This window comes from Hemiscyllium ocellatum, chromosome 21, assembly GCF_020745735.1.
Source record: "Hemiscyllium ocellatum isolate sHemOce1 chromosome 21, sHemOce1.pat.X.cur, whole genome shotgun sequence".
Classification (NCBI taxonomy): domain Eukaryota; kingdom Metazoa; phylum Chordata; class Chondrichthyes; order Orectolobiformes; family Hemiscylliidae; genus Hemiscyllium; species Hemiscyllium ocellatum.
The window spans coordinates 67,132,389-67,204,477 of record NC_083421.1 but is presented as its reverse complement, the minus strand read 5'-3'; the positions used below and the strand labels follow the sequence as shown (position 1 = coordinate 67,204,477).

At 43.9% G+C, this 72,089-nt stretch overlaps 1 protein-coding gene across 7 annotated transcripts; it reads right to left on the bottom strand.

Annotated features, from left to right (window-relative positions):
- Window positions 1–25,080: 25,080 nt before the first annotated feature.
- On the bottom strand, window positions 25,081–65,139 carry LOC132825743 (zinc finger protein 239-like). 7 transcript variants are annotated; one of them, XM_060841176.1, is made up of 5 exons: window positions 65,079–65,139; window positions 64,320–64,426; window positions 54,040–54,125; window positions 52,952–53,051; window positions 25,081–27,324 (listed from the first exon to the last, which is right to left on the bottom strand). In XM_060841176.1, exon 5 carries the CDS (start codon window positions 27,248–27,250, stop codon window positions 26,429–26,431), a length of 822 nt encoding a protein of 273 aa, XP_060697159.1. In that variant the 5' UTR covers window positions 27,251–27,324; window positions 52,952–53,051; window positions 54,040–54,125; window positions 64,320–64,426; window positions 65,079–65,139; the 3' UTR covers window positions 25,081–26,428. The 7 variants fall into 7 exon arrangements, with proteins under 7 accessions (XP_060697159.1, XP_060697162.1, XP_060697160.1 ...); XM_060841179.1 differs by lacking the exon at window positions 65,079–65,139 and adding an exon at window positions 64,776–64,803; XM_060841177.1 differs by lacking the exon at window positions 52,952–53,051.
- Window positions 65,140–72,089: the final 6,950 nt, after the last annotated feature.

Below are 72,089 nucleotides of genomic sequence, written 5' to 3'. Positions count from 1 at the left end.
TAAGCCTTTTCCCAGGGTGAGGAATTCAATAACGAGAGGTCACATGTTCAAGGTAAGAGGTAAAAAGTTTAAGGGGAATATATGCGGCAAGTATAGAAGGTGGTAGGTGCCTGGAACACATTGCCAGCAGAAGTAGTAGAGGCAGGCACAGTAGATTCATTTAAGGTGCGTCTGGACAGACGTATGAGTAGGTGGGGAGCAGAGGGATACAGATCCTTAGGAATTGGGTGATAGGTTTAGACAGTGGATTTGGATCAGCTCAGGTTTGGAGTGCCGAAAGGCTTGTTCCTGGGCTATAAATATTCTTTGTTCTTAGAAAGCGGGCCATGTCACCAGTGCTTCATCCAGTGGTTCACTGTTGATGTTACCTAGCATGGTGACCAAACATCTGAAAATGAATCTTCTAGGTCAGCAAGCAAACCTACATCCAGAACCACAATCTGAGCTACAAATTTTCTCAAAACTCGCTAACTGGTGGTGATTGTCATGAATAACTGGAATTATGGAAGGTCCTAGAGGACTAGACAATGAGTAATATATCTCTGTGTAAGGAAGGAAGAAAGGCAAAAGGCAGAAAATTAGAGGCCAGTTAGTCTGACCTCGGTCATTGGTAAAACTTGAGAGTCAATTCTCAAGGACAAGATTGGGGAGTGCTTGAAAGTCCCCGGTAAAATAAAGCTGATTCAGCATGGCTTCGTCAAGGGAGGTCATTCATGACCAATCTATTAGAATATCGTTGAGGAAGTAAAGGAGAGTCAATGTATGTAATCTATTTGGATTTCCAGAAGTACGTTTTGAAAAAGTGCCACACAGCAACCTGCTCAACAAGAGTCCACAGTACTATGGGCAAGGAATTGTCAATGGACAGAGGATTAGCTATTTGGCAGAAGGAAGAAAACAGGCATAAAGAGTTTTTTTCAGGAATACAGCTCCTGGATTTCTGCAGGGTTCTATGCAGTGAGCACTATTATTCACATTAGACATTAACACACAAAAGGAACTGAGGGCATCCTCAAAAGAGGGCATTCTTGATACTTTTGCAAATAACACTAAGATAGCTGGAGGGATATGTAGTGTTGAAACAGCAGTGAGCCCAGAAGGACTTGGAAAGACTAAGTGACTGTGAAAAGAAATGATAGATGGAATACAACATTGGAAAATGAGCGGTTATGCACTTTGGTAGGAAGATTACAGGCATAGACAACTTTCTAAATGGGGAAAGGTTTCAGAATCATAGTTCAGGATTCTCCTAAGGTTAACATGCAGGTTCATGTGGCAGTTAGGAAGACAAATGCAGTGTTAACATTCATTTTGAAGGCAATAATATACAAGTTGAGAATACGTAAGGCTCTGGTCAGACACTATTTGGAACATTGTAAGTAGTTTCAGTCTGCAAATCTAAGCAAGGTTGTGCTGCCATTGGAAGCGGTCCAGAAGATGTTCCCAAGAATAATCCTGAGAGGAAGGAGCTTCTCAGATGAAGACCAGATATGGACTTTGTGTCTATGCAAGATGGTGTCTAAATGGCACATTAGTTAGCACCGCTGCCTCACAGCACACAGTGGTCAACTCCTGCCTTGGGTCACTGTCAGTGATGAAGTTTGTTCGCTCTCCCCATGTCTGCGAGGGATTCTTCCGGTGCTCCAGTTTTCTCCCACAGTCCACACATTTGCAGGTTAGGTGGAGTCATCATGCTAAATGTGGGTTTGCAGAGATAGCATGGAAGGCTCTTCGGAGTGTCGTCTAAATGATGGGCCAAATGGCATCCTTCTGTACAGTAGGGTTGCAATGATAATTCCATTTTCAGAAGGATGACGGGATGTCTCATTGAAACTTACAGAATACTGAGAGATCTAGATCACGTAGAACATAGAACATAGAACATAGAAAAATACAGCGCAGTACAGGCCCTTCGGCCCTCGATGTTGCGCAGATCCAAGCCCACCTAACCTACACTAGCCCACTATCCTCCATATGTCTATCCAATGCACGTTTAAATGCCCATAAAGAGGGAGAGTCCGCCACTGATACTGGCAGGGCATTCCATGAACTCACAACCCGCTGAGTAAAGAATCTACCCCTAACATCTGTCCTATATCTACCACCCCTTAATTTAAAGCTATGCCCCCTCGTAATAGCTGACTCCATACGTGGAAAAAGGTTCTCATGGTCAACTCTATCTAAACCCCCTAATCATCTTGTACACCTCTATCAAGTCACCCCTAAACCTTCTTTTCTCCAATGAAAACAGCCCCAAGTGCCTCAGCCTTTCCTCATACAAATTTCCTACCATAGCAGGCAACATCCTTGTAAACCTCCTCTGCACCCGTTCCAGTGCCTCCACATCCTTCCTATAGTATGGCGACCAAAACTGCACACAATACTCCAGATAAGGCCGCACCAGAGTCTTATACAACTGCAACATGACCTCAGGACTCCGGAACTCAATTCCTCTACCAATAAAAGCCAGCACGCCATATGCCTCCTTCGCAGCACTATTTACCTGGGTGACAACTTTCAGAGATCTGTGTACATGGACACCAAGATCCCTCTGCTCATCCACACTACCAAGTATCCGACCATTAGCCCAGTACTCCATCTTCTTGTTACTCTTACCAAAGTGAATCACTTCACACTTACCTACATTGAACTCCATTTGCCACCTTTCTGCCCAGCTCTGCATCTTATTTATATCCCCTGTAACCTGCAACATTCTTCCTCACTGTCAACAACTCCACCGACTTTCGTATCATCCGCAAACTTGCTCACGCAAACTTCTAGCCCCTCCTCCAGGACATTTATAAAAATGACAGACAGCAATGGTCCCAAAACAGATCCTTGTGAAACACCGCTAGTAACTACACTCCAAGATGAACCTTTACCATCAACTACTACCCTCTGTCTTCTTCCAGCCAGCCAATTCCTAATCCAAACCTCCAACTCACCCTCAATGCCATACCTCCGTATTTTTTGCAGTAGCCTACCCTGGGGAACCTTATCAAACGCCTTACTAAAATCCATATACACCACATCTACCGCTTTACCCTCGTCCACCACCTTAGTCACCTTCTCAAAGAATTCAATAAGGTTTGTGAGGCACGACCTGCCCTTCACAAAACCAGGCTGACTATCCTTGATCACATTATTCTTATCCAGATGTTCATAAATCCTATCCCTTACAATTCTCTCTAAGACTTTGCCCACAACAGAAGTGAGACTCACTGGCCTATAGTTACTAGGGTTATCCCTACTCCCCTTCTTGAACAAGGGAACCACATTTGCTATCCTCCAGTCTTCTGGCACTATTCCTGTAGACAACGAGGACATAAAAATCAAGGCCAATGGCTCTGCAATCTCCTCCTTTGCTTCCCAGAGAATCCTAGGATAAATGCCATCAGGCCCAGGGGACTTATCTATTTTCTCCCTTTCCAGAATTTCCAACACCTCTTCCCAACATACCTCAAAGCCATCCATTCTAATTAATTGTGACTCAATATTCACATCGGCAACAATGTCCTGTTCCTGAGTGAATACTGACGAAAAGTATTCATTCAGTATCTCTCCAATTTCTTCAGCCTCCACACGCAACTTCCCACTACTATCCTTGACTGGACCTATTCCTACCCTAGTCATTCTTTTATTCCTGTAGATGTGGAGATGTTTCCATAATAGGTCCACCATCGAATTTCCAGGTACTGATGGTACAGCACCTCATTTATTCCAAATAAAATTATGAAAGGGCTTGAAATTCCTGGGACCACTGGACTCGTTCACTAGGGTGGTGACAGGTGACACTACATATGGTATTTTACACGTAATCAGTTAGTCCAGCACAAAGATAATCTGGCATGGCTTTGGAACTAAGGGTGCCAGAAATCCTGGTGGACCTATAATAGGAAAGACTAGGGGTCCAGAACCTCAGCCTCAAGGTGAACAACTCCCCTTTAGAACTGATACAAGGATGAATTTCTTCAGTGTACAGCGACACTGCGGAACTCATTGCTGGAGAAGGCATTCCAATCTAAATAACTTAGTGACTTTAGGACAGAAATAGATCGGTTCTTGACTGATAAGATGATCAAGGGATATGTGGAAAAGGTAGGAAAATTGAGTTTAAAATATATCTGCCACGATAGTATGGTGGAGCAGGCTCAATGGCCCCAAATGACCTCAATGTGCCCTTAGTTGGATGTATTCCATGACGTCTGGAGTCAATGCTCTGAGCCATAGCATGTAAGGATGTTATTTTTTCCCCTTGTTAAAGGACATCAGTGAATCAGATTATTTTTTATGTTTTTTTATTGAATTCACATTCCACTCTTAAACCCAGGCCCCCAGAACATTACCTGCATCTCTGGATTGTTAGTCCAGCAACAATACCACTATGTCATCTGCCTTGGTTCAATGGTTTCAGAAAACCACATCTTTTCCTCTGTTAATAATTGACAGGACAATAATGATACCTTCTTAACAAGCATTCCATAGCCTACTTCCATATTCAAAGGATCATCCAAAATTCTGCTGCATGTGTCCATACTTACACCATGTCTCTTTCACTGTCACCATTCTGTCCAAAACATCCTGGTTCAGAAACACATCAATTCCAAAATTTACAGCCTTGCTTTCTAACCTGTCAACAACTTTGCTTTCTCTATATCTAAAGGTGAAAGATCATGTACATTTGAAGGGCATGGTGGCTCCATATTCATCACTGTTGTGTCACAGCCCCAGGCACCTGGGTTCAATTCTACCTTCAGGTGCCTGTCTGTGTGGAGTTTTCACTTTAGATTAGATTAGATTAGATTACTTACAGTGTGGAAACAGGCCCTTCGGCCCAACAAGTCCACACCGACCCGCCGAAGCGCAACCCACCCATACCCCTACATTTACCCCTTACCTAACACTACGGGCAATTCACCTGACCTGCACATCTTTGGACTGTGGGAGGAAACCGGAGCACCCGGAGGAAACCCACGCAGACACGGGGAGAACGTGCAAACTCCACACAGTCAGTCGCCTGAGTCGGGAATTGAACCCGGGTCTCAGGCGCTGTGAGACAGCAGTGCTAACCACTGTGCCACTGTGCCGTTCCAGTGTCTGCCTGGGTTTCCTTCAGGTGATCCAGTTTCCTCACAGAGTCCAAAGATGTGTAGGTTAGGTGGACTGGCCATGAGAAATGCAACGTTAAAAGGATAGAGTAGGGGGTTGGGTCTGTATGGGAGGCTCTTCAGTGGGCCAGTGTGGTCTCCATGGGCCAAATGGCCTGTTTCCATACTGCTTTATGATTCTACCTCACAGAAAGTACAGATGGACCGTAATCTTTTCAGCTGCAGTTAGATTGTGATAAATCAAATCATTTCTCGGATCTTGGTCTTACGTTTGTTGTTGATGATCCCACCTGCAACTTCTTCTCAGTTGATGACCTGTAAAAATGTGTGCAAAACCAAAAATACATCACTGGGATTCTGAGTTCAGGAGTGAAGGAGCCTCAGGTCTTGACATTGTCCAACAGAAATCCAGAAGAGGCAGGCTTTTTCTTTGTTATTTTTGTGTTTGTTCTGTGTAATTCCTCCCATCTTACGTCACCATACGTCAAAGGAAGACTGTGCATGCACCCTGCTGTGCCAGGGTTGGGGGGTGGGTTCAATGGGAGGGATGAATCTAGTTGGTAGCTGGAAGGAAGGGTCGTTAGGTAGAGTGGAAGGGAGGGTGGGAAAGATTTTTGATATTGGAGAACTCAATGTTGAGTCCTCCAGGTGGCAGGCCATCCAGGTGGAAGCTGAGGTGTTGTTTCTTGAATTAGCAGTCTGATTGATTGCGGCAGTGGAGCAGGTCAAGGATAGACATGCCGGAGTGGGAGGAGGAATTGAAATGGACAGACATCTTATCTTCCACCTGGGCAGTCCCTGTAAATTATAAGAGCAATACTTTATCTTCTGCCTGGGCAGCCACACCACCCCTTTCAATTCCTCTTTCCCACTCCCCCCATGACATGTTCATCCTTGGCCTCCTCCATTGCCACAGTGAATCAGACTCCAATTTGGAGGAGTAACACGTCATCTTCCATCTGGGCAGCCTACAGCCCAGAGGACTCAACGAGTTCTTCAATTTCAATTATCCTTACACCCATCCCCGACTCCATTTCCAGCCTCGCCTTCTCCCTTCCATTCCACCTAAAGAACATTTGGGAGTTCAGTGTTCTTCATTTTGTCGGCGTTAGTTGAAGTGGAAACAGTGACAGCAAGGACCAGAGGCCCAACGGGAAAGTAACTTTACAATATAAAAACTTGTCTTGGAGGAGCAAACACTGAACAGGAACGGATACAGGACTGCTGGGTAAATGAGTCTCTTAAAGGAGCAGCAGAAGTAGAGGCCACAGTGAGGCACAAAGAAGACTGCTGGGTAAATATTTAGACAGCGGCTGAAGCATTTGTAACAAAGTAGATGAATTAACAGCACAAATCATCGTGAATGATTATGATGTGGTAGGCATCACAGAGTTGTGGTTGCAGGGGGTTCAGGACTGGCAGTTAAACATTCAAGGATTTACAACTTATTGAAGACAGGGAAGTGGGCGGGGGGTTGGGGTTGCCTTGTTAGTTAAGAATGAAATTAAATCTATGGCACTGAATGACACAGGGTCAGATGATGTGGAGTCTGTGTGGGTGGAGTTGAGGAACCACAAAGGCAAAAATAACATAATGGGAGTTATGTACAGATCTCCCAGAAGCGGTAAGGACCAGAGGTGCAAGATGTATCAGGAAATAGATAGGACATGTCAGAAAGACCAGGTCATGGTGTTCATGGGGGACTTCAACATACAAATTGACTGGGTGAATAATATTGCTAGTGGATCGAAAAAAAGGAAATTCATGGAATGCTTACAGGATGGCTTTTTGGAACAGCTTGTGATGGAGCCCACAAGGCAGCAGACTATTCTGGATTTAGTGCTATGTACTGAGCCAAACTTTATAAAAGATCTTAAAGTAAGTGAACACTTAGAAGGCAGCAATCATAATATGGTAGAGTTCAGTCTGCAGGTTGAAAGAGAGAAGGTAAAATCAGTTGTAATGGTGTTACAGTTAAATAAAGGTAATTACAGGGACATGAGAGAGGAACTGACAAACATCAACTGGAAGCAGAGCCTAGTGGGGAAGACAGCAGAGCAACAATGGCAGGAGTTTCTGGGAGTAATTGAGGACACAGTACAGAGGTTCATCGCGAAGAAAAGATTATCTGGTGGGGAGGGGGGGGCGGAATTAGACAACCTTGGCTGACAAAGGAAGTTAAGAAATGTATCAAAGAAAAAGAGACAGCCTATAAAGTGGCCAAGAGCACTGGGAAATCAGAAGATTAGGATGACTACAAAAACAAACATAGAGAAATAAGGAAGGAGACGATCAAATCTGAGGGTAAGCTAACCAGTAATATTAGAAATGATAGTAAAAGTTTCTTTCAATACATAAGAAACAATCGAGAGGCTAAAGTAGTAATTGGGCCATTCCAAATTGATGCAGGAAGGCTAGTGATGGGAGACAAGGAAATAGCTGAAGAACTTAAGTACTTTGTGTCAGTCTTCACAATGGAATACAATGAGTAATATCCCAACAATTAAGGAGAGTCAGGGGGCAGAATTGACTATGGTAGCCCATTACAAAAGAGGAAGTACTAGAAAAGCCATAACGTCTAAAAATTGAAAAATCTCCTGGCCCTGATGGGCTACATCCTAGAGTTCTGAGGGAGGTGGCTGAGGAAATAGCGAAGGCATTGGTTGTGATCTTTCAAAAATCACTGAAGTCAGGGAAAGTCCCAGATGATTGGAAGATCGCTGTTGTAACCCCCTTGTCAAGAAAGGATCAAGACAAAAGATGGAAAATTATAGGCCATTTAGCCTAACCTCAGTTGTAAAATTCTGGAATCCATCGTTAAGGATGAGATTTCTAAATTCTTGCAAGTGCAGAGTCAGATTAGAAGAAGTCAGCATGGATTTACAAAGGGGAGGTTGTGCCTGACAAACCTGTTAGAATTCTTTGAAGAGGTAACATCTAAGATAGACCAGGGAAATCCAGTGGATGTTATCTATCTAGACTTCCAAAAGGGCTTTGATAAGGTGCCTCACAGGAGGCTGCTAAGTAAGATGACGGCTAATGTGTTCAAGGTCAGCTACTGGCATGGGTTAAGGATTGGCTGTCTGACAGAAGGCAGAGAGTTGGGATAAAAGGTTCTTTTTCAGAATGGCAGCTAGTGAAAAGTGGTGGCCTGCAGGGTTCAGTGTTGAGGCTGCAGCGGTTCACTTTATATATTAATGGTCTGGATGAAGGGACTGGGAGCATTCTGGCAGGTAGACAGGTAGTTCTGAGGAGGTGGGGAGGCTGCAGAGAGATCTAGACAGTTTAGGACAGTGGTCCAAGAAATGGCTGATGAAAATCAATGTGAGCAAATGCAAGGTTCTGCACTTTGGAAAAAAAATACAAACATGGACTATTTTCTAAACGGTGAGAAAATTCATAAAGCCAAGGTACTAAGGGATCTGGGAGTGCTAGTCAAGGATTCTCTAAAAGTTGCCTTGCAGGTTGAGTCCATGGTTAAGAAAGCAAATGTAATGTTGTCATTTATCTCAAGAGGGTTGGAATATAAATGCAGCGATGTGTTACTGAGACTTTATAAAGGTCTCGTTAGGCCCCATTTAGAATACTGTGTCCAATTTTGGGCCCCGCACCTTAGGAAAGACATACTGGCCCTGGAGCATGTCCAGTAGAGATTCAGACGGATGATCCCTGGAATGGTAGGCCTAATATACAATGAACAGCTAAGGATCCTGGGATTGTATTCATTAGAGTTTAGAAGGTTGAGGGGAGATCTAATAGAAACTTACAAGATAACTCATGACTTAGAAAGGGTGGACACTGGGAATTTGTTTCCGTTAGGCGGGGAGACTAGGACCTATGGGAACAGCCTTAGAATTAGAGGGGGTCAATTTAAAACGAAAATGAGGAGACATTTCGTCAGCCAAAGAGTGGTGGGCCTACGGAATGCATTGCCACAAAGCGCTGTGAAGGCTGGGATGTTAAATGTCTTCAAGGCAGAGATTGATAAATTCTTGATCTCGCAAGGAATTAAGGGATAGGGGTAGTAAGTGGAGTTGAAATGCCCATCAGCCATGATTGAATGGCAGACTCAATGGGCCGAATGGCCTTACTTCCTTATGGTCTTATGGAACATTGCAGCTGTTCTAGGTTGATGTGTTCTGCCGCACTTACTGATTTCACCAGGGCAGGAGTCAGCATCTATACTGTCTGGGGCAGACATCAGCATTATTACTGTCCCAGGGCAGATGTTAGATTGTTTACTGTGCCCAAAACAGGGATCAGCATCTTTACTGTCCCCAGGACAGGGATTGGCAAATTTTTCTGTCTGCAGATCAGCATCTTTCATAATCTAGTACATGATAATCATCTTTATTTTACAGGCAAAAATTCCTGGATTCTATTAGGGATGAAAGACCTTTCTCCAAACTGTCCTGAGGGGAAACATTCACTGATGACTCATTCTTGCACAGCTCGCTGTTTTTTCCATTTGGATAGTTTAAGCAAACTGAATCACAGCCATCCAAAGTCAAGATTCTGCAGGTGATCAAAATCCACTCTCAAAACAAAAAAAAACCTCAGCAGGATAAAAGTTATTGAGAGGGAAATTCAATAAAAGTTCCAGTCGCTACCCCTTTATCTGAACCAGACAGTATCACTATTTAACCATCTACAAATTAGAACTGTGTCATGGAAAGGAGTAGAGGAGCAGGCTTCAGGGAGAATGGCCAACTCTTGCTGCTAATTATTATGTTGCATGGAAGAATAGTGCTTTTTAATGAGAGATTTTGAGGCTGGAGTGACTAACTGACAGAGAGGATGATAGTAAAAGGCAACATTGTCTAAAGTGAGAAGTTAATAACCAAATGAGAGAGTAAGGGAAGCAAAAACCAGGTTCAGAGGAGGGCACAATGTGAGCAGCATTGCCAGTAACTGCTCTCTGTTGGAATGGGAGTCGTAGACATTGCCTGACAATTTTGTCATGAATGTTGAGTGTGGAACCATCACCAGAGGGTCCAGGTATCCTTGGACACAATAGAAAGTGACAGAAGATGCAGCAACCAAGTGGCAAATGGTAGGTAAGCTTTTATTACAAAAGGGTTTGAAAATGAGTGAACTTTGCGGGAGGACTGTGAGCAGTTTCCAGTGAGCGTCTGTCCTGGAGGGCTGTGAGCAGTTTCCGGGTGAGGGTCTGTCGTGGAGGACTGTAGGCAGTTTCCGGGTGAGGGTCAGTCCTGGAGGACTGTGAGCAGTTTCTGATAACGGGACTGGATGATCTAAAGTGATTGCGACAAAGGTTCTCCAGACTGGCTTCTGGGAAGATGGGATTTTTGAGGAAAAAATCGAGTAAACTGGGCTTATTAAATTCTGTGGGATAATATCAAACTCACCGTTGTACCACTGGACAACAGTGCTCTCTCTCATTAGAGTGACAAGTTGTGATATTTAAGCTGGCGGTCAGGCAAGGAAAGAAATTGGAGAATGAAAATCCTTCACGGTAACATCAGCAGGTGCAGGATCGGTACCACTACATTTCACAAAGCAGCCATCCTGCTATCTGAACTAACCAACCATGAACCTGTGGGATTTCGAGGAATAGAAATCAAATTGATTTTTTTTAATGAAGACGTTTGACAGGAAAAATGCTGAGCAAATATTTCACCTGGCTCGGGAATCTCGGACCCAAGGCCACAGTTTCAGAATGAAGGGATGACTATTTCAGGGTGAGGTGAGGAGCAATTTCTTCACTCACACTGCTGTTAATCTGTAGAATTCTCTATTCCACGGTGCTGTGGATTCTCAATCATTTTGTGTTTCCAAATCAGGCACTGATAGGTTTTTGTACATCAGAAATGAATGGAAATGGGAACAGGAGGAAGTGAGGATTTCAGATTCTGGAGATCAGACTCAAGAGTGTTGCTGGGAAAGCAAGTCAGGCAGCATCCAAGCAGCAGGAGAATCGATGTTTTGGGCATAAGCCCTTCATCAGGAATGAGGCTTGTGGGCTAGGGGCTGAGAGATAAATGGGAGGGGGGGCTGGTGGGTAGCTGAGAAAGTGATAGGTGGAGGTAAGGGAGAAGGTGATGGGTCAGAGAGGGGTTGTGATGGACAGGTCCAGGGGTGGGGAGGGGTGGGTTGCCAAGATGGAAGCTTGGGACTGGGATAATGTAGGGGTAGGAGAAACGAGGAAGCTGTTGAAATCTATATTTTACCTGTGTGGTTGCAGGGTCTCAAGGCGGAATATGGGGCGTTCTTCCTCCAGGCATCGGGTGGTAATGGTTTGGTGATGGAGTCAGCTCAGGACCTGCATGTCCTTGACGGAGTGGGACAGGGAGTTGAAGTGTTCAGCCATGGGTGGTGGGGTTGGTGGGTGCGGGTGTCCCAGAGATGTTCTCTGAGACAATCCACAAGAAGGTGTCATGTCTCCCCTATGTAGAGGAGACCACACTAGGCGCAATGGATGACACTGTCAGAGGTACAGGTAAATTTTCTGACCAATGAAGAAAGTTCTCTTGGGACCTTGGACAGAGGTGAGAGGAGTGGTGTGGGCACCGGTTTTGCACTTCCTGTGGTGGCAGGGAAAGATACCAGGAGTGGGGTGTGGGCTGGTGGGAGGGAAGAGGTGTGGACCTGATGAGGGAGTCACGGAGGGAATGGACTCTCCAGAATGCTGATAGGGGTAGGGAGGGAAATATATCTTTGTGGTGGGGTCCGTTTTGGAAGTGGCAGAAGTGGCAGAGGATGATGTGATGTATGCGGAGGTTAGTGGAGTTGAAGGTGAGGACCAGGTGGGTTCTGTCCTTGTTGCATTGGGAGGGGTGGGGTTCAAGGGTGGTGATGAGTGAGGTGGAGGAGATGCACTGGAGGGCATCGTCAACCATGTCGGAAGAGAGGTTGCGATCATGGAAGAAGAAGACAAAATGGGAATAGTTTGAGAAAGTAGAACTGAGGTAAAAGACAGGAGGAACAAGCTGAATGGATGTTTCCTGCTCCCATTTCTGCTGCTCATTAAACATCAGTTTGGATCCCTCATGCTGCAGAGTTAAATGTGGGCAGATAGTTTCTTTATAAAGGTACGAGTGTAATCAGAATAATCTAGCAATTCAGTTTTAATGGGGAGAGTGACTTCAGAAAACAAGGAACAAATATGCTATGGCCAGTCAGAGATTCACTGTTAATCAGCACCAATGGATGCTGAGTATCACATCAGGGAGCAGAGTCTGAGATTCCTTAAATATCTGGACCCCCATGAGGACTAAAACCAAAACATCCAGCTAGAAGCACCACACTTTGTAATCTATTAAAAAGCAATGTGAAGTGGTTTTAAGCAATTTAGAACATAGAACATAGAAAAATACAGCGCAGTACAGGCCCTTCGGCCCTCGATGTTGCGCCGACCGAAGCCTACCTAACCTACACTAGCCCAATAACCTCCATATGCTTATCCAATGCCCGCTTAAATGACCATAAAGAGGGAGAGTCCACCACTGCTACTGGCAGGGCATTCCATGAATCATAACCCGCTGAGTAAAGAATCTACCCCTAACATCTTTCCTATACCTACCACCCCTTAATTGAAAGCTGTGTCCCCTAGTAACAGCTGACTCCATTAGCGGAAAAAGGTTCTCACTGTCAACCCTATCTAAACCCCTAATCATCTTGTACACCTCTATCAAATCTCCCCTAAACCTTCTTTTCTCCAATGAGAACAGCCCCAAGTGCCTCAGCGTTTCCTCATATGATCTTCCTACCATGCCAGGCAACATCTTGGTAAACTTCCTCTGCACTTGTTCCTATGCCTCCACATCCTTCCTATAGTATGGTGACCAAAACTGCACACAATACTCCAGATGAGGCCGCACCAGAGTCTTTTACAACTGCAACATGACCTCAGGACTCCGGAACTCAATTCCTCTACCAATAAAGCCCAGTACACCATATGCCTTCTTCACAGCACTATTTACCTGGGTGGCAACTTTCAGAGATCTGTGTACATGGACACCAAGATTAGCCCAGTAATCCATCTTCTTGATACTCCTACCAAAGTGAATGACTTCACACTTAGCTACATTGAACTCCATTTGCCACCTTTCTGCCCAGCTCTGCAACTTATCTATATCCCGCTGTAACCTGCCACATCCTTCTTCGCTGTCCACAACTCCACCGACTTTCGTGACATCCACAAACTTGCTCACCCAGCCTTCAAGCCCCTCCTCTAGGTCATTTATAAAAATGACAAACAGATTTATAAAAATGACAAACAGTGGTTAAATATAATTCCCTAACATTCACTTAAAAAAAACACTTAACAACTTATTTGTCTACCTCCAAGTGAAAAGATTAACTATTGACAGACCGACTAATTCCCCTGTAACTACTGGCTATTCCCAAATAATGCAAGATTCCAATGGGATGCTGTTGCAATAAAATACACATTCCATACACATATCAAAACAATACAATTTAGCCTCTTGAAATTACACCTAGGTTATGTGGTCCTCCAGAAATTTCTATAATCTCGACATTTTCCTCTGCCCAAAATGCCTTCTCCAACATCAGTACCCATGTTATTTAGAATGTGCTTTCTCTAACATATAGGTGACTGTGACAGCCAATTTCTCTCGAGAGCTGAGGACTTTTTTTTTGTAAATATGTTTTGGGCGGCACGGTGGCACAGTGGTTAGCATTGCTGCCTCACAGCACCAGAGACCTGGGTTCAATTCCCGCCTCAGGCGACTGACTGTGTGGAGTTTGCACGTTCTCCCCGTGTCTGCGTGGGTTTCCTCCGGGTGCTCCGGTTTCCTCCCACAGTCCAAAGATGTGCGGGTCAGGTGAATTGGCCAAGCTAAATTGCCCGTAGTGTTAGGTTAGGAGTAAATGTACAGGTATGGGTGGGTTGCGCTTCGGCAGGTCGGTGTGGACTTGTTGGGCCGAAGGGCCTGTTTCCACACTGTAAGTAATCTAATATTTATTAGCAATTTTGTTTTAACTTTACAAACATAAAATTATTGAAAAATACAATCAACAACAAATATCAGTGTAATAAAAAGAAAACAAAACACTAATTATAATACAACTACTGTCTACTAACTAGTAACTTATCCAATAATATAAAACAAACCCTAACACTGTGCAAAGCAACACCAATAAATAAGTAAATAACTAATAGATCAAAAAAGAGTAAAGCAAAAAAAAACAGAATGTAAAACAGCTATGCTCGGCGCAAAGCTCCCAAACAGAGGAAAGGGAGCATTGTATATACATCCGTATTAACTCAGGAGACCCCCTCCAGGGTCCAGGGATTGACAAACCTAACCATCCTGGTTAAACAAATGCCCTAGTTAAGATAGCTGACAAACCTATATCCAAATACCTCAAGTAGGCCTTAAAAAAATGGCCTGTGTGTGGTGCACCATGTTTGTAAAAAAGTCCAAAGGAATGTGCTCCACAATTAATTTCTGCCATCCCAACAAGCCTGGCAGGTTCTCAGACACCCAGTTCAGCAGAAAATTCTTCCGTGCACAGGATGCAAGAACATAAGTAGTTTCTTCCCATGCCCGTCTAAAGATGGTAAATCTGGTAGACCTAAGAGGAGAGATATTGGGTCTACTTTGATCTCAGTCCTCAATCCCCTCCCTATCTCTCCCGCCACAGCGCTCCAGTAAACACGGAGCCTGTGACCCGTTTAGAAACAACGGGTAAGAGTACCTACACTTGTTATACATTTGGGGCACACTGAAGATGCCCCTTTTTTAAACTTCGCCAGACGGTCTGGTGCCAGATGAACCCTGTGCAGATCTTTTAACTACGTAGCACATGTCCTATTGCAGATTGAGATCTTTCGAGCATTCTCCCATGTTTCAGAAGAGACCTCCACTCCTAACTCTTGCTCCCAGACCTCATGTAACCGGTTAATATCCTGCCAGGCCCTGCCACCCAGTAGGCAATAGAGGGCACTAACCGAAAGGGTGCTTGTGGAATGTAGCAACAACCTCTCGGTATTGAACTTACAGGGCTTAGTGAGAAGCGTAGTCTTCTTCTGGATGAAATCCCTAACCTGAAAAAAACGGAAAAGGTCTCTGTTGGGCAACCCGTATTTGTGGCTCAGTTGCTCAAAAGACATCATAACCTCCCCCTCAAACAAGTCCCTGGTCAGAACCCTGGCATGCCAAGCCCTCACTCTGATGCATCGCCCTCCATACCTTGACTGTACTAATGACAATGGGGTTCCAGCAGTGGTCCATAATTGTCCTTATCCATGACCAACAGGTTAATAAGACGGCACTTTTCCTGGGAGGCCTCAATATCCAGCCATATTGAGCTTGGATCGTTACCTACCCAATCACAGACAAAGGACAGCAGGGAACTCAATTGATACCTCCTGATGTCTGGGAAATCTACTCCTCCCTCTCTGTGGGGCAACTGCAGTTTAGTAAGTTTTATGAGCTTATGCTCATAATATCCGCCCATGACGCCTGATAAAGGAACCAAACCATTCCATTAGCTTCCGCAGCATTGACCTGGGAAACATTATAGGGAGCATACGCCCTGTCAGGTGCTTTCTCTGCATCTAAGGAAATCACCAACCCCTGAATCGATCGTTGTTGACAAACTTAGACCATATTCAGCAATCTTTTAATATTATTAGAGGACCTACGGCCCCTCATAAAGCCTACTTGGTCCTCTTTAATAATATGGGGCAACACCCTTTCCAATCTCAGTGCCAGGATCTTGGACAGAATCTTGAAAGCTGAATTTAGAACATAGAAAAATACAGCGCAATACAGGCTCTTCGGTCCTCGATGTTGCGTCGATCCAAGCCCACTTAACCTACACTAGCCACTTTTCTCCATATGCCTATCCAATGCCCGCTTAAATGTCCATAAAGAGGGAGAGTCCACCACTGTTACTGGCAGGGCATTCCATGAACTCACAACTCGCTGAGTAAAGAATCTACCCCTAACATCTGTCCTATACCTACCACTCCTTAATTTAAAGCTATGTCCCCTCGTAATATCTGACTCCATACGTGGAAAAAGGTTCTCATGGTCAATCCTATCTAAACCCCTAATCATCTTGTACACCTCTATCAAGTCACCCCTAAACCTTCTTTTCTCCAATGAAAACAGTCCCAAGTGCCTCAGCCGTTCCTCATATGATCTTCCTACCATACCAGGCAAAACCTCCTTTGCACCCGTTCCAATGCCTCCACATCCTTCCTATAGTATGGCGACCAAAACTGCACACAATACTCCAGATAAGGCCGCACCAGAGTCTTCTACAACTGCAACATGGCCTCAGGACTCCGGAACTCAATTCCTCTACCAATAAAAGCCAGTACGCCATATGCCTTCTTCACAGCACTATTTACCTGGGTGGCAACTTTCAGAAATCTGTGTACATGGACACCAAGATCCCTCTGCTCATCCACACTACCAAGTATCCGACCATTAGCACAGTACTCCATCTTCTTGTTACTCTTACCAAAGTGAATCACTTCACACTTAGCTACATTGAACTCCATTTGCCACCTTTCTGCCCTGCTCTGCAGCTTATCTATAGCCCACTGTTACCTGCCACATCCTTCCTCACTGTCAACAACTCCACCGACTTTCGTATCATCCACAAACTTGCTCACCCAACCTTCTAGCCCCTCCTCCAGGACATTTATAAAAATGACAAACAGCAATGGTCCCACAACAGATCCTTGCGGAACACCGCTAGTAACTACACTCCAAGATGAACCTTTACTATCAACTACTACCCTCTGTCTTCTTCCAGCCAGCCAATTCCTAATCCAAACCTCCAACTCACCCTCAATGCCATACCTCCGTATTTTTTGCAGTAGCCTACCATGGAGAACCTTATCAAACGCCTTACTAAAATCCATATACACCACATCTACCGCTTTACCCTCGTCCACCTCCTTAGTCACCTTCTCAAAGAATTCAATAAGGTTTGTGAGGCACGACCTTCACAAAACTATGCTGACTATCCTTGATCATATTATTCCTATCCAGATGTTCATAAATCCTATCCCTTACAATTCTCTCTAAGACTTTGCCCACAACAGAGGTAAGACTCACCGGCCTATAGTTACTAGGGTTATCCCTACTCCCCTTCTTGAACAAGGGAACCACATTTGCTATCCTCCAGTCTTCTGGCACTATTCCTGTAGACAACGAGGACATAAAAATCAAGGCCAATGGCTCTGCAATCTCCTCCTTTGCTTCCCAGAGAATCCTAGGATAAATGCCATCAGGCCCAGGGGACTTATCTATATTCACCCTTTCCAGAATTTAATAGAGAGATCGGCCTGTATGAGGCACAATCCTCAGGAACCTTCCCCTTAAGAATTAAGGAAATATTAGCTTCTCTCAAAGATGGTGGTAGTCATTCATGCATATAGGAGTGATTGTACATCTGCCTGACATCGGCCCTGGCAGAATCCCTATGAATTCCTTATAAACCTCTCCCGGAAGACCATCAGGGCCAGGCGCTTTCCCGCTCTGAAGTTGCCTAGCTGCCTCCTGTATTTCCTGAACTGTCAATGGAGCATTAAGGAGAGAGGCCTGTTCCAAAGTTACCCCTGGGAGGCCCAGGTTCTTAAAAAAAGGCCTCCATTTTAGCACTCCTGTCTTCACAACCTTCAGACCGATATAATTCAGAGTAAAAGCTCCAAAAAGCCTCATTAATCTTTTTAGCATCATATGCAAGGACTCCGGCGCAGTCTCTGATTGTAGTAATGGATTGGGCAGCACGCTTTTTCCTAGTCAGGTATGCTAAGTATTTCCCTGCCTATCCCTATATTTGAACAGCCTTTATCTAGCAAAAGCAGGCCCTTTCTTTGCGTTCTGTGTCAGTATTGAATTCAAGGCAGCCCAAAGGGCCGTGATCCACTGTAGCTTAGTCACCAAAGGCCGTGCAAAATGTGCTGCCTCGGTTGCTTTCAACCGCGTCTCAAGTAGACGCTGCTGTTCCTCCTTCTGTCATTTCCGGCTAGCCGAATAGGAAATAGCTAACACCTAGCAAAGGCCTTAGCAATCTCCCATAGGACTACTAGCCGTGCCTGAGTTGATAGTCAAGAATTCCTGAAACTCCTTCAAAAGGTATTCCACAAATTTGGAATCCTTAAGGAGAAAAGGGTCCAAACGCCAATGCCATAAACCTAGCCCTTCACTCTTGGCCTTAACCTCCAAATATACCGCCGCATGATCAGAGATGGCTATATTCCCAACTTTACAACCCATAATTGTGGGCGGCACGGTGGTTAGCACTGCTGCCTCACAGTGCCAGAGACCAGGGTTCAATTCCCGCCTCAGGCGACTGACTGTGTGGAGTTTGCACGTTCTCCCTGTGTCTGCGTGGGTTTCTTCCGGGTGCTCCGGTTTCCTCCCACAATCCAAAGATGTGCGGGTCAGGTGAATTGGCCATGCTAAATTGCCCGTAGTGTTAGGTGCAGGGGTAAATGTCGGGGAATGGGTCTGGATGGGTGCGCTACGGCGGGTCGGTGTGGACTTGTTGGGCCGAAGGGCCTGTTTCCATACTGTAAGTAATCTAATTAAATCCAGAAGGGCTGAGGGAGCCAGAAAGAGATCAATCCTCATGTGACATTTATATGAGTTTGAAAAAAACGGTGAAGTCCTTGCCGTTAGGGTGAAAACATCTCCAAATATCCCCCAACTCTTCGCATAGGTCAACCACCTGCTTCGCCTGCAAAGAAATAGTTGGGGGCCTCTTGTCCACTGTCAGATCCAAAAGACAATTAAAATCCCCCCTCCCCTTATAATAATGTGCTGTGTTCCAAAAGCACTCAGCTTAGAGAAAGCACTAATCAAAAATTTGAGGGGATGCATCGGAGGACAATAGACATCTAAAATGCCATATTCCTCCCCATGTATCAGAGCTTTAAGCATCACAAACCATCCTTGCTCATCTTTCACCTGCTCTAATAATGTGAATGAAAGATTTTTCTGGATAAATACTGCCACTCCCCTACTTTTAGTAGCAAAGGATGAAAAGAACACACAGTCATAACCCTCCTATTATAATTTCAGGTGTTCCCTATCATCAAGATGGGTTTCCTGCAACAAAACAATATCAAATCTGTTAAGGTTAGAAAGCACTTTTTTCCTTTTAACAAGCAAATGAGTTCTCTTGCTGTTTCAGGTGCACCATTTAATAAGACACTTAGCTATATCCCATTTCAGAGACCCTTGAACCCCTGGGAGGGAGAACCCTGCTTACAAAGCGCCGAGCACAAGTAAATAAAGATTCAGAGTCGAAGAACTTTATAAACAAACATTACTACCAAAAAACTACAAAGAAAATCAACTATAAAACCTTGAATGGAAGAACCTTCCCCCTGCCCATAGGGGGCACTCACCGTACACATCCCTCCTTCACAGCTTCTTCAAACCTGGATTGTGCCCCAGCCTTAGGCCAGAAAAAAACGAGATGATCCTTAAATCAACAGAAAAAAGACAAAGTCAGGATGAGCACTCCACTCATCCCTGGCTTCATGTCACCTCTATTTGTGAATAAAAGAGAAACAGAACAAACAAAAAAAGGGAGACAACAAAGAACATCTACAAAGAACATCTTCCCATCAGAAAATCCAGTTATTAAAGAAAATAGGAACAACTTATTTGAAGTTTTTCCCCCTTTCCAAAAAAAATTATTAGGGAGAAAGAAATGAATAACAAAAGGAAGCGAAAACATGGGAAAAGAAGGAAAAGAGAACAAACATTAACCATATTCTTCAGGCCAGTCCATCTATTTTAAAGTGTCTACAAAGTTTTTAGTTTTATCCGCTGAGTCAAACGTATAAACTGAGTCCTCGTGGCTGAAACGGAGCGTATCTCATGGGGTACGCTTTTTAACTTCATCAAAGAACTTCCTCTTTCGAATTAAAGTTGCAGGGAAATCCTGGAAAAACATAATTTTTGACCCCTTGTGCAGCAGTGCCTGTGGATCTTTTCCCAGGGATCTGGAAACTTCTATGACTTTTTGCTTATCCTTATATGAGTGAAAGTGCACTAGGACGGCCGGGAACACTGCACCAGCCCTGACCTGTGCACTGTAGCCCGATAAGCCCTTTCGATCTGCAGCCTGCTGGACTCTATGTGAAGGCCCAAAACCTTCGGCAGCCAGTTTTCAAAGAAGCTGACTGGCTGCTCACCTTCGTCACCTTCAGGGAGCCCAACAATTTGGAGATTTATCCTCCAACCTCAATTTTCGAGATCATCGATATGGTCTCACAAGGCCCGCACCTCTCTCTCCAGCACCTGGATCCGACTTGATGAGGACTCCATCGCAGCTTCCGAAGCCTTAGTTCGACCCTCCACCTCCTCCAGCCTCACCCCAAGGCCCTGGATCTCCTGCTCATGCTTCTGCAGCATGGATGTAATAGGTTGGACCTGGGCACAAATCTCCCCATGGTTCCCCTCAATCGTAGCCCCAACTTTCAAGCTAAGCCTCTCCATCGCCGCAGCCAATTCCTGTGAGTCTGTCAGGTCCCCAGGGGATTCAGGAGAGGCTGCTGCTGCTGCAGTCTCTGGTGGGGTAGGTGCTGCAGGGCAGTGTCCTCCCTGCTGCTGTTTGCTTGCTCCTTTTCCCTTTGGCATCCTTCCCACTCCCAAATATTAACAAATATGTGTTCTGTAAGGTTTTAAACTAATAATTACACACCACATGAGTTGGCCAGGGATGGCAAAAAACACCAGTGTGCCTTCGCTGTTAGGCAGAGCTGTCCACAGCAGTTCTACAGAATCGCCGCCATCTTGCAGAGTCCAAGTTGAGGACTCTTAACCCTGGCAAATGGCAGTTAGCTCTCTCTCTCTGTTCAACTTCCCCATTCTTTATACCTGTGATGACATAACAATATTTCTTACATAGGATTGGTTTTGTGGAGTCAAAATCACCAGATTGAAATGCAATTGTCATTTTAGTTTCAAAGTGCTTGAATTAAAATAATTGGCTGATTCCAGCTAGTTATCAAAACATTAAAACAAGTCTAAAATTTCATATCAGATAGCCAATTGATATTTCAATTTCAGAACTGTCTACAATCTACAGATGATAACAAACATTTTTTTTGCATAAATCTCTAAGCTTATAAAAATACTATATCTCTTAAAGGGACCACACACACTTAGTGCCCAACCTCCCAACATCAGTTTTACAAATTCTAGCTTCCTGCCTTCCACGTCACTTTACATAACTTTGTAGCAGTCTATCAAACCGATCAGGGTGAGATTCCCAACATTCAGACCTTAAAAGTATCATTTTGCCTGTCAATTTCAAGCTGCAGGAGACTGGACTGTGGTAGCTTATTGATCATCTTCAATTTGATATTGATCCTTAACAGGATTTCAGTTAAAAACAACACGTAGACATAATGGTCTACTTACACATGACATTGTGGTGACACCATTAAAGAACAGGGAATCAGTCTCCCACTGACTGAGTGAAAAACGGAGTCCTGGATGTGAATATCAGCAGAATCCAATACTTGCTGTTACAGCTGACTAAGGAGATAGAAAGTGAGGACTGCAGATGTTGGTGAGTCAAGAGTTGAAGAAGTATGAGCTGAAAATGTGTTACTGGAAAGGCGCAGCAGGTCAGGTAGCATCCAAGGAACAGGAGATTCGACGTTTCGGGCATAAGCCCTTCTTCAGGAATGAGGAAAGTGTGTCCAGCAGGCTAAGATAAAAGGTAGGGAGGAGTGACTTGGGGGAAGGGCGTTGGAGATGTGATAGGTGGAAGGAGGTCAAGGTGAGGGTGATAGGCAGGAGTGGGGTGGGGGTGGAGAGGTCAGGAAGAAGATTGCAGGTTAGGAAGGCGGTGCTGAGTTCGAGGGATTTGACTGAGACAAGGTGGAGGGAGGGGAAATGAGGTAACTGGAGAAATCTGAGTTCATCCCTTGTGGTTGGAGGGCTCCTAGGTGAAAGATGAGGCGCTCTTCCTCCAACCGTCGTGTTGTTATGGTCTGGCGATGGAGGAGTCAAAGGACCTGCATGTCCTTGGTGGAGTGGGAGGGGGAGTTGAAGTGTTGAGCCATGGGGTGGTTGGGTTGGTTGGTCCGGGTGTCCCAGAGGTGTTCTCTGAAACGTTCCGCAAGTAGGCGGCCTGTCTCCCCAATATAGAGGAGGCCACATCGGGTGCAGCAGATGCAATAGATGATGTGTGTGGCGGTGCAGGTGAATTTGTGGCGGATATGGAAGGATCCCTTGGGGCCTTGGAGAGAAGTAAGGGAGGAGGTGTGGGCACAGGTTTTGCATTTCTTGCGGTTGCAGGGGAAGGTGCCAGGAGTGGAGGTTGGGTTGGTGGGGGTGTGGACCTGACGAGGGAGTCACGGTGGGAGTGGTCTTTTCGGAACGCTGATAGGGGAGGGGAGGGAAATATAGCCCTGGTGGTGGGGTCCGTTTGGAGGTGGCGGAAATGACGACGGATGATACGCTGTATATGTAGGTTGGTGGAGTTCTGTCCTGGTGGCAGTTGGAGGGCCGAGGCTCAAGGGTGGAGGAGGGGGAAGTGGAGGAGATGCGGTGGAGGGCATCGTCAATCACGTCTGGGGGGAATCTGCAGTCCTTGAAGAAGGAAGCCATCTGGGCTGTACGGTATTGGAACTGGCCCTCCTGGGAGCAGATGCGGCGGAGACGAAGGAATTGGGAATATGGGATGGTGTTTTTACAGGGGGTAGGGTGGGAGGAGGTGTAGTCGAGGTAGCTGTGGGAGTCAGTCGGTTTATAGTAAATGTCCGTGTTGATTCGGTCGCCCAAGATAGAAATGGAAAGGTCTAGGAAGGGGAGGGAGGAGTCTGAGACGTTCCAAGGTAAATTTGAGATCAGGGTGGAAAGTGTTGGTAAAGTGGATGAACTGTTCAACGTCCTTGTGGGAGCACGAGGCAACGCCGATAGAGTCATCGATGTAGCGGAGGAAAAGGTGGGGGGTGGTGCCAGTGTAGTTGTGGAAGATGGACTGTTCCACATATCCTACGAAGAGGCAGGCATAGCTGAGGCCCATGGCAACTCCTTCGGTTTGGAGGAAGTGGGAGGATTGAAAAGAGAAGTTGTTCAGGGTGAGGACCAGTTCAGTCAGTCGAAGGAGGGTGTCAGTGGAAGGGTACCGGTTGGTACGACGGGAAAGGAAGAAGCGGAGGGCTTTGAGTCCTTCGTGATGGGGGATGGAGGTGTACAGGGACTGGATGTCCATGGTGAAGATAAGGCGTTGGGGACCGGGGAAGCAAACATCATGGAGGTGGAGGGCGTGGGTGATGTCCCGAACATAGGTGGGGAGTTCTTGGACTAAGGGGGACAGGACCATGTCTAGGTATGCCGAGATAAGTTCGGTGGGGCAGGAGCAGGCTAGACAATGGGTCGGCCGGGGCAGTCAGGTTTGTGGATTTTGGGCAGGAGGTAGAAACGGGCGGTGCGGGGTTGTGGGACTATGCGGTTGGAGGCGGTGGATAGGAGATCCCCTGAGGTGATGAGGTTATGGATGGTCTGGGAGATGATGGTTTGGTGGTGGGAGGTGGGGTCATGGTCAAGGGGGCAGTAGGAGGTGGTGTCCGCGAGCTGGCGTTTAGCCTCAGCGGTGTAAAGGTTGGTGCGCCAAACTATTACCGCGCCTCCCTTGTCTGCCGGTTTGATGGTGAGGTTGGGATTGGAGCGGAGGGCTGCACGTTCCGAGGGTGAGAGGTTGGAGTGGGTGAGAGGGGTGGAGAGGTTGAGGCGGTTAATGTCGCGGCGGCAGTTGGCTATGAAGAGATCGAGGGGGGGTAAGAGACCAGCACGGGGCGTCCAGGTGGATGAGGTGTGTTGGAGGCAGGAGAAGGGGTCATCAGAGGGTGGGCAAGAATCCTGGTTGAAGAAGTAGGTACGGAGGCGAGGGCGGCGGAAGAATTGTTCAATGTCTCGCCGTGTGTTGAACTTGTTAATCAGAGAGCGTAGGGGAATGAAGGTGAGGCCTCTGCTGAGGACTGATCTTTCATCCTCAGAGAGGGGGAGGTCTGCAGGGATGGTGAAAACACAGCAGGGCTGGGAGCTAGGACTTGCTGTGGGGCTAGAGTTGGGAGTGGGGGCGGGGTTAGGCACGGGTCAGGGATGGAGATCAGCGTGGGGGCGGAGTTGGGTGTGGTGACGGAGATTGGTGTGGGGGCAGGGTTAGGCGTGGTAACGGAGATCCTTGAAGAAGTCTGACACTGGAAAAAGCACAGGCAGCATCTGAGGAGCCAGAGCGTTGACATTTCAGGCATAACCCTTCTTCAAGACTGGGGAGGGGGAAGGGGACTGAGAAATAAATAGGGGAGGGGGTTGAAGGTGAGGATGGAGGTGATAAAGGAGATGGAAAGCCCATCAAAATAAATGCGAGTGCTTTAGGAGATGAGGACTAAATGCATAAAAGTTTTAAAAATTTGATTAATATCATTTTTCTCACAAACAGGTAGCTAGACATGTGGTGAGTACAAATGTCACGATGACACAGTCATTAATGTTATTGCCTCTCCGTGCCAGAAACCAATGTTGAATTCCAGCTTCGGGTAACTATGTGGGGTTTACACATTCTCCCTGCGTCCGTATGGATTTGCCGGGTGCTCCAGATTCCTCCTACAATGCAAAGATGTGCAGGTTAGGTGGATTGGCTATGCTAAATTGTCCATAGTGTCCAGGGATGTGTAGATTAGGTGAAATAGCCAAGTGAAATGCAGGGTAACAGGGATAGGTTCGGGGTATGGGTCGGGGTGAAATGCTGTTTGGAGTGTCATATGCAATCTGAGGGGCAGAATGACGTGTTTCCACACTCCACAGATTCCATGACTATCTAATGATCATCAGAAAGAAGCTCAGAAACATGGTTTGGATCTAGATAACAGTAGCTTCAAAAAACAACGACTAAAGTTACTTATAAATTAACTGGTGACAAACTAGGAGATCTCTTTTCATACAGTACTCAGGTGGACAACCTTTTACCCACTGAATATGTTGATGTATTGAATTGAATTGAATTTATTTTCATGGTACTTATGTTACCAAGGCACAGCGAAAAGCTTTGTCTTGCAAGCAATACAGGCAGATCACAGAGTTAAGTAGCATAGATAAGTAAATAAGTAAACAGTAGCAAAAACAAAAACATAGGTACAGGCGAATGTTAAGAATTTGAGAGTCCATTCAGTATTCTAACAACAGTAGGGTAGAAACTGTTTCGAAATCAGCTGGTGCATGTTCAGGCTTCTGGTAGAGGTTGTTGAAAAACATTACCAGGGTGGGATGGATCTTTGAGATGCTGGCGGCCTTTCCTTGACAGCGGGCCTGGTAGACGGATGCTATAGATGGGAGGTTAGCCTTTGTGATTGTCCGGGCCGAGTTCACCATTCTCTGAAACAGTCTCCGATCTTGAATGGTACAGTTGGCATACCAGGCAGTGATACATCCAGACAGAATGCTCTCAATGGCATACCTATAAAAATTGGCAAGGGTATTCACTGTCAGCTGCCTGTTGGGCCTTTATAAGCAGTGTGTCCACATGAAAAGTTCAAGAAAGCCCGTTGTTGATGACCACTCCCAGAAGCTTGACACTCTCCACTTGTTCTGCCTCTGTGCTGTTAATGTGTAACAGGGCATGAGTAACATCCCACTGAAAGTCAATAATGAGTTCCTTGTTTGGCTGGCATTGAGAGCTAGGTTGTTCTCAGTGCACCATTTTTCCAGATCTTCCACCACCCATCTGTAGTCCATTTTGTCGCCATCTGAGATTTGACTGATTATAATGGCGTCATCAGCAAACTCGTAAATGGCATTAGTCTGGTATTTGGTGATGCAGTCATGGATACACAGTGAGTACAGTCGGGGGCTGAGTACACACCCCTGGGGGGCTCCAGTGTCGATTGTTATAGTGAAGATGAAATATTTTCCCCAATCTTCATTGTTTGTGGCCTGTGGGTCAGGAAACTGAGGATCCAGTTGCAGAGAGTGGGGCTTAGTCTGAGATCACTAAGTTTAATAATCAGTCTCAAGGGCATAATAGTGTTGAAGGCTGAACTGTATGGAATGAGTAGGATTCTTACGTAGCTGTTCTTGATGTCAAGACATTCTAGGGAGGAGTGAAGGGCAAGCGATACGACATCTGACATGGATTGGTTGGTCTGTTAGGCAAATTGGAGTGGATCAAGAGTAGTGGGGAGGCTGGAGTTGATTAATGCCATGACCAACCACATATAGTGACGATGTGATTATTTACAAAACCTACCTTACAGTTATACAATTGTTATTAACATTTTACTGACAATTAAATTGAACAGGGATCAATAACATCAGCATCAGTGGCTCAACGACCATGGTTCATTCCTTGGTATAAATCAGAGCAAAATCCTTCAACTGTGGTTCTTTGTGAATTTGCTGGTGTGCTATCATTCTGGATGGCCGAGTGAATCCCTTCCCACACTCAGAGCAGGTGAATAGTTTCTCCCCCCTGTGAACTCGCTGGTGTCTCAGTAGGTTAGATGAGCAAGTGAATCCTTTCCCACACTCAGAGCAGGTGAATGGTCTCATGCCAGTGTGAACTCGCTCGTGTCTCAGCAGAGAGTTCAAATCAACGAAGCCTTTCCCACACACAGAACAAGTCAATGGTCTCTCTCCTGTGTGTACTCGCTGGTGTTTAAGCAGCGTCGATGAGTGACTGAATCCTTTCCCACAATCAGAGCAGGTGAATGGTCTCTCCCCAGTGTGAACGCGTTGGTGTATCAGCAGGCTGGATGACTGAGTGAATCCTTTCCCACACTGGGAACAGGTGAATGGTCTCTCCCCAGTGTGAACTCGCTGGTGTTTCAACAGGCTGGATGACTGAGCAAATCCTTTCCCACAATCAGAGCAGGTGAATGGTCTCTCCCCAGTGTGAACTCTCTGGTGTTTAAGCAGGCCAGATGACTGAGTGAATCCTTTCCCACAACTGGAGCAGGTGAATGGCTTTTCTCCAGTGTGGACTCGTTGGTGTTCCTTCAGGTTGGATGACTGAGTGAATCCCTTTCCACAAGCAGAGCAGATGAATGGCTTCTCTCCAGTGTGACTGCGTTGGTGAGTTTCCAGTTGGCATGCGTAAAGAAATCTCTTCTCACAAATCCCACATTTCCATGGTCTCTCCCCAGTCTGACTGTGTTTGGACATGTTAGATGAACCTTCACAGACGGTGCTGTTTGTTCCCAGTGTGAATGGTGCTTTTTCCTCCACTGTCCAAAATCCTGAGATAATTCGGTTATTACAAAAAGATTAACCATTAGATCAGTGTAGTTTTGTTTCAATACCACGATTGCAAATCAACCTTTCAAACAGCAAAAAAAAATGCAGTGAGTAAGATGTTATAAAGTTGAAGGTGGATATTGTACCTTTAAGTGAGTGAATGAGACAGAATTAACAGAAGGGTTCACTGCCATGTTGTAACAGAGGTTCTGGGGTTTAAAGATGTTTCCCAAATTTGGCAAGAAAGTTCACAAAGACAGAGGAAGGACGTATTTTTTAGAAATTAGTAAATAGATTAGAATTGGGTTTAACGAGCGACAAAAGGATAGCTGAAATTGTAATGGAATTGGTTGAGCACTTAGGGTGTATGAGAGAAAAAGACAAGTGCAGTAGAGTTACTAAATTGCAATTGAGGCAAATGGAGTTAGAACATAAAGAAAAAGAAAGAAGAGTCATGAGAGTAGAAAGAGAGGGAGAGGAAAAAGCAAGGGAGAGAAGGTTCTCAGATAAGCAAAGTGAGAATTGAACTTCAGAAGTTGCGAATTAGTCATGAAAGTCAAGTTAACAGGATGAAGATGAAGAAGGCTATGATGTTAAAACATTGCCACATTTTGATGAGAAAAACGTCAAAGCTGTCTTTATTTCATTTGAAAGATTTGCTAGGCAGTGGTCAGAGAACTTGTGGGTAATGCTAGTTCAGACTAAGCTGGTAGACGGAGCTAGTGAGGAATTTGCAGTGTTGCCAGATGAGGGGGTCAAAAGATTATGCAGATGTCAAACAGGTATTTTAAGTGCTTATGAATTGGTACCAAAAGCGTACAGACAGATGAATATGAATTGATGCATATGGTAAAATTTAGCTTCAGACAAGAATTTCATCCTGTGAGGGATAGAAATTATGAGAAGGGGAGATCCTGAATGACAAAACAGAGTAAAGCACACTGGTAATAGTTTACCAGCAGTGAAAAAAAAACCCAAGAAGCTGAAAAGGAGGTGAAAGACCTTGGGTGCTTCCATTCTGGTAAAATGGGATACGAAAATTCACAGTGCTGGTCATTAAAGAAAGGTTTGTGAAAAGATTTGTAGCTCGGGTGCTCGTTGTTATGGTTGTGTTCGCCGAGCTGGGAATTTGTGTTGCAGACATTTCGCCCCCTGTCCAGGTGACATCCTCAGTGCTTGGGAGCCTCCAGTGAAGCGTTTCTGTGATCTTTCCTCCAGCATTTGTAGTGGTTTGAATCTGCCGCTTCCGGTTGTCAGTTCCAGCTGTCCGTTGCAGTGGTCGGTATATTGGGTTCAGGTTGATGTGCTTATTGATTGAACCTGTGGATGAGTGCCATGCCTCTAGGAATTCCCTGGCTGTTCTCTGTTTGGCTTGTCCTGTAATAGTAGTGTTGTCCCAGTCAAATTCATGTTGCTTGTCATCTGCGTGTGTGGCTACTAAGGATAGCTGATTGTGTCGTTTCGTGGCTAGTTGGTGTTCATGGATGCGGATCGTTAGCTGTCTTCCTGTTTGTCCTACGTAGTGTTTTGTGCAGTCCTTGCATGGGATTTTGCACACTACATTGGTTTTGCTCATGCCGGGTATCGGGTCCTTCGTTCTCACCAGAATAAAGGACCCGATACACAGCATGAGCAAATCCAATGTAGTGTACAAAATCCCATGCAAAGACTGCACAAAACACTACATAGGACAAACAGAAAGACAGCTAACGATCCGCATCCATGAACACCAACTAGCCACGAAACGACAGGACCAGCTATCTTTAGTAGCCACACACGCAGATGACAAGCAACATGAATTCGACTGGGACAACACTACTATTACAGGACAAGCTAAACAGAGAACAGCCAGTGAATTCCTAGAGGCATGGCACTCATCCACAGATTCAATCAATAAGCACATCAACCTGAACCCAATATACCGGCCACTGCAACGGACAGCTGGAACTGACAACCGGAAGCGGCAGATTCAAACCACTACAAATGCCGGAGGAAAGATCACAGAAGCGCTTCACAGGAGGCTCCCAAGCATGGAGGATGTCACCTGGACAGGGGACGAAATGTCTGCAACACAAATTCCCAGCTCAGCGAACAGAACCACAACAACATTAAAGAAAGGCACTATTGGAAATGATGTAGTAAAAGACGCTAAGCTGGCGGCATTAGTGAAGGTAGTAAATGAAACACTAAGAAAAGCCAAGGAGCTGCAGGAGAGTGCACAGCCTTGGCAGGGGCTGGGTATGGAGTTAGTGCCTGATCTCTATAAAGAATTTGCCTCTGTGGGTGAAGTTTACTCAGAAAAAACAGGGAGAGAAGGGCAAGAAGGCATAATTTGAGAGATACAGGATCTAATCAGTCGCTAATAGTTGGAGATAAACGTATTTACTCTTTTTGATATGTTAACAGAGAGTGGTAATTTGTGGAACAGATGAACAGAAATTTAGCATTCCCATGTAGAATCAGACGGGAGAGCCAAATCAAGACTGGGGAAGTAACAGTGGGAGTGATTGACAGAGTGCCAGTTCCAGAAATCCAGTTTGTTCTTGGGAATGTTTTAGCAGGATCCAAGATGAGAGTGAAGAAGCCAAAGGAAGACCAGGGAACTGAGGAGTTAAAAGAAAAATATCCTGGATATTTCTCGATTGTTTAGTAACAAGATCCCACTATCATAAGTCACACCAAGAAGCAAAAACTAAAGATAAAGACAAAGGAGTTGAGGGTCAGTTAGCAGACACTCTGTTTGATGTAATAGTGCAGGCAAAACTGAACATGAAGAGGGTCAAGGTTAATGGATTTGCATCAGAAAAATGAAACAATAAAAGATATATATAGATGCAAATTCAGAAAATGAATCAGAACATGTTCCTGAGGGTTCTTATCTTAAAGATAGAATCCTAAAATGAAAATGTAGACCACGTCAGGTTAGTGCAGGGAAGAAATGGGCAGAAGTGCATCAGTTTATATTGCCGGTAGTATGCAGACAGGAAGTATTATGGGTAGCACATGAACTATCAGTAGGAATTCACTTAGGTATAAGGAAGACTCAGGCTAAGGTACAAAAGCACTTCTCTTGGCCTGGACTGCACAAGGATGTGGTTAAATTTTGCCATATATGGCGTTCGTGCCAAATTGCAGGTAAGCCACAAGCAGTACAAATCTTCTCAAAACTCGTGAGTAATAAAACCAGCATGCTTGTTGCTAATTCCTTTGTTGCATTCAAAGAACCTTTTGATAGATTATGATTGACCGAGTAGGTCCCTTCCATAAACTAAAAGTGGGAACCAGTACTTTCTAACCATAATGGATGTGACTACCAGATTTATGGAAACAATTCCGTTATGGAGTATTAAGGCAAAAAGAATGTTAGAGGAGTGAGTAGCTTTCTTTAGGTGGTATGGGCTACCCAGAGAGATTAGTCAGACCAAGGGTCTAATTTTACTGCTGGCTATTTCGAGAATTCATGGATAGCTTAGGCACACAGCACTTTAAATCAAATGCATATCATCCTGAATCCCAGGGAGCTTTAGAAGGTGGCATCAGACCCTGAAGACCATGCTAAGAGTGTATGGTCAGGATTACCTGAATGATTGGAATAAAGGTATCCCATTCCTATTGTTAGCCATGAGAGATGCCCCAAATGAATCAACTCAGGTTACTCACTTTGAGATAATATCTGGACATGAAGTGAGAGGGGTTTTGAAATTAAGTAAAGTAAAATTGACAGGACCAAAGTTAGAAATTTCACATTTAGATTATGTATCTGAGGTGAAGGAGAGATTAAATCGGGCAGACGAACAGCATCTGAAGAGGGCATGGTATAGAATGAAGCAGATAAAAAGTCTGAACTTCAAACATTTTCCCTTTGGGATGACGTATTAGTCTTGTTACCAGCTGTAGAAGCAAGGTTTAGTATTCCCGATCAAATTGAAAACAAAATTAGTCAAAAATTATCTGGTAAAGATGCCAGATAGGAAAAAACTTTCAGGTATGTCACGTGAACATGCTGAAACCTTACTATATTTGAGACAGGGAACTGGAGAAACCGGTATTAGTTATTGCTCTGCAGAGTGACGGATCAAACCTAGATGCCGTGTAGAGTGTGAAAATACGTTAAATAATGAGGAAGTCCTTGTGGAGTGGGATAGGTTGGTGAACTATCTCAGGAGAAAGTGAGGACTGCAGCTGCTGGAGATCAGAGCTGAAAATGTGTTGCTGGAAAAGTGCAGCAGGTCAGGTAGCATCCAAGGAGCAGGAGAATCAATGTTTCGGGCATGAGCCCTTCTTCAGGAATGAGGAAAGTGTGTCCAGCAGGCTAAGATAAAAGGTAGGGAGGAGGGACTTGGGGGAGGGGTGTTGGAAATGCGAGGGGTGGAAGGAGGTCAAGGTGAGGGTGATAGGCCGGAGTGGGGGTGGAGGCGGAGAGGTCAGGAAGAAGATTGCAGGTTAGGAAGGTGGTGCTGAGTTCGAGGGATTTGACTGAGACAAGGTGGGGGGAGGGGAAATGAGGAAACTGGAGAAATCTGAGTTCATCCCTTGTGGTTGGAGGGTTCCTAGGCGGCATCCCTTGTGGTTGGAGGGTTCCTAGGCGCCAAGGATCCCTCCAACAAGGGATGAACCTAGATTTCTCCAGTTTCCTTATTTCCCCTCTCCCCACCTTGTCTCAGTCAAATCCCTCGAACTCAGCACCGCTTTCCTAACCTGCATTCTTCTTCCTGACCTCTCCGCCCCCACCTTGAAAATTTAAAAACAGTATTAACCTCCTCCCCAACTTTAGTTACACAGATTTTTTGAAACCCTTCAAAGTTGCAATCGATGCTGGCGATATAAGAGTTGGAGCTTTACTGAAACTCAGCTCCCACCAGAGAAAATACTCCACCATCAAAAAAGAATGGAGTTTGGTCCTGGCTTTATAACATGTCAATGTCTGTGTGGTGAACTATATGTTGGAGCCAGTTATGTACGTGGACCACAATCCTCTTACATTCTTGGAAAGATTTAAAGACAAAAATATGAGACTATTTTGGAGGTTTATGTTAGACTTTTAATTTACAAACTGTACATGTTGCGTTACCATGGATTTAAAAGTAAAAAGTAAAGATTGGACAGATTCTAATGTTACATATGTGTGGGCAGAAATTAATCTGAATTTAGATTAATGACTTACATATAACATTGTAATGGGTTTAAGAACTGGGAAAAAAAAATGATGCCATTTTTCATTATGATGGATCATTCTTTCTTAAGGGGTAAGTGTAACGAAGTTAAAGGCATGTAAAGTACCTTTAAGAGAGAGTGAATGCTGTTCTGAACTGAAAGACTACAAGTTTCCACACTGTAAGTCTAATCTAATCTACCTATGATATGACTAGATGGCAGTCTGAGTATACTGGAAAATTGAAAATATGTAAATTTGACTGAATTGGTTACTGTTGTCACAAAGTTCATCCTTTTGTTTCTAAAAGCTGTTCCTTGGTTCAAGGATACTCTGCCCTTGATTTTTTTTCAGAGGGATAATAAACCAGGCCGGGTTCTGTCAGTCTGGTTTGGTTGCAGAGATGAAAAGGATTTTGAGAGGCCTTTTGTTTATATGTGAACAGATGAGACTTCAGACCAAAGTGGTCATGTTTTAGAAGTGACCTGTATAATGAAAGGGGAGTGGTCAGCTCTCTAGCTGAGCAGTTTAGTTCAGTCTTGAACTAATGAGTTCAGTGACTTGTGTGCAAACACTTACTCTTTCTCTCTGACCTTCAACTTCAACCTGTAAGCATGTGTTTACCTTATACTGGTTTTTAAAGGGAGTTTGCTTATTGGGACTGTTGTGTATATTTGGAACAGCAAAAGTAAATCTAGTTTAGATAGACTGAGTTCTGTAGGGGTTCTTTATTCTGTCCTCTGTGTTTCATTATGTAACTTTATGAATAAATTTTTGTTGGTTTTGAAATCTAGTAGTCAATCTAACTATTTACTCTGGGTAATTTTCACTGTACACTCACCAAAACAAATTGCAAAGTTATGGTCTTGGGCTGCCTGCTTATGAATGTTTTGATAGGTCTGGCCTAGTCCATAACAGATTGGGGGCACTTTGCGAGATTTTAAACAGCAAGTGGTAGGCGCAAGTGTCTTTATTTCGGGTGTTGGTTGGTTGTGCAGACAAAGCTTGGGATAGGAATGGCTCTTTCAGTTGCCAAATGTTTTCTGGATATGGATGCAGTGACTTTTGAAGATTTGCAAAGAGTGAATATACCAAGTTGCAAGAATAAGCAAAGAAGCTGGAATTGGAACTGACTGCGTCTGCAAGGAGAGATAGTTACAGCAGTAGCTCAGCATTTAGACTTGCTGGAGAAACCATCAGAATCTATAGAGATGGCAAGAATTCAATTGCAAATGAAGCAACTGGAGTTAGAGGCGAGAGAAATGGAAAGAACAGCAGAAATGAAACTGTTTGAGTTGCAATTAAAAGAGAGAGCTCTTGAACTTCAAACACTCACACTTAAAAAAGAAAGTCAGCTTAAAAGGCTGGAGATAAAGGCTGAGGGTAGGCTTAGTGAAGAAGAGAGTAAGAATGAGCAAGCCCCTGGTGGTCAGAGGTTTAGTGAGAAACTGTTTAAGTATGTTCAAGCATTGCCTAAATTTGATGAGAAGGACATGGAAGCCTTTTTCATCTCGTTTGAAAAGGTGGCTAAACAAATGCAGTGGCCAGTGGCAATGTGGGTTTTATTGATCCAAATGAAACTTGTAGGTAGAGTTAGTGAGGTATTCACATCCCTATTAGAGGAGGTATCTGGGGAATATGAGGACATGGCAAAATCCATTTTAAGTGCACATGAGCTTGTACCAGAAGCCTACAGACAACGTTTCAGGAATTTAAGGAAGGACCCAGGTCAAACCTATATTGAATTTGAAAGGATCAAACAGCAATTTTGACAGATGGATAAAAGCTTTAAAAATCAAGCAAACCTATGATGTCCTTAGAGAGGCAATTATCTTGGAGGAAATCAGAATTTCACTGCCTGATGTAGTGCGAACTCATGTGGAAGAGCAGCGAGTTAAAATGGCAAGGTTAGCAGCTGAAGGGGCTGATGATTTAGAGCTGGTCCATAAAACTCTATTTGGGCTTCCAGAATCAATTTCAGTCCATGAGGGATAGAAATTAGGGCTAAGAGAAATCCTCACGTGGAAGAGGAAAGATAGATCTCAGTGAAGATCATAAGGATAACTGAGCACAGGTTTAAAAAAAAACCCTTGAGAGGGACAAATAAGTTAAAAAGCTTTAGAGTTTTTATTGTAATAAAGTGTGCCACATGAAATCCCAGTGTTGGTGAGCTAGGAGAAAGCCAGATGTAGGAAAACCAGACAAGCCTGAAAGTTTTGTTGGAATAGTAACAAAAAACATAAGGGACGTTAGACAACTGGCTCAGAGTGTACAAGATGACAGAGGTTGAGTTAAGAAGGATGTGCCAGATCTGCCTAAAAAATATACATGCAAGGGTAACGTTTATTTACAAAGGCCAGGAACAGTAGATAAAGAGGTTACAATGTTAAGGGTCACAGGATCCTCTCAGTCTGTAATGCTGAAGGATGAGGAGATATGCACTCCTGAGGGACTACTACCAGAAAAGGTACTTGTAACAGGAATTCTTGGCAAGACAACAAGTGCTCAACTATGTAAAGTGAGGCTAGAGAGTCCAGAAAAAAGTAGAGAATTTGTGGTAGGAGTACTGGATAAACTCTCAATTCTAGGAATACAATTTGTCCTTGCAAATGATATAGCCGATTCACCGGTAGGCATGTTGCCTACTCTAGTTGAAAAGCCAGTGGAGATGCAGGTAACTGAAGACACGGAGAATATTTATCCAGGAATTTTCCCTGATTGTGCAGTCACAAGATCAGAGCCACAAGATGAAGCAGGAGAGATCAAAAAGCACACGTAAGGAAGCTGACATCGTGTTATCTGAAACTTTCTTTGATCAGCTAAGTGGAACAGAGAAAAAGCAAATAGGTTATCATGCAAGTATCTTTAGCTCTGCTAAGCTGATTGTTAAGTTCTCATCTTTCTGCTGTAATTCAGTTATATCAAAAGGCATTTACAGAAAAAGAAAGTGAAAATATTCCTGTGTTACTACTTAACAAATAATATCTTGAGGAAATGGAGACTATCACATATTTGAGAGATGAGAAATGGACAGAGATTCATCAAATTGTTGTAGTTCTGTTCGCCGAGCTGGAAGTTTTTGCTGCAAACGTTTCGTTCCCTGGCTAGGGAACATCATCAGTGCTATTGGAGCCTCCTGTGAAGCGCTGCTTTGATGTTTCTTCCGGTATTTATAGTGGGAACGAAACGTTTGCAGCAAAAACTTCCAGCTCGGCGAACAGAACTACAACAATGGACACCCGAGCTACAAATCTTCAACTAGACTTTATTCATCAAATTGTTTTGCCAGTGGGGTATAGAAAGGAGGTGCTGTGAGTGGTGCATGAGCTACCACTTGGAGGTCATTTAGGGGTGAGGAAAAGACAGGTTAAAATACAAAGATATTTTTATTGGCCTGGACTACACAAGGATATAGTTGAATTTTGCCAGATGTGCCATACGTGTCAGCCAATTGGAAAACCACCGGCAGTAATAAAACCTGCACCTTTAATACCTATTCCAGCATTTGAGGAACCTTCCACAAGGAGTCTTGATTGATTGCACAGGTCCCATACCTCAAACAAAAAGTGGGAATAAATATTTATAACAACAATGGATGTATTGGCTAGATTTCCAGAAGCAATTCCATTACGTAACATCACAGTTAAAAGGGTTGTAGAAGAACTACTTACATTTTTTACTAGATATGGACTGCCAACAGCGATCCAGCCAGATCAAGGATTAAACTTCACATCCAAACTATTCATAGTGGTTATGGATAACTTGGGAATAAAGCAATTCAAATCTACTGCTTACCATCCGGAATTACAGGGAGTGCAAGAGGGCTGGCATCAAACACTAAAGACCATATTGAGGATTTATGGTCAGGATTATCCAGATGATTGAGATCAGGGAGGTTTGTTTGTACTTTTTGCAATCCGAGAGGCACCGAATGAATTGGTTAAATTTAGTCCATTTGAATTAACTTTTGGGCATGAGGTAAGAGGACCATTAAAATTGGTTAAGGAGAAATTAATAAGTTAGAATTCAGAAACCACCCATCTGGACTATGTGTCAAATTTTAGAGAAAAACTAAGTAGAGCTGGAGAGTTGGCATTCTGTGATTAAAGGCAGTCAGTGTGGCTTTGTGAGGGGAAGGTCATTCCTCACAAATTTTATTGAATTCTTCAAGGTGACGAGACAGGTCGACAAAGGTCGAGCAGTGGATGTGGTGTTTATGGATTTCAGCAAGACATTTGATAAGGTTCCCCATGTAGGTTCATTCATAAAGTCAGGAAGTATTAGAGACAGGGAGATTTGGCTACCTGGATTCAGGATTGGCTGGCTGACAGAAGGCAGAGAGTGGTTGTTGATGGAAAGTATTCTGCCTGGAGGTCAGTGTTGAGTGGGGTCTCGCAGGGCTCTGTTCTTGGGTCTCTGCGCTTCGTCGTTTTATAAATGACTTGAATGAGGAGGTTGAGGGGTGGGTTAGTAAATTTGCAGATGACGCAAAGGTTGGAGTGACGTCGATAATATCAAGGGCTACCGCAGGCTGCAACATGACAGACAGGATGCAGAGCTGGGCTGAGAAATGGCGGATGGATTTCAACCTGGATAAATGCAAAGTGATGCATTTTGGAAAGTCGAACTCGAATACTGAATATAGGATTAAAGACAGGATTCTACGTAGTGTGGAGGAGCAGAGGGATCTAGGTGTGCAAGTACATAGATCCCTCAAAGTTGCCACCCAAGTGGATAAGGTTGTTAAGAAAGCATATGGTGTTTTGGCTTTCACTAACAGGGAGATCGAGTTTAAGAGCCGCGAGGTTTTGCTGTAGCTCTACAAGTCCCTGGTGAGACCACACTTGGAATATTGTGTCCAGTTCTCGTCGTCCTACTATAAGAAAGATAGAGGCTGCTGCTCCATGACTCTCCTAATCATGGCACTGGACATGCAATATATCTTCCTGGACTACAACAATGCCTGTCTGTAATCCTTACTATCAAATCCTCTAACACTATCGCCCTGCCACTTCTTTTCTCCCATTCTACATAGCAGAACAACCCATGAAGCAATAATATGTCTGTTGATGCTTTCCCAAGAGGGTAACCCACCCACAGGATCCAAAGTGGTACACCTTTATGAGGTGAGTGACATGCATCGAGTGGGTGTTGACTTGGGTTAACTGTTTGCACGCCAAACAACCTTGTTGATAAGAAATAAACTTCACAAAAAAACCTTCGGACTTTGGAGCTTTTTGGATTTTGAAATTTCAGATAAAGGGTTGTCTACTTGTATTTGAGAATGAGGAATTTACAAGTTAAAATCATTAAGTGTGTGATTGGAACCAAATTTGACAGTTCTTTCAAAGAGACTAGGTGTTATTTGGATAAACCTGTGCGCTCTCTCAGGCCAATACCTCCTTCCTCAACTGTAGGGCACGGAAACAAACACAACTCTCATGTGTAGTCTGACCACAAAATTGAAAACCTCGTTGCTCTTCAATTTATAAACATATTGGAAATGTTTCTCCACAAACAGATGTTACGGACTAGGCCAGACCACTCAAAACATTCTTAAGCAGGCAGCCCCAGACCATAAAAATTTGTAATTTGTTTTGGTAAGTGCGCAGTGAAAATTACCCAGAGTAAGTTAGCTAGGTTGACTACTAACTTTTAAAACAGACAATAATTTATTCACAAAATTACAAGAATAAAGAACCCCTACAGAATTCAGTCTCTCCAAACCAGACTTAATTATGCTGCTCTGAATATACACAACAGTCCCAATAAGCATCCCCCTTTAACAAACAGTATAAATGGAATACATGCTTATAGGTTGAAGTGAAAGGGCAGACAGACTGACAGACAGACAGAGACAGAGACAGAGAGAGAGAGAGAAATTCCACACAGCTCACTAAAGTCTTCACCAGTTGAAGGCTGAACTAAACTGCTCAGCTTAGAGAGCTGACCACTCCCCTTTCATTATACAGGTCACTTCTAAAACATGACCACTTTGGTCTGAAGTCTCATCTATTTACACATAAATAAAAGGCCTCTCAAAATCTTTTGCATTTTTGTACCAAACCAGACTGATCAGAGCCTGACCTGGTTCATTGCCCCTCTAAAAAAAACCAAGGACAGAGTATACTTGAGCCAGGGAACAGCTTTTAGAAAAAATAGGGACTAGCTTTGTGACATACATCAGACAAACCCTTTTACCTTCCACAGTTAAATACCAATGGCATTCAGATCCTGATGATTCTGCTGACCCGATTAGAGTGATTTTGAGATCCCAATCTGGAAAATATTCTCAATTAATATGTAATTTAGCTCGCTGAGCCAGAAGGTTTGTTTTCATACGTTTCATCACCATACTATGCAACGTCATCAGTGAGAGTCTCCAGTGAAGCGCTGTGGTATGTCCCGCCTCTATTTATAGGTCTTGGTTTCGTAACATGGGTGATGTCACTTCCAGTTCTCCTTTTCAAGGGAAGGTAGATTGATTTAGATTCTATGTACTTATTGATTCTGGTTAGAATGCCGTGCCTCGCAGAATTTTCATGCATGTCTTTGTTTTGCCTGTCCTAGGATGTGTGAGTTGTTCCAGTCAAAGTGGTGTCCTTCTTTGGCTGTGTATGGAAACTTGTGATAATGGGTTGTGTCTTTTGGAGGCTAGATGGTGTTCACGTATCCTGGTGGCAGGTTTCCTGCTCGTTTGCCCAATGTAGTGTTTTTTTTAAAAGGGTATCATGTAAATGACATTAGTTTTGCTGGTGGTATCTAATGGATTCTTTAAGTTCTTTAGTTGCTGTTTAAGTGTGTTGGTAGGTTTGTGGGCTACTATGATTTCCAGACTACTCAAACCCCTTGGCATCATGGTAGCCCACAAACCTACAAACACATCCAAATGATTAATAAACCTAAAGGATTCATTAGATACCACTAGCAAAACTAATGTCATTTACAAGACACCACACAAGAACTGTTAAAAAAGAACACTACATCGGACAAAGTAGCAGGAAACTAGACACTAGCATACATGAACACCAACTGACCACCAAAAGACACGACCTATTATCACTAATTTCCATACAGACAAAGAAGGACACCTTTTTGACTGGGACAACACACACATCCTAGGACAGGAGAAACAAAGATATGCATGAAAATTCTTAGTGGCATGGTATTTTAACCAGAACTCCATCAATAAACACATTGATTTGGATCCTATTTACCTTTCTTGAAAAAAAACAGAAATGACATCACTCACCGTAAGAAACCAAGACCTATAAAAAGACAGGTGAGACATATAACCAGTGCTCCACCAGAGACTCTCACTGATGATGTTACCTAGTATGAAACAACTGAAAACAAACCTTCAAGCTCAGCAAGCTAACTTACATACTGATCATCAATCGGAGCTCCAAATCTTTTCAAAAATTCTCAATTAATATCCTCTTAAACAAATTTACAAAAGAACCATCACTGTCATTCCAGCTTAGAAATCTAGAAAAGACAAACATTTCTCTTAGTTTCAGTTTGCTGTGTGGAAATCATCTCTTTAAACTGCACCACCCCCACTCCCCCCAGGAAATACATGCCCATGCCCACTGCTAATAAAGATCAAAAACCGCACTACACCAAGTTATAGTCTAACAGGTTTACTTGAAAGTATAAGCTTTTGGAGCACTGCTTCTTCACCAGGTAACTAGTGGGGCAAGATCATAAATTCTGCGTCCTATGATCCTGTCCCACCAGCTACCTGTAAAGGAGCAGCGCATTGAAAGCGGTCAACCAGCCTGGTCCCAATGTGAGGCGAGTGGTGGGATCCTCCCCCTCTCTGCCCTGGGATGAGCTTCATCATTCACAGTGAAGGTGTAGTATCACAGAGCACGGGGGCTGGGAGATACTCAGCCCATCCGGCTGTACTCTTTCCCTCTGGAGATGCTGCAAATCTGTGCCAACTCCTCTCCCATTTGTCCACATCCCTCCAAATCTTGCCTTGGTGGGTTTGTTCTCGTTTTGTCACCATGCTAGGCAACATCATCAGTGAGCCTCTGATGAAGTGCTGGTGTTCCGTCCCACTTGCTATTTATGGGTCTTGGTTTGTTGTGGTAGGTGGTACCATTTTCACTTCTATTTCTAAAGGGTTGATAAATGGGATCTAAATCTATATGTTTGTTAATGGAGTTCCGGTTTGAATGTCAGGCCTCTAGGAATTCCCATGCAGGTCTTTGTTTAGCCTGTCCCAGGATGGATGCATTGTCCCAGTCAAACTGGTGTCCCACTTCATCTGTGTGTACGGGTACCAATGACAGTTGATCATGTCTTTTGGTGGCTACTTGGTGCTCATGTGTCCTGATGGCTAGTTTCCTGTCTGTCTAGTATAGTGTTTGTTTCAGTCCTTACACGGTATATTGTATATGACATTCGTTCTGCTGGTTGTTGGTACAGGGTCCTTTAAATACATCAGGAGCTGTTTCAGTGTAGTGTTAGCTTTATGGGATACCATGATGCCCAGGGGCCGGAGTAGTCTGGTCATCATCTCCGAAATGTCCTTGATGTGTGTTACACACAGACAAAGAGAGACACCAGTTCAACTGGGACAACATATCTATCCTGGGACAGACTAAACAAAGACACGTGTGAGAATTCTCAGGGGCCTGGCCTTCAAGCCAGAACTCCATTAACAAACATATAGATTTAGAGCCCATTTACCAACCTCTTAGAAACAGAACCAGAAATGGAATCACCTACCACAACAAACCAGAAATAGCAACCAGTGCAGAACACTTGTGCTTCAGTGGAGGCTCACTGATGATGTTGCCTAGAATGGTGATGAAACAGCTGACAACAAACCCACCAGCTCAGCAAGCAAACTTACAACCTGATCCACATGAGCTACAAATCTCCAAAAAATCTCAAGTCATAGGAATGTACAGCAAAAACAAAACGGACCCTTCAGTCCAACTTGTCTATGCCAATTTTGTATCCTAAATTAATATAGTCCTATTTGGCACATATCCCTCTAAACCCTCACTATTCAGGTACACAAGCAAGTGCCTTTTATTTGCTGTAATTGTGTCAACCTCCACCATTTTATCTTGCAGCTAACTCCATACCCACATACCACACTCAGTTTGAAAACTTTGTCCTTTAGGTTCCTTTTTAAATCTTTTCCCTCTCACTTTAAACCTATATGCTCTAGTCTTGGACCCAATGAGCGTGGGAAAAAGACCCTGGCTGTTCACCCTATCACCCTACACTGCTTGTGATTTTAAAAATATAAAGGTCATCTCTCAGTCTCCAATGATCCAGGGAAAACAGCTCCAGCCTATTCAGCCTCTTCCTATTGCTCAAATCCTCCAACCCTGGCTACATTTTTGCAAATCTTTTTTGAACCCTTTCAAATTTCACAACATTTTTTCTATAGCAGGGAAATCAGAACTGAAAGCAGAATTCCAGAAGTGGCCTAACCAATGACCTTTACAGATGCAACATAACTTCTACACTCAATTCACTGACCACTAAAAGCGAGTATACCAAACACCTTTTTCACTACCCTGTCTACCTGCGACTTCACTTTCAAGGAACAATGAAACTACACTCTAAGGTGTCTTTGTTCAGCACACTCCACAGGACCTTGCCATTAAGTGTATAAGTCCTGCCCTGATTGCCTTTCCAAAATGCAGCACCTCACATTTATCTAAATTAAACTCCATCTGCCATTCCTCAATCCACTTGATCAAGGTCCCATTGGACTCTAGGGTAACCTTTTTCGTTGTCTACTACACCTCCAATTTTGGCATCTTCCATAAATATACTAACCAATTCCACCCCCTTATACTCATACCCAAATAAATGACAAAATGTAGTGGACCCAGCATCGCTCCTTGCAGCACATTGCTGGTCACGGGTCTCCAGTCTGAAAATAACCTTCCACTACCAACCTCAGTCTCCTACCTACAATCCAATTTTGTATCCAAATGGCCATTTCTCACAGTATCCCATGGTATCTTGTTGAACGTCTTTCTGAAGTCCATACAGGCAACATACACAGCTCGGTTTTCATCAATCTTCTCTGTCACTTCTTCAAAAAGTACTCAAGCTAGTGAGACATGATTTCCACACACAATGCCATGTTGACTACCCCTATTCGTTTTTTGCCTTTCCAAATGTAAATCCTATCTCTCAGGATCCTTCAAAGACCTTGCCTGCCACTGACTTCAAGCTCACCAGTCTATTGTTCCCTGTCCTTTCCTTTCTTAAATAATGGAACCCATCTTTCAAAACCTCACTTGTGACTATTGATGATACAAGCATCTCTGCAAGGTGCCCAACAATCACTTCCCTAATCTTCCACAAAGTTCTTGGCCCCAGGGATTTATCCAGTATCTCCTCCTCTAAAATATGGACATTTTTCAAATTATCACTATTTCTTTCTTGAAATTCTCTAGCTCATATATCCTGCTTCACTAAAATCTGACATGAAATATTCATATCGTATCTCACATGCTGCCTGCTGTTCTGCATAGAGACAGCCTTGTTGTTGTGGTTCTGTTCGCCGAGCTGGGAGTTTTTCTTGCAAACGTTTCGTCCCCTTTCTAGGTGACATCTTCAGTGCTTGGGAGCCTCCTGTGAAGCTATGTGGCGCTTAGGCGGTTAGCACAGGATTCCCATTTCCTGGCTTGTCTTAGCGTCTCTCGCCCATAGGTGTTCAAAGTTTGTGAGAAGATTTGTAGCTCGGGTGCTCATTGTTGTGGTTCTGTTCGCCGAGCTGGGAGTTTTTCTTGCAAACGTTTCGTCCCCTTTCTAGGTGACATCTTCAGAGCTTGGGAGCCTCCTGTGAAGCTTCACAGGAGGCTCCCAAGCACTGAAGATGTCACCTAGAAAGGGGACGAAACGTTTGCAAGAAAAACTCCCAGCTCGGCGAACAGAACCACAACAATGAGCACCCGAGCTACAAATCTTCTCACAAACTTTGAACAGCTTTGTTGATTTAAGGTGCCTTATTCTCTACCTAGTTACTCCTTTAGTATTCATGAATTTGTAGAATCGCTTTGGAATGTCCTTCAACTTATTTCCCCAAAGCTATCTCATGTCCCCTTTATGCCCTCCTGATTTGCTTCTTCAGTATACTCCTCCAGGGATTCACTCGAACCCAGCTGTCTATACCTGACATATGCCTCCTTTATTTTCTTGACCAGAGAATCAATTTCTTGAGTCATCCAGCATTCTTTACATCTAACAACCTTGCCCTAAACAAGAAAATAGGGAAAATGCTTGAATCTATCAAGGAAGAAATAGCAAGATATCTAGATAGAAATTGTCCCATTGGGCAGATGCAACATAGAATCATGAAAGGCAAGTAATGTTTAACAAATTTACTGGAATTCTTTGAGGGTATCACGAATACATTTAACAACAGGGAACCAGTGGATGTTGTGTATCTGGATTTCCAGAAGTCATTTGAAAAGTTACTACACAAAAAGTTGCAGCGCAAGATAAAGATATATGACATTAATGGTAAAGTATTGGCATAAACAGGGAATTGATTAACTTACAGGAAGCAAAGAGTGGGGATAAAAGGTTGTTTGGAGTGGTGTTGGGATTGCAATTGTTTACAATTCACACAAATGATTTGGAGTTGGGGATTACGTGTAGTTTTTCAGAGTTTGCAGATGATGCTAAGATGAATGGAAAATGCAAGGTGTGCACAGGCCAGTATAAATTTGTAGAAGGATACAGGTAGGTTGAGTGATTGGGCAAAGTCTGGCAGATTTGAGTACAATGTTGGTAAACATGAGGTAATCAATTCAGCAGGAATAACAGCAAACTGGACGTTTAAATGGTGGAAAAATTGCATGCTCTTGAGCAGAGGAATCTGGGTGTGAATCACAAAATGTAGGTTTGCAGGTGCAGCAGGAATAAGACAGCAAATTGAATATTATTAAAAAATAGGCAGATTATGCTGTAGCTGTATAGGGTTCTGGTGAGACTACGTCTGGATTACTGTGTACACATTTGGTCTCCACACTTCAGCAAGGATGCAGGCACTGCAGCGAGTGCAGAAGAGGTTCACTAGTCGATTCCAGGGTTAAGAGGGTTGGCTTATGAGAAGTGATTCAGTAGACTGAGACTATACTCATTGGAATTTAGATAAATAAGGGGGAGATCTTACAGCAAAGTACAAAATTACAAAGGGAATAGATAAGATAGAAACAGGACAGTTATTTCCACTGGCGAGAGAAGTAAAGAGCATTGCTTCAAAATAAGGGGGACTAGATTTAGGACTGAATTGAGGGGGAACTTCTTCAGCTAAAAGGTGGTGAATCTATGGAATTCCCTGCTCAGTGAAGCAATTGAGGCTACCATCTTGAATGTTTTTAAGGCAAAGGTAGATTTGTGAACAGTGAAGGAAGGGTTATGCTGAACAGGCAGGAAAGTGGAGTCAGGCCATGAAAAAAATCAGCCTTGATCTTACTGAATGGCTGAGCAGGCTTGAGGGGCCAGGTGGCCTACTCTTATTCCTAACCCTTATGTTATGTTCCCACTTTCCAGCCGTCCCTTTATCTGTCAATACCCTCTTACAAACAAATTTGAAAGTTCTTGGCTCGTACCGTCAAAATTGGCCTTCATCCAATTGAGAACTTGAACTTTTCGATCTGGTCTAACTGTTTTTTTTCCATTACTGTTTTAAAACTAACAATTATCAAGGAATTCCTACAGTGTGGAAACAGGCCAGTCGGCCCATCAAGTACACACTGACTCTCTGAAGAGCCTCCTGTCCTATCCCTGTAACACTGCATTTTCCATGGCCAACCCATCTAACCCGCTCATCTTTGAACTGTGAGAGGAAACCAGAACACCCGGAGGAAGCCACGCAGACATGGAAAGAATGTGCAAACTCCACACAGACGGTAGCCCAAAGCTGGAATCAAACCCAAGTCCCTGGTGCTGAGGCAGCAGTACTAACCACTGAGCCACCACGTGGTGAGATTTCTGGTCCCAAAAACTGACACCTCAGTCACTTGTCCTGCCTCATTTCCCAAGAGAAAATCAAGTTTTGCACCTTCTCTAGTAAGTACGTCCTACAAAGTTTGTGAGAAGATTTGTAGCTCGGGTGCTCGTTGTTGTGGTTCTGTTCGCCGAGCTGGGAGTTTATGCAACATAAACTCCCAGCTCGGCGAACAGAACCACAACAACATCCTACAAACTAAATCAGAAAATGTCCCTCACTGGTTTAATTCCTCCCAAGTAGTACTAGCAAAGTTCCCTGCCTGGGTATTACTTCCCTTCCAATTCAGCTTCAATCGGTTCTTATGCAGATCAATTCTACCCAGAACAGTTTCCAATGATCCAAAAATGTATCTTTCGCCCCTGCACCAGATTCTTGACCACATAATAACCTGCTCGATCTTGCTATATCTACTCTCCGTAGCATAGGCCAATGGGAGTAATCCAGATACCCAAGAGGACATACTTTTTAACCTCCAGCCTCACAAAGCTTCCTATCTCTTTAATCCCCCTCCAGCCTCACGATCCTCCCTATCTTTGTAATCCCCCTCCAACCTCATGACCCACCCTGTCTCTGTAATCCCCTTCCAGCCTCACAACCCTCATCTCTGTAAACCACCCCCCCAGCATCACAATCCTGCCCGTCTCCGTAATCCCCCCCCAGCCTCACAACCTTCCATGTGTAATGCCCCTCCAGCCTCAAAATCTTCCCTATCTCTGCAAACCCCCCTCCAGCCTCACAACCCTCCCTATCTCTATAATCCCCCTCCAGCCTTAGAAATTATATTTCCGTCATATAAGACTTTTATTTTGATTAGACTTGGTTCTTTAACATCAAAAACACAAATAAAACAAACAAAAGTGCTTTTTTTCCCAAACAAAGTCCACTTTGGAGAGGCCTACACATGGACGGCTCAGTTATTTTTCTCAAATTGTTTGTCTAGAAAGAGATTTTTTAAAATCATCACTAAAAGGGGAGGCGATGTCCTCATGGTATTCTCGTTAGACTAGTATTCTGGAGACATGGCTAATTTTATGGGGACTTGGGTTTGAATCCCATCACAACAGATAGTGATATTTAAATTCAATAAAATCTGGAATTAAAAATCTAATGATGACCAGGAAGCTATTATTGATTGTCAGGATAAATCCATCTCTTTCACTAATATCCTTTAGAGAAGGAAACTGCCATCTTTACCTGTTCTAGTTGACACACAACTCCAGACTGACAGCAATGTGTTTGAATCTCAACTGCCTGCTAGGCAATTAGGGATTGGCAATGAATGCCAGCCTGGCCAGTAATGCCCACATCCCCTGAATGAATAAAAAAAAGTTATTAAATTGCGAGGGGAAGAGTTATTCTTAAATAAAGTTGTGTTTATGGAATATTTCAACTTGATGGAATTATACTATAGTCCCCCACAATTATCAGATAGAACTCAAGGAAAAAATATGAAAAGAGATCTCATATATGTCAGAATAATAAAAGGTTGTAGTAGCAGGTAATTTTACTTTTCCAAACATTGACCAAGTCTTCCATAGTGTTAAGGGCTTGGATGGTGAAGAATTCATTAAATGAGTTCAAGCAAATTTTCTTTATCAACCCACTAGAGGACAAGCAAAACCTGACCTGCTCATACAGTCTTGGGCAATAAGGCAACACAAGTGACTGAAGTGATGGTAGGGGAACGCTTTGTCCAGTGATCAAAATCCCATTTGTTTTAGAATAGTTATGGAAAATGATAAGCCTTCAATAAAATTTGAAACTTTTACTTGGAATAAGGCAAACTTTAATACTATGAGACAAGAACTTTGAAAAGTTGATTGGAATGGATTGTTTGCAGGTAAAGGGCCATCTGATAAATGCAAGATCTTCAGAAGTGTGATAACGAGAGTTCAGCATTATTATGTTCCTGTTATAGTGAAAGGTAAAGCTGGTAGAATTAGAGAACAACGGATGAATAAAGATGTTCTCAAAGATAAAAATGAATCATACATTAGATTTTGACAATTGGTTTCAAATAAATCTCTTGAACAGTGTAAAGAGTGTAGGGGCGTTCTTAAGAGGGAGATCAGGAAAGCAAGGAGACGATATGAGATAGCCTTAGCAAATACGGTTATTGATAATCCAAAGAGATTCTACAAATACACTGACAGCAAGAGAGCAACTGACGAGAGAGTAAGGCCCCTTAAAGATCAAATCATTGTGTTGATTCTCAGGAGCTGAAGGAGAATATAAATATTATGCGTCTGTTTTTATGGCCAGCAAATTCAGGGAAATAAATATTGATGATTCACATTACACAAGAGGAAATGCTGCAAGTCTTACAAAATATGAAGGTGAATAAATCTCCAGGACCTGATCTAAGGTATCTCAGTCTGTTGTGGGAAGTGACGGGGAAACTGCAAGGCCTCATGCAAAAATATCTGTAAATCTACAACTATGGGTGAGGTGCGTGATGACTGGAGAGTGGCTAATGTTGCACCTTTGTTTATGAAGGGAGATGAGGAGAATCCTGGGAAGTGTAAATCTGACTTTTGTTGTAGGTAAATTGTTGGAGGTGATCCTGAAAGACAGGATTTACGTGCATTTGGACAGGTATGGAATGATTAAGGTGTCTCTCAAAATTGCCTGGGTTTTCTGAAGTAGTAATCAAGAAGATTGATGAGAGCAGAGCAGTAGACATTGTTTATCTGAACTTTAGTAAAGCCTTTGAGAAAATTCTGCACAGTGGACTAATTAGTAAAGTTAGCTGACATGGGATTCAGAATTAGCTTGCCAGTGGATGCAAAAATAGCTTAACAGCAGGAGTCAGAGAGTGATGGTGGAGGTTGTCCGTGACCAGCGGTGTTCCACAGGGATTGGTGCTGGGTCCACTTTTACTTATCATTTAAAAATGATTGAAATGAGAATATAGACGGCATGGTTAGTACATAGAACATTACAGCGCAGTACAGGCCCTTCGGCCCTCGATATTGTGCTGACGAGTCATACCAATCTGAAGCCCATCTAACCTACACTATTCCATGTACGTCCATATACTTGTCCAATGACGACCTAAATGTATTTAAAGTTGGCGAATCAACTACCATTGCAGGCAAAGCATTCCATACCCTTATTACTCTCTGAGTAAAGAAACTACCTCTAATATCTGTCCTGGATCTATCACCCCTCAATTTAAAGCTATGCCCCCTCGTGCTCGCTGTCACCATACTTGGAAAAAGGTTCTCCCTGTCCACCCTATCTAATCCTCTGATTATCTTATATCAGTACGCTTGCGGGTGACACAAAATTGGTAGCGTGGACATTGAAGAAAGTTATCTAAGATTGCAGAGATCTTGTTCAATTGGGTCAATAGACTGAAGTATGGAAGATGGAGTTTAATTTGGATAAATGTGAGATATTACAGTTTGGTTAAAAAGGCAGGATAGGACTTTTACAATTAAAAGTAGGGCCTTCAGTAGTGTTGTAGAACAGAGGCATCTTGGGATTCAGATCTTTGAAGTTTGTGTCACATATAGGTAACGTAGTTAAGGCAGCATTTAGCACACTTGCCTTCATTACTCAAACTTTGTTTATAGGAGTTGGGACGCTATGTTGAGGTTTCACGAGACCTCTTCTGGAGTACTACGCCCAGTTCTGGTCACTTTGTTACAGGAAGGATATTATTAAGCTGGAGATGGTTCAGAAGAGGTTTACCAGCATATTGTTCAGAATACAGAGTTGAAGTAATAAGGGGAGGCTGGAGAAGCTGGGACTTTTCTCCCTGGAGCACAGAAGGTTAAGGGCTGAACTTAGAGATCTATAAATCATAAAGGATATGAAAAAAGTCAATGGCAGTGTCTTTTCCCTAAGAGAGGGGCTTTGAAGGCAAGAGGAGAAAAATTTAGAAGACATTAGGAGAGTTTTTTTCAGAGAGTGATTCAGGTGTGGAATGGCCTACGAGAGGACATATGGACATCCTAAAGTGTTAATGTTTAAAAGACATTTGAGTCAGTATGTGAAAAAAAAAATGTTTGGACAGATATGGGACTGGTTTAGTTGGGATAATGTTTGCCTAGGACTGATTGGACCAAAGGGTCTGAAAGTGCAGTATGACTCCGTATTTCTAACTCTCGCTGCCTCTGTAAATTCCTCCAGCCTCACAACCCTCCCTATCATAACATCAAGACTTAAATCTCCCTGTCATCTCGTCCGGCCTCACACTTGCCCCTGTCACTACCACCTCATCCAAACTCACAACCCTATCACCATCATCCCATCCAAACTCACAACCCTATCACCATCATCCCATCCAAACTCACAACCCTCCTTGTCACTGCTATCTCATCCCACCCTATCACAACTCTCCCCATCATGGTCATCTCATCCAGCTTTACAACCCTCCCTATCACAGTAATCCCCCTCTAGCCTTACAACTCTCCCTAACTCTAAAGATCCCCAGCCTCAGAACTCTCACTACGTCTGGTATCACAATCATTGCTATGTGTGGTTTCATAAACATCTGTCTCTGTAATATCATCTAATCTCAACTGCGCACCCCCATCTCCTCCAGCCTCTCAAATCTGTGATATGCACTTTCCTCTAATTCCATTCTTATGAGAATAGATTTCCCATTTTTATTTCTCCACTTGATGGTGGCACTTTCAGATTCCTAGGTCCCAAGCTCCAGAATTTCCTCCTAAACTGCTCGACTTTTCGATTTCACCTTCCTCCCAAAAACACGTGTCTCCTATTCTAATATCATTTTCTCTGACCTGGTTTCAAATGGGGCTTGTCACATTCCTACATTAAGTGTCTTGGTGGTCTCCAGGACAGAAAAAGACTCTATGGCCATTCAGTCTGTGTTAGTTATGAAAACTGACACCTAACTATTCTAATGCCATTTTCCAGTGCTTGGCCCATTGACCTGTCTGCCTTGGCATCACAAGTGTGAATCTAAACATATCTTAAATGTTGTTGGTATTTCTGTGCCTCCCATCTTTACAGACTGAGGTTCAATGTTAATTAATTGTCACTCTGTGATGACACGACGCACAGGAACACACAGCCTCTGGGAGACTGTAAGGACTACAGATGCTGGAAGCTAGAGTCTATAGGTATGTGGGGTTTCATCTGACTCTCCTCCTGCTCAGATGCTTTCTAACCTGCTGTGATTTTCCAGCCTCGCACCAAGAAACACAGAGCCTTTGCAAACCAGAGATTACCCGCACGTTGGAGAAAGTGAGAACTGCAGATGCTGGAGATCAGAGCTGAAATTGTGTTGCTGGAAAAGCGCAGGTCAGGCAGCATCAAAGGAGCAGGAGAATTGACATTTCGGGCATAAGCCCTTCTTCAGGAATGAGGAGGGTGTGCCAAGCAGGCTAAGATAAAAGGTAGGGAGGAGGGACTTGGGGGAGGGGCATTGGGAATGCGACAGGTGGAAGGAAGTTAAGGTGAGGGTAATAGGCCGAAGAGGGGGTCGGGGCAGGGAGGTCGGGAAGAAGATTGCAGGTCAAGAAGGCAGTGCTGAGTCCGAGGGTTGGGACTGAGAAAAGGTGGGGGAAGGGGAAATGAGGAAGCTGGAGAAATTTGCATTCATCCCTTGTGGTTGGAGGGTTCCTAGGCGGAAAATGAGGCACTCTTCCTCCAGGCGTCGTGTTGCCATGGTCTAGCGATGGAGGAGGCCTACTGAACAACCCAGATGGCCTCCTTCTTCAAAGATCGCAATTTCCCCCCAGACGTGGTTGACAATGCTCTCCACTGCATCTCCTCCACTTCCTGCTCCTCCGCCCTTGAAACCCGCCCCTCCAATCGCCACCAGGACAGAACCCCACTGGTCCTCACCTACCACCCCACCAACCTCCAGATACATCATATTATCCTTCATCATTTCCGCCAACTCCAAACAGACCCCACCACCAGAGATATATTTTCCTCCCCTCCCCTATCAGCGTTCCGGACAGACCACTCTCTTCGCGACTCCCTTGTCAGGTCCACACCCCCCACCAACCCAACCTCCACTCCCGGCACCTTCCCCTGCAACCGCAAGAAAAACAAACTTGCGCCCACACCTCCCCCCTCACTTCCCTCCAAGGCCCCAAGGGATCCTTCCATATCCGTCACAAATTCACCTGCAGCTCCACACACATCATTTACTGCATCCGCTGCACCCGATGTAGCCTCCTCTATATTGGGGAGACAGGTCGCCTACTTACGGAACATTTCAGAGAACATCTCTGGGACACCCACACCAACCAACCAACCAACCCAACCCAACCGTGGCTGAACACTTCAACTCCCCCTCCCACTCTGCCAAGGACATGCAGGTCCTTGGCCTCCTCCATCGCCAGACCATGGCAACACAACGCCTGGAGGAAGAGCGCCTCACCTTCCACCTAGGAACTCTCCAACCACAAGGGACTAATGCAGATTTCTCCAGCTTCCTCATTTCCCCTCTCCCCACCTTTTCTCAGTCCCAACCCTCGGACTCAGCACCACCTTCTTGACCTGCAATCTTCTTCCCGACCTCTCTACCCCCACCCCCTCTCTGGCCTATCACCCTCACCTTAACCTCCTTCCACCTATCACATTCCCAACGCCCCTCTCCCAAGTCCCTCCTCCCTACCTTTAATCTTAGCCTGCTTGGCACACCCTCATTCCTGAAGAAGGGCTTATGCCCGAAACATCAATTCTCCTGCTCCTTTGATGCTGCCTGACCTGCTGCGCTTTTGCAGCAACACATTTTTCATTACCCGCACGTTGGGAAGGATGGCAGGGTCCCCGAGATGGGTCACAGGAGATTTATCAGAATGGTTGGAAGGATGAGGGATTTTAGTTGCAGGGATAGGGTTTTTAAAAAAAAAGATTATTCATTCATGTGATATGGGTGTTGCTGGTACACATTGAGAATATCCATCTACAATAGATGGACTTTGCTTCTCAACCGCTCCCCTTGTCTAGGCTGTGGTAAGCTTCAGATTAAAGCAGCACCAGTCATCTCTCCCTAGTGAGAGAGCAGCCCTATGGTCTCGTAGGACAATGGTGACTTTAACTTTTACACAGTGATGCTACCGTGCATCGGGGGTAAAGAGAAGGAATTTGAAGGTGGTGGATGGGATCCCACTCTGGCACACTGAAAATCCTCCAGGATAAAGCATTTTCTTTAATATTGTCAGGGGCTGCACTGATGCAGGCAAGTGGAGAATGTTCCATCACAATCCTGATGTGTACCTTATAGATAGCAAACAGACATTGGGATATCAGGGGTTTGGGAAACTGAGATTGTTCTCCTTGTAGCAAAGGAAATTGAGAGGAGCTGTGATAGTGGGGCTTGCTGAAGGTATATATTAGGATGCTAAAACTTACACTCATCAGCTGAACGTAAAAGAATTACAGGACACAGAGTGAAAAGTTTGGGCAAGATCGATCAAGAGATTGGAGTGATTTAACAAGAACTTCTCTGCAGCGTGGGGAAGAACTGGAACACAATACTCACAAACAATGCTAATATCCAAGTACTGATGGACTGAGTAATTCCATCACAGTTTGGTGTTACAATTATTGAGATTCCCACCTGCAAGTCCACTTGTAATACCCTGTAATACAAATTCATCATAGGCATCACAGTCAGTCCAGGACAAAAATTCACAACATCCCCTCCTCGTGGCCTAGGACAACTTGTGCATTCTCCCTGCTACACACTACCCCTTCTGGAGGCTAGCAGCCAATTCAGGGGGAAATCTATGTGGGTTTCCACCTGGGGACTTCAGACCAAAATCTTTGACACATGGTGCAGAACATTCCAAGAGTTAGTGGGATATGGGGAATTGCCCATCTGTGTCATCAGGACATGGGGTATGAAAGGCTAATGCTAATGATATGCAAGTTGCTCCATTCTCTACAATGGGCAGCAAACTCCTCTTAGCAATTCCAAACAGGATCCCGAAAAAAAGATAGCAATTAGACATGCACTGTGCTGCTCAGAGCTCTCAATAAAGATCATCAAACGAGGGAGGATCTCAGAAAAGTCATCACAGTAAAGTTCTGAGAAGGTCGCAAACAGTTTACAGAGAAAACTGATAGGTGAAATGAGCAGTAAGTTGGCCTATGGAACTTAAAGCAGGAAAATGTGAAGTTGTACCTTGTAGAAGAGATAATTAAAGAACACAGAGTATCATTTAAATGGTGAGAACTAAAGAAAGTTGTACCAGAAGGGATAGGAGGAAGAGGAGTAGTAGCAGTAGGAAGAGGATGAGTGGGAGAAAAACAGAATTGAAACGCCTGTAGTTTTGCGAGAATGGGTGAAGAGTCAATATCAACTCGGAAAGACAAGTGACTGGAGAAAGATGTACATTTAGGATTAAAACCAGGAGCATCACGTCAGACAGTTTGGCTCGGTGGGCTAGTTGAATGGAGGGAAACAGCAGAGGCAGCCGATCAGATTGTTTCAATCTTAGTGACAGAGAAACTCCATGTGCTCCTCACTCCTGTTGTTGGAGGGAGGACGGAGAAGACAGGATGATGGACAGTATTTCACAAAGAAACAAAACCTGTGTCATTGATATTTAAAATGAGTGAACAAACCTGATGCATTTAACTTTTATCCAGAATATTAAAATATACAACAACTGTAGTCCGGCTTCGAATCCCACCTCGGCAGATAGTGGAATCTGAAGTTAAGAAAGAATAACTGGAATTAAGAACAGACTGATCTAATTGGAACCACTGTGAATGGCATAAAAAATACCTAATATCCTTCAGGGAAAGAAATTGTATTAATCTTCTAAAGTCTCAACAAAGGAATGAAACTGGATGGACCACATGACATCTACCAAGGCATTAGAAAACAGAACTAGAGAATCAGCCCTGTTGACCCTGCAAAGTCTTCCTCACTAACATCTGGGGGTTATTGCCAAAATGCGGAGAGCGGTCTCAAAAATTAGTCAAGGAACAGCCTGACAAAGTAATACTCATGGAATCATACCTTACAGACAATTACTAGACCTCACTGTTATGGACTAGGCCAGACCACTCAAAACATTCTAAAGCAGGCAGCCTCAGACCATAACTTTGCAATTTGTTTTGGTAAATATACAGTGAAAATTCACAAAGTTAGTTAGGTTGACTACCAGATTTTAAAACAGAAAAAAAATTTATTCACAAAATTACACAATTAAACACAAAGAACAGAATAAAGAACCCCTACAGAACTCAGTCTATCCAAACTAGACTTAATTATGCGGTTCCAAATATACACAAATCCAAATAAGCAAACCCCCTTAAAAGAAAACAGTAAAAATGGAACAAATGCTTACAGGTTGAAGTTACAAGGACAGAAGGAGACAGTGTGTTTCGGAACCTGCTTCCATACAGCTCACTGTTGAACTCCTAACTAGTTCTGGACTGAACTGCTCAGCACAAGAGTTGACCATTCCCCTTTCATTATACAGGTCACTTCCAGAACATGACCACCTTGGCCTGAAGTCTCATCTGTTTACATATAAACAAAAAGACCTCTCAATACCAACTAGTCACCTCGGAGCCAGGAGCTGTTTACGACCCCTCTGAAAAAAATCAAGCATACAATATCTTTGAGAAAAGGAACAGCTTTTAGGGAAAAAAAGGACCAGCTTTGTGACACCTTACCCTTTTTTAAAAATATCAAAATCATAAGATAGCTTCATTTGTAGAACCCTCAAAAACCCAGTTAGTAGTCTAAAGACATGTGTACACTATACTACCTCTACACATGCAAACATGCACAACTACATGCGAATTCAGGCCGTGGCACATGTGTCACCGAATACCTCCATATCTCTTTTGAGCCTCAATAACGCATCATCAATCACGTTTTCGCGACATGCCACGTGCAGAATTGTCAAATTGAATGGCTGCAACGACAAGCTTCATCTAAACAGTCTGACATTTTTGTCCTTAAATTTTTCCACAAATGTCTATAGGTTATGATTACTGTATACAATTGCCTCAGATGCATTGCTGGCAATATAAACACGGAAATGTTGTAATGCCAACACCAAAGTGAAAGTCTCTTTCTTAACTGTTGAATATTTCTGTTGATGAATGTACAACTTCCTGGAAAAATACCTGATAGTCCTTCTTATTCATTCATCATCCTCCTACAGGAGCGTCACAACAACACCCAAACCCACATCACTGGCATTGATAGCCACCTTGAAAGGCTTCATTTCTGTGTGGTTAATACTGGGGCAGTGGTTAACACAGTTTTCAGGCTGTCAAATGACTTTTGACAGTCCACTGAAACTTCTTGCCCTTTTGTTTTAAACCAGACATTCGGTGAGTGGAGCAGCCGCACTGCGAAAGTTCTGCATAAACTTTTGATAAAATCCACTCAATCCCAGTTACCGTAGTACCGCTTTTTTTTTTGGTCGACGGTGTGGGAAATTCCCCAATTACTTTCGTTTTTGCATCTTTTGGGGCCATTTGTCCATGTCCAATAACATGGCCTTGGAAGATGACTTGGGCTTTGGCAAATTCACTTTTAGCAAGGTTTATCACCAAGGCTGCCTTCCAAAGTCACTCGAACAAGTCCGATAAATGCTGTAAATGTTCCTTCCATGAGTTATTAAAAATCACTAGGTCAATGTATACCACATAGTCAGGTAATCCGGCAATGATCTTCTTAGTCAGTCTCTGAAATGTGGCTGGAGCCACATTTCATGAATTTGAAATGACATAGTCCATTTAGCGTTACGAAACTGCCTTTGCTCTCTCTGACAGAGGTACTTGCCAATAGCCTCTGAGCAAGTTCAACTTAGAAATGTAAGTTGCTTGTCCCACTTTTTCGACACAGTCCTCCAATTGTGGAATTGGATCTGCATCTGTCTTTGTAATGGCGTCGACTTTGCAACAGTCCACACTTAACCAATGGGTACCATCTGGTTTTGGCACCGTGACTATAGGTGAGCTCCAGTCACTGTAACTCACTTTCAATTATGCCATCTTGGAGCATGTGCGCTATCTCTTTCAGAACATGTGCCAACTTTAGAGTTTTATGCCTATAAGGATGTTGCTTAATCGGAACAGCATATCCTATCGCTACATCATGCACACTTAGGTTCGTACTTCCCAGATTATTTCCACATATCGGCCCATGTGATAGTAATAATGCTTTCAGGTCATTTCGATTCCTATGTGGAAGGTAACTCAATAATTTATCCCAATGTTTGACAACATCCTCATTGTCTGATTTGAGGAATGTCCAATTCCAAATCCTCTGAGCTTCGTTCTTCCTTCTGTATTGTAATCATTAACACCTTCTCCTCTTGCTCTCCAGCCTTACCAAGTAGTTCACCTCACTCAATTTCCTCTCGATTTGATAAGGCCTACTAAACCTTGCTTTTAAAGGCTCACCTGTTACTGAAAGTAACACCAATACCTTATCCCCCAATTGCGAAATTACAATTTCTTATCCGCTTCCTGTTTCATTGTATGCTGTGATATTTTTAAATGATGTCTAGCCAACTCTCGAGCTCCATTTAAATCGTTCCCCAAAATTTGAGACATAGTCCAAATGGGTGGTCTCTGAATTCTGACTTATTAATTTCTCCTTAACCAATTTTAACGATCCTCTTACTTCATGCCCAAACATTAATTCAAATGGACTGAATTTGGTTGATTCATTTGGTGCATCTCTGATCGCAAAAAGTACAATCGGACTCCCTTATCCCAATCATCTGGATAATTCTGATCATAAACCCTCAATATGGTATTTAGTGTTTGATGCTGTCTCTCTAATACTCCCTACGATTCTGGATGGTACGTAGTAGATTTGAATTGCATTATTGCAAGTTATTCAAAACCTCCTTGAATAGTTTGGATGTGAAGTCTGATCCTTGATCTGACTGGATCTCTATTGGAGTGCATATCTGGTAAAAAAAAAGTTAAGTAGTTCTTCTACAACCCTTTTAGCTGTGATGTTGCATAATGGTTCTGCCTCTGGAAATCTCATTGATACATCCATTATTGTTAATAAACACTTATTCCCACTTTTTGTTTGAGTTAGGGGGCTTACACAATCAAGACTCTTGTGAAAGGTTACTCAAATGCTGGAATAGGTATTAAAGGTGCAGGTTTTATTACTGCCTATAGTCTTCCAATTAGTTGACATGTATGACACATCTGGCAAAATTAAACCACATCTTGGGTAGTCCAGGCCTGTAAAATTATCTTTGTATTTTAACCTATGTTTTCCTCACCCCAAATGACCTCCAAGTGGTAGCTCATGCAGCACCTCCTTTCTATAACCTATTGGCAAAACAATTTGACGAATCTCTACCTATTTCTCATCTGCTTAAATGTGTGATGGCTTCCATTTCCTCATTAAGACATCATTTGTTAAGTAATAATAAACAGGAGTAAATGCATTCACTCTCCTTCTCTGCATATGCCTTTTGATACAACTGTTTTAACTCATCTTTCTGCTGTAAGTTTTGCAAAGCTAAAGATACTTGCATGTTTATTTAGTAGCTCTGCTCTGTCTCACTTATCTGATCAAAAAAGTCTCAGATAAAGCTTTATCAGCTTCCTCAACTGTGCCTTTTGATCTCTCCTGCTTCAACTTGTACCTCTGTGACCTTGTGATCTCACAATCTTGGAAAATTCCTGCAAAATATCCTTCATGTATTCAGTTGCCTGCACCTCCACTGGCTTTTCAACTAGAGTAGGCAACACACCTACCAGTGAATCAGCTCTATCATTTGAAAGGACAAACTGTATTCCTGGAGCTGAGAGTTTGTCCAGTACTCAGATCACAAATTCTCCACTCTTCTCTGGACTCTCTAGCCTCACTTTACATAATTGAGCATTTTTTTGTCTCACCATGGGTTCCCATTACCAGTTCCTTTTCTGGCAATAATCCCTCAGGAGTACATATCTCCTCATCCTTCAGCATTGCAGACTGAGAGGATCCTCTGTCCCTTAATATTGTAACCTCTTTACCTGCTACTCCTGGCCTGTGTGAATAAACTTCACCCTTGCATGTATATTTTTTAAGGAGATCTCGCACTTCCTCCTTAATCAACGTCTGATCATCTTGTACAAGCTGAGGTCGTTGTTTAAGTTCCCTTGTGCTTTTTGTTACTGGTCCAATAAAACTCCCAGGCTTGTCTGGTTTTCTGACATCTGGCTTTCTCCTAGCTCACCAACACTGATATTGTGTGGCGCACATTATTACAATGAAGTTTTTTAACTTTTGTCCCCCTCAAGAGTTTCCTTTTTACCCTCTAGTAAGTTATTCTTATGATCTTCATGGAGATCTACCTTTCCCTTTCTATGTGAGGATTTCTCTTTGCCCGAATTTCTATCCCTCATGGACTGAAATTGAATCTGGAAGCCAAACTGTGTTTTATGGACTAGCTCATACTCATCAGCCATTTCAGCTGCTAACTTTGCCATCTCTGCTCTTCCACACGAGTTTGCACTACTTCAGGCAGTGAATTCTTGAATTCCTCCAAAATAATGACCTCTCTAAGGGCATCATAGGTTTGTTTGATTTTTAAAGCTCTTATTCTCCAAGGAACATGGAAGTGCAAAACCTCTGTTTCTGGACGCTCTGTGCCCAGCCATATGTAAAATAGAGAGTGAAGTCTTAACAGTCAGACTGATTAAGTGTTTATTGACCGATTGTGGAATCGAGACAGCCCCGCCGGTGGTCCAGATCTTCACAGCAAGTATAAATGCTGAGCTACTCCTGTAATTACCTCGCCTTTCCACACAGAAGCAGCCAGGTCCAATCCCAGCTGGTCTGTTAATTCTTGCAGCTTGGTCTTATTCACCTTTTACAAAATTTCCAAAGTCACCGCATCCACTTCCAGAAAACGTTTGGCAACTGAAAGAGCTATTACTATCCCAAGCTTTGTCAACCCAACCAAACCAACACTCAAAATAAAGACACTAGCACCTACCAATTGCTGTTTGAAATCCTGCAAAAGGCCTCCAGTCTGTTATGGACTAGGCCAGACCACTCAAAACATTCTGAAGCAGGCAACTCAGATCATACCAAAACAAATTGCAAAGTTAAATATACAGCGAAAATTACCTGGAGTAAGTTAGCTAGGTTGATTATCAGGTTTTAAAACAGACAAAAAAAGTACTCACAAAGTTACACAATGAAAGACAAAGAACATAATAAAGAACCCCTAAAGAAAGCAGTCTATCCTAACGAGATTTAATTATGCTATTCTGAATATACACAATCCTAATAAGCAAACTCCCCCTAAAAAAAAAGTAAAAATGGAAAAAATGCTTACACATTGAAGTTAGAAGGACAGAAGGAGAGTGTTTTGCAACCTGTTTCCACACAGCTCACTTTTAAAACATGATCACTTTGGCCTGAAGTCTCATCTGCTTACATATAAATGAAAAGTCCTCTCAATATCCTTTAATCTCTCCACCAAACTAGTCACCTCGGAGCTAGGAGCTGTTTACAACCCCTCTGAAGAAAAATCAAGGACACAGTATCCTTGAGAAAAGAAACAGCTTTTAGAAAAAAAATCTTTGTGACAGTGAGAAAGTCTATCGCCTTAAAACTTCCCTTTAAACATTTAGACTAAAATGTAATGCTGAATTATAGAACACTTTTACTGAACTAGAATATAAACAGGCAGAAGGCTCAGAAAAAGGGAGGACCTTAAGGATTGCAAAAGATAGAGATCTATGCTTACCAAGTGATAACTGTAAGACAATTAAGAACATTTGCCTTAACATTGATGAATCTGTGTGAACAGGACACCAAATGATAACATTCACAGCCATTCCCTTGTGAAATTAATGACAGTGTTCAATTCTGACCCTGAAACAAAACTCGATACTATTAAAAACTTTTTAATTAACAATCAGATGCAGTTATAATGGATTCTTATTTCCCCTTGCAAGCAAGGCAGACACTGAGAGAAAATAATTCTTTGCTATTACAAAACCCTGACTTGAGAGTTCAAAAGGACACTAGAGAGAGAGAGAGACCATTTTAGTGCTGAACCTGTTGAATCCAGTAGAAAATTAACTCTTAGTGCTTACCTGCTATGGATTGAATTTAATTGCGTTTTGGGATTTTATGATGACATTGAATAGCCATTACCAGTTATTAAATACAAACTCTGTAAAAGGTAATATTGATAAAGGCTTAACTTACTTGCTGTTCTTGCAGACCACTCTACAGACCTTACAGACTGCCCCACTGTCGATTCTAACTTATCAGATCTTATGTCTTATTTGAATCACAGACTTGAAAAGAAGGCATGTTTAATTCAAGACTAATTAATCATTTTAAATACAACCTTGCAGTAACATTTCAACCTCAGGTACAGAATGATTCTGTGCTTAAGATAAAAATCAGGAATCTGCTCCCAGCTTAAAATTATTCTAATTCGGACGTTGAAGAGATTGTGACACAATCTGTCAGGAAGCCATTTTGTGGTCAAAAATTTGCCCTCCTTGCTAAGAAGCCATTTTGTAAAACAATGATTTAAGACCATGCAAGCTGTGCAAGGTTACTTTATGAACTCTCTAATTAGCTCAGACTGGTACCACTTTATGAGAGGAGTTTATCTCATTAGCAGGCTGGGTATGTTTTTCCCACCTGTTGAATGGCTTAGGACCTGTAGGAGTGATTAGTCAAGTATACACAGACCTGTCAATGAACTTTTCTTCCTTATAAATTATTGTCTTTCACTGTTATCTGTCTGATTAAGAGCATGCAATGTTTTTTTCAACTTTTGTATAAAGGAAGCCACTTTGCATCAGTATATCGGAGTAGCCGCTGGGGCTATTAGAACCTGTTGTAGTTGTGTTCGCCGAGCAGGGAATTTGTGTTGCAGACGTTTCGTCCCCTGTCTCGGTGACATCCTCAGTGCTTGGGAGCCTCCTGTGAAGCGCTTCTGTGATCTTTCCTCCGGCATTTGTAGTGGTTTGAATCTGCCGCTTGAATCTGCAACTGGAACTGACAACCGGAAGCGGCAGATTCAAACCACTACAAATGCCGGAGGAAAGATCACAGAAGAGCTTCACAGGAGGCTCTCAAGCACTGAGGATGTCACCTAGACAGGGGACGAAACGTCTGCAACACAAATTCCCAGCTCGGCGAACACAACCACAACAACGAGCACCCGAGCTACAAATCTTCTCCCAAACTTTGAGCTATTAGAACCTAGTTAGTTCAGCTTATAGGTGTCAGTGTTATGTTGTTACAGTGATGCTATTAGTGAATAGAAAGGCATGACTAAAATTAAACTAAACTGTCTGTAAGTGGCTTTTATTCCAGACTTCCAAAGAGTATGATCTCCGGGATGAACCAAGAGAGAGGCTTTACAGGTCTGAGTCCACAAGGGATTCCCTGGGCCATCTCAAATTTGCACTTTAACAACACCATCATCATCCCTAGATATGTCCTGTCCCAACAGCATGACAGACGAGGCAGAGGTGGCAGCACAGCAGTGTACAGAGAGGAAGGATTTGACCTGGGAATACTCAGCTTTGACTCTGGACACCAAGATGTCTCACGGCTCCTGCTGATTATCTCGGCTGATAAATCAGTACTTCCCCATGTTGAACAACACATGGAGGTAGTACTGAGGGTGTAAATATATGCTGAGTACCGGATTTCAATCTTCACCATCAAGAGTAGTGCAGCAGCAGGATTACTGATCGAGCTGGTCAGCTCATAAAGGACAAAGCTGCTCGACTGGGTCTGCAGCAAGCGGTGAGGGAATCAACACGAGGAAAAAACACAATCTCATCGTTACGAATTTGCCAGCTGCAGATGCATCTATCCATCACAGCATCGTTAAGACTGACCACTGCACACAGTCTCTTTCGAGACAACACTGCACCGTAAAGATGAGAAAACCTGCCATTGTGTTGAGTGACTCTATCACAGTGCTAAATGGGACAGACTTCGAACAGATATAGGAACTCAAACCTTGGACACCAACGGCAGCAGAATTGTACTCAAGCACAATGTGGAACCTCGTGGCCCGGCATATTTCCCAAACATTACCATCAAGCCAGGGGCTCAACTCTGGTTCAATGGACAGTGCAGGAGGGCATGCCAGAGCAGCACTGGGCATACCTAATAATTAGGTGTCAACCTGGTGAAGCAACCAAACCTACATGCCAACCAACACAAGTAACAAGAAAAGAGCTAAGTGATCCTACAACCAAAGGATCAGATCTAAGCTCTGCACTTCTGCCACAGCCAGTCTTGAACAATGATGGACAATTATACAACTCACTGGAGGAGGTGCCACAAAAATTCCTAGCATTACTGATGGAGGGGTCTAATACATCCACACAAAAGACAACAGCATTTGAGGCAGTCTTCAGCCAGAAATGCCAAGTGGATGGTCCATCTCAGCCTTCTCCAGTGGTCCCCAACATCACAGATGCGAATTTTCAACCAATATGATTCACGTCACATAATATCAAGAAACGCATTTCAAATCATGCAATGGCTATGGGCCTGCCAACATTCTGGAAATACTTCTGAAGGCTTGTGCTCCTGAACTTACTGCCTGCCAAGCCAAGCTGTTTCAGTACCACTACAGCACTGACATCTACCGACTATGTGGAACATTGCCCAGATACATTTAGCACAAAACTACAGGGCAAATACAACCCAGCCAGTTTCCCCTCCATCTGTCTACTCACTATCATCAGTAATGTGATGGAAGGTGGCTCCAACAGTGGTCTCAAGCAGCACCAGCTCACTGAAGCCCAGTTTGTGGTCTGCCAGGCCCACTCAGCTCCTGAACTTGTCATAGACCTGATCCACAAACTGACAAAACAGCTGAATTCCAGAGGTGGGGTATGGATGACAGCCCAGTCCTGCACCAAGACCACATATTTCCACTTCATTGACATCACTCGACACCACCCTAGTTTCAGCTCATTTGCTGAAACTCTCATCCATTCCTGTGTTACCTCCAGGCTGGCACAGTTGTTAATACTGCTGCCTCACAGTGTCAGGGAGCTGTGCTCAATTCCACCCTCTGGCTACAATCTGAGTGGTGTTTACACATTCTCCCAGTGTCTGTAAGGATTTACACTGGGTGCTCTGGTTTTCTCCCATTGTGCAAAGATGTGCAGGTTAGGTGGATTGGCCATGGTAAACACCCATAGTGTACAGGGATGTGTAGGTTGGGTGGATTGGCCATGGGAGGTGCAAGAGGTATGGGTGAGGTTAAGGGGGTGGATATGGCAGAGGTGCTCTTCCAGGAATTGGTGTGAACTTGTTGGGCTGAATGGCCTGTTTCCACATTGTAGATATTCTCTGAAACTTACTTAATGAATCAAATACACTCCCAGTCCACTTTTCACATTCAAATTATTGAGGTTACAGGGAATATTTAAACCTAAATTGCCCGCGTGCTTAATTGTATTCAAACATGTTCATCTCTGAAAAGGCTCCTAAGCCATATTTTAAAATCTTCACTCTTGATTTAATTCGTGGTTGTGATCATCCTAATCTCCATATACCAAACAAGCTTTGAGACTTTGACAATTCATTTAGTTTCAGATTGCAACAATGCATTTAATTATTGCTTCATTATTGGTGACTGTTTCTACAGTTGCTAAGGCAACTTGGTCTGGAATTCCCACCTTAACACTCTCAAGTCCACTTTCCTCCTTTAAGACATTTGGGAAAACCTCCTTATTTGGTAATGCTTTTGGTCATCTGACCTAATATCTCCAGCTGTGGCCTTATGTCAAAAGTTCTTAATAATATTTTTGTGAAATTATAAACATGATAAAAATACAAACTGTTGATGATTTGGACATATACAATCAACTCTTCAGTACCACTGGGTGAATGATTTGTAACTTCTTACCGAACCGGATTGTGGGAACACCTTCACCATACGAACTGCAGCAGTACAAGATCGTCAAACATCACCTTCTCCACAGGCAACAGGACTTTGGCATTGATCACTGATATCTGAGGAGGGAAACACACAGTTAATGTTTCAGGGAGTGCAAAATGAATTGCAGGAAAACAAGACAGCGCAGAATTGATGGTTAGAAACAGAAGGAAAATGGGCTCTCTCACTGGAAAACGAGTTTCTGACTGTGAAAGATATTGTGGAAAAGTTAATCTGGTAAGTGAGCAGCACGAGATTTGTGAAAGTAACAGTAAAAACCTAAACAGGATCTAAAATACATCCATTATCAGAGACTGAGGTAGTCAGATATTGACAAAAAGGTGATTAGAGAGCACAGAGGTGAATCAGAGCAGTGTTAGCTGTTACGATCCTACAGTCTGGGAAAGAAATCCAGAAGAAACAAACATTTCTCTGGGTTTGAATTTGCTGCCCTCTCACTCTCTAAAGGGAAGGTTGCGCATGCGTCTAGCTGAAACGTGCCCCCTACAACCTTGGCTGCCGCTCACGCCTGCCTTGGATCCTTGCCCCCAACAAAGATGGCGGCGGTCACTTGGGCCTATCACCATTTGAAGCGTTTATCGTTTGCTGTAAACATAGGCTAAGGAGTTTCAAATTTGTGTTTTGCAATGTGCACCATTTGATTGTAAAACCTCTCGGATCATATTAACACAATTTTTTTTCCGCTTGCTGCTGTTTATCTTTCTTTACCATGTCCGACTGATATTCCCAAATCTCGGTCACAACGATACCGCGCTGCCCGCGCCGACGATCACGTGGTTTACCCGCCCGGCCCCTCGTTTACTCTGATTGGCTGGAGGACCAGTCGCACTCGCCCGTTCCTTCAGCCCCGAACCCTGCGCTCCAATTGGTCCTGTACTGACGTCAATCATCCAGGGCCCAGTGCGCGCTCGAGGATGTGCAGTGCTTCCTGTGGTCATTATTAGAAACTGACATCAATTGTCATCAGAATGTCAGTCTGACATGGCATTGGGACACACACAGACTTCTCACCTATTGTTTGAAGAGCTGAGCTATCTTGAGAATGTAATTTAAAATAAGTTATGGGATTTATATCTCAAAGAATAAAAATCAGCATACCCCATTATAAAAGATGAAAGTTTTGATCTAAGATTGTTTACTGTATCACATCTCCAGGAAGCTGGACTCCTTTAGTTATAAATTTTGACAATATGATCTTAACCTCCACAACCAACTGATGAAGGAGCAGCACTTCGAAGCTAGTGCTTCTAAATAAACCTGTTGGACTATAACCTGGTGTTGTGTGGCTTTTAACTTTGTCCACGCCGGTCCAACACTGGCACCTCCAAGTCATCAGAATCTTGCATTTGCAGTCCAGGACATAAACATAACTTAGAAACTAGATCAAAAAGATGTTTAGTTAGAGATCCTGGTATTTTAAGGCGTGTTTGAAAAGGCTTGCTGCAGCTAAAAGCAAAAGGTAGCTCTTGACGCTGCTCCTGAAGGGTCTTGAATATTTTATTAGATTAGATTACTTACAGTGTGGAAACAGGCCCTTCAGCTCAACAAGTCCACACCGACCCGCAACCCACCCATACACCTAACCTAACACTACGGGCAATTTAGCATGGCCATTCACCTGACCCACACATCTTTGGACTGTGGGAGGAAACTGGAGCACCCGGAGGAAACCCACGCAGACACGGGGAGAACGTGCAAACTCCACACAGTCAGTCGCCTGAGTCGGGAATTGAACCCGGTTCTCTGGCGCTGTGAGGCAGCAGTGCTAACCACTGTGCCATTGTGCCACCCACTAGGGTCATTGGACTTAAAGTGCTTTCTCCCCATAGATGCTGACAAACCTGCTCAGTCTCTCCAGCCTTTCCTGTCTGTGCTTCTCATTTCCAGCATCCACAGTTATTTTGGTTTTTGTCTAAAATATTTGCCCTCCCCTGAATTGTAAACTCCTGTGGATTTCCAATTTTAACTCTCCCATCTTTTTCACCTTTTACATGCTTTCGGTTTCCAAAGCAATAAGCTCCTAGATTTACTCCCTAAACCGCCCTAATTTTCAACATCCCTTTGTTTGTTCAGGATACTACTTAAAAATCTGTTTGGCACAGTTTTTGGTCACTTGTCCTAATATGTTCATATGTGCCTGCTGTCAAATATTGTTATATGATGACCTTGTGTAATATGTCAGATTGTTGCATTACATCAAATATATGAAAAAATGTCAATTGTTGTTCATATGGACAAATACCACTGGTCCTTCATGATAATTTGATTACTCCTTACCTGACAGCATTGCAGGTGCACTTTCACCACACAGACTGCAGTGGATCAGGAAAATCAAACATCAATTTCTCCAGAGGTAAGTGAAGATTGGCAATATTTACTGATATCTGTGGAGAGTGATCCAAAGTTAATCTTTCAGGACATGCTGAATGAAAGACAGAATGCACATGGTGCAGAACCTTTTGGTTAATATAAGCACAAAGCAGAACAGTAAAGGACTATAGTACAAAGTTTAAAATCACATAACACCAGGTTATAGTCCAACAGGTTTATTTGGAAGCACTAGCTTTCAGAGCACTGCTCCTTCATCAAGGTGGTTGTAGAGAATAAGATTGTAAGACACAGAATTTATAGCAAAAGTTTATAGTGTGATGTAACTGAAATTATATATTGAAAAAGACCTGGATTGTTTGTTAAGTCCAGCAATCCCAGAATTCCTCAAGGTGATGTCTCTGCCATCCTCGCATTCAATGCTCTTCCTTGCCTCAATTAGTAAGGTGTCCTGTAGTGATCTGATCCCCTATCGTGGTGACTGCAATGCCATCTCCCAGAATTCCTCTCAGTGATGTCTCTGCTAGCGTCTAAGATGGATGTAGGAAAACAGGATAAATCAATAAATTTTGTTAAAAGTGGTGAAGGAAAGCACAGTGGAGGCTAAAAAGATGCATCAGAATGTATAACCTGGTCAGAGGTTGGTTGAGAAGGAAATCTTAAACTATTTATTTGTGAAGGTAAGGTTTGCTTGCAAAGGCCAGGTAAAGAAGTCACAGTATGAAGAGATACAGAATCATGGCAACCTTTGATGTTGAGAGATGAGATGTATAACTCAAAGAACATTGCCATAAAATGCATTCGTACATGGTGAGACAAGAAGTCCTCTATTATGTCAAGTGAGGTTGGAGTGTCCAATGAAAAGTGGAGAGAAGTAGTGGCTGGAGTACTGGAGAAACTCTCAGCTCCCAGAATATAATTTGCCCTTGGTAACAATACAGCTGGATCATAGGTAGGAGTGCTGCCTACTGTGGTTGAAAAGCCAGTGGAACTTCACGTAACTCAGATATTACAGGAAATACAGAGAGAGAAATAGATAAATAGAGAGAGAGAATATGGGCAGGGGTAAGGAGAGAATATGGGACAAAGAGTAAGAACAGAGAGAGAGAGAGAGAAAGAATGTCAGAGGGGTGCAGGAGAGACAGAGAGTATGGGACGGATGCAGGAGAGAGAGAGAGAGAGAGAGAATATGGGAGGGATGTGTGCAGGAGAGAGAGAGAGAGAGAAAATATAGGAGAGGAGAGAGATAGGGTGGAGGGGGGTGTTGGAGAGGGAGGAAGAGTGTGGGACTGCGAGGGAAGTAGACAATGAGAGACAAATCTTGAAAGAGGGACAGAAAGAGTGAGGGAGAGATAGCTGGAGAGAAAGAGAGGGGTAGAGAGAGTGTGGTGAGAAAGAGATTGACAGGGTGGGATTGAAATTTTTTTTCATAAAAATACAGTGAAATGTATGTACCATCCTTGTGTATAAGTGCCATTCATATTAACTTAAAATAAAAACAAAGAAAATACGGTTACACGTGGCATCAAGAGTTTCCCACAACAGGCTTTCCCGCCCACAGTACGCCTCCGAGAGTGACCTGCTCTGGTGTGGGACAGCAGATAGAGGCTAGGGGCTGGGGGGAGAAGGGGGAGAGAAAGGAGAGAAAAACAAAGGATGGTAAGGAGAGAAATGAAATGAAAGAGATGAAGAGAAAAGTACTGGGTCTTTCTCCTGATTGCTCCCGTGTGTTTAAAGTGATGCAATCCCACTATCTGCTGGCCTGCACACGGGATGATGTAGGGTGAAAATCATTAGCCATTCAGTCAGAGAGGGTAGCTCACAGCAGCATCAACAGACACATACAGTATATTGGTGTGGAGATGCTTGCAATTGTACTCAGGCTCCTTCAAATGAAACACGCTCATGTTCAGCAATTTAGGTGTTCCCTCTGCAGTTTTCCTGACATTATACACATTAAATAGAGTAATTCAATTAGAACTGGATCCAGGCACCTCAGAAGGAACCGTTTTGAAAGGAGCCATGGTGTATTTTATTGTAATCTCTAATGTTTGTAACCTACTCTCTCCTGAGAAACTAATTGAAAAGTGGAAGGGGTGAGACCAACACTGAGTTTATTCATATCCCAAGGCCAACACCGATTGGAGAAAACTGCTCTGTGTCTCCAAAGACATTGTTTGAAGAAGGAAACAACTGTGCAACGTGAGAGATTCACAAGTTTTGGTACTTGCTCCAAGAAAAAAATCTGCCGCTTGTGTAGTGGTGCAGGAACAAAAGTGGTGCTGGAAAAGCACAGCAGGTCAGGCAGCATCCAAGGAGCAGGGCAAGGAGTGTTTCGGCGACAGTTGGAAATGAAGAGATCAAGGGTGGATAATAGGCCAGCATGGGGTGTCCAGGTGGATAGAGTGTGTCAGAGGCGGGTGAAAGGGTCCTCAGAAGATGGGCGGGAGTCCTGATTGAGAAAGTAAGCTTGGAGGCGGCGGAAGAAGTATTCGACATCACGACATGTATTGAATTTGTTGATGCTTGGACAGAGGGGGATAAATGTAAAACTTATGTTGAGGACTGATCGTACATCCTCAGTGAGGGAGAGGTCTGGGGGGAATGGTGAAAACAGGGCAGGGCTGGGAGCTACAGTCTGCGATAGGGATAAGGTGGAGCCCGTAACAGAGTGAGACTGGTGGTAGGGGGAATGCGGGTGGAGTCATTTACAGAGGTGATGTTCCCCTCAGGGATCTGAGGATGCGGAGATGGTGACAGTGGGATCTGTGGAGGGGGGCGTGTAGGCAGTATGCAGGTGAGTAGCGTTGGTGGGGGCGGAAGTGGTGGTGAACACGGCAGTAAGGGGGTGTGGAAGTCGCTGAATGCGTGACATCAGCGATGACGTGAGGTGCGAAAGTGATGTTAAGTGTGGTGCATGTGAAATTGTGAGGGGCAGAAGTGGCTGCGGAAGCAGCGTGATGGGGGCGGAAGTGATGCCATCGTCACTTCTTCCGTCACCTTCGCCTCTGTCTCCGAGCTTACTTTTTCAATCATGACTCCCACCCACTTTCTGAGGACCTCTTCACCTGCCTCCAACACACTCCATCCACCCGGACACCCCGTGCTGGCCCATTACCTGCCCTTGATCTTATCATTTTCAACTGCTGTCAAGACAGTACCTGTCTCAATCTGTCTCCCCGCTCCCCCACTCCAACCTCTCACCCTCACAACGTGAAGCCCTCCAATCCCTCTGCTCCAACCTCAACTTCACCATCAAACCAGCGGATAAAGGGGGTGCAGTGGTAGTCTGGCGCACTGACCTCTACACCGCTGAAGCCAGGTGCCAACTCGAAGACATGTCCTCCTACGCCCCCTTGACCATGACCTCACCCCCCCCTTCACCAAACCATCATCTATCAGACCATAGACAACCTCATCACCTCAGGAGATCTCCCACCCACAGCTTCCAATCTCATAGTCCAGGAACCCCGCACTGCCCGATTCTACCTCCTTCCCAAGATCCACAAGCCTGACCACCCTGGCTCAGTCTGCTCCTGCCCCACTGAACTCATCTTCACCTATCTTGACACTGTCCTATCCCTCCTAGTCCAGAAGCACCCCACGTACATTCGAGACACCACCCATGCCCTCCACTACCTCCAAGTCTTCCGTTTCCCTAGTCCCCAATGCCTCATCTTTACCATGGACATCCAATCCTTCTAACCTCCATCCACCATGACCAGAGTCTCCAAGTCCTCCATTTCTTCTTCTCCTGACGTCCCCACCAATACCCTTCCACTGACACTCTCATTCGTTTGGCTGAACTGGTCTTCACCCTGAACAATTTCTCCTTTGAATACTCCCACTTCCTCCAGTGCCATAGACACCCACATGGTCCCAGCTATGTCTGTCTCTTTGTTGGCTACGTAGAACAGTCCATCTTCCATAGTTATATTGGCACCACTCCCCTCCTCTTCCTCCGCTGACTGCATCATGCCACTTCGTGCTTCCATGAGGAGGTTGAGCTGTTCATCAACTTCACCAACACATTCCACTCTGATCTTAAATTCTCCTGGACCATCTCGGACATCTCCCTCCCCTTCCTGGACCTCTCCATCTCCATCAACGATGACTGACTTAACACTGACATTTTTTACAAACTCACCGACTACCACAGCTATATGGATGACACCTCTTCCCACCTTACTTCCTACAAAAATACTATCCCATATTCCCAATTTCTCTGCCTCTGCCATATCTGCTCCCAGGAGGACCAGTTCCACCACAGAGCACACCAAATGGCCTCCTTTTTTAAAGACCGCAATTTACCCTCCCACATGGTTGAAAATGCCCTCCAATGCATCTCATCCATGTCCCACACCTCCGCCCTCAAACACCACCCCTCCAACTCCAACAAAGACACAATCCTCCAGTCCTCACCTTCCCTCCTATCAACCACTGCATAAGCCGCATTATCTGCCGACATTTCTGCCACCTCCAAACGGACCCCACCCCCAGGGATATATTTCCCTCCCCACCCCTTTCCACTTTCCGCAAAGACTGTTCCCCCTGTGACTACCTGGTCAGGTCCACGCCCCCCAACAATCCACCCTCCCAACACCTTCCCCTGACACTGCAGGAATTGCAAAATCTGCGCCCCCACACCTTCCCCCTCACCTCCATCCAAAGCCATAAAGGAGCCTTCCACATCCATCAAAGTTTCACCTACACATCCACCAATGTCATTTATTGTATTCGTTGCTCCCGATGCGGTCTCCTTTACATTGGGGAGACTGGACGCCTTCTCGCAGAGCGCTTTAGGGAACATCTCTGGGACACCCGCATCAATCAACCCCATAGCCCCATGACCGATCATTTCAACCCCCCCATCCCACTCTGCCGAGGGCATGCAGGTCCTGGACCTCCTCCACCTCCGTTTCCTCACCACCAGATGCCTGGAGGAAGAACACCTCATCTTCTGCCTCAGAACAACCCCAGGGCATCAACGTGACCTTCACTAGTTTCCTCATTTCCCCTCCCCCCACTTTACCTCAGTTTGCAGCCTTCCAGCTCAGTACCGCCCTCATGACCTGCCAATCTTCCTTCCCACCCTCCTCTCCAACCTATCACCTTCATTCCCACCACCATCCACCTATTGTACTCTTAGCTACTTTCTCCCCCAGCCCACCACCCTCACATTTATCTCTCCTCCCCGGAGGCTCCCTGTCTCATTCCTGATTAAGGGATTCTGCCCGAAACATCAATTTTCTTGCTCCTCGGATGCTGCCTGACCTGCTGTACTTTTCCAGCACCATTCTAATCTTGACTTTGATCTCCAGCATCTGCAGTCCTCACTTCCGCCTGGTTGCACAGGGAGGCCATTAGAGGATGGCATTGCGTCTCTTTAAA

Bases quoted from the DNA above. Each gene is read 5' to 3' on its own strand.
- LOC132825743 (XM_060841176.1), bottom strand. From the start codon at position 27,250: ATGTCCAAACACAGTCAGACTGGGGAGAGACCATGGAAATGTGGGATT.